Source organism: Gorilla gorilla, chromosome 16, assembly GCF_029281585.2.
Source record: "Gorilla gorilla gorilla isolate KB3781 chromosome 16, NHGRI_mGorGor1-v2.1_pri, whole genome shotgun sequence".
NCBI classification, from domain to species: domain Eukaryota; kingdom Metazoa; phylum Chordata; class Mammalia; order Primates; family Hominidae; genus Gorilla; species Gorilla gorilla.
The window spans coordinates 24,174,491-24,246,579 of record NC_073240.2 but is presented as its reverse complement, the minus strand read 5'-3'; the positions used below and the strand labels follow the sequence as shown (position 1 = coordinate 24,246,579).

Genomic DNA, 72,089 nt, shown 5'->3' with positions numbered 1-72,089 from the left:
CTTTCTATGTGAACATAAAATTAGCATTAATTCTTCATTGTTTTATTCCTTGAATAACTACTCTCAATGTATTAGAGCTTACAAAAAACATATTCAAGTCACCAGTTATGCAACTTTTTTTCACATCTCTAAAATATTGTAATGGACAGATGTATGTATGTATGTATGTATTTGAGACAGAGTCTCGTTCTGTTGCCCAGGTTGGAGTGCAATGGCACAATCTCTGCACACTGCAAACTCTGCATCCCAGGCTCAAGCGATTCTCCTGCCCCAGCCTCCAGAGTAGCTGGGATTATAGGCACAGGCCACCATGCCCAGCTAATTTTTGTATTTTTAGTAGAGATGGGATTTCATCATGTTGCCCAGGCTGGTCTTGAACTGTTGACCTCAGTTGATCCACCTGCCCCGGCCTCCCAAAGTGCTGGGATTACAGGTGTGTGCCACCATGCCTGGTCCGATTAACTCTTTCTCATTGGTATATTAGGCTTTTCTTATTGATGTGAACACATTCAATATTATACAAAATAAGTTATTATTTATCATTCAAACTTGTGATGGTATTTTTTAATTACAGCAAAAATATACACATAAAATTGACTATCTTAATCATGTTAAGTGTAGATATTGTAAGTATTAACTATATTCACATTTCTGTGCAACAGATCTGCAGAAATTTTCCATCTCACAAAACTGTAACTCTATAGCCATCAAGTAACAACTCCCCATTTCCTACCTGTTGTGGTTTTAAATATAATGCAATATATACTAGCTGAAAATAGAAAAAAAAGGAATCCATGAAAACATTAAATGCATAACACAAAAAATGAGTAACAGTGTAACTTTGGTTATAACTTCAAATGAGAGAACCCAAAATAAAATAACGGTATAAATATATAAAATGCACAATTTATACTTAAATTTTTAAAAATTTAATATTAACAAAAATAAATGTAATATACTACACAAATAGGTATTCAATAAAACTAAAGTTAAATTACTTTTTAAAACCATGTTATACTATGAATAAATCCTATTAATTTTTAAATATTTAGGAAAGAAAACCAAGTATATCTCTTCTTTAAAAAGTTTGACTCCAATTTTAACAAACAGGTGTTTTTGGTAACCAGTTTATTTCCTTACTGAAATTTTGAAGGCACAGAAAGAAGTAATATCCATTACATTGTCAAAAACAACAGTACCTGGAAGATTTAGAGGCAAAAATGAAGCCTGAGAATAGCATAGCAGGACACAGACATATTTCATAACATAGACTCATAGCAGAATGATGGTTATGTTGGTTCATCAGGGAAGAAAACACTAAACATCGCTTGCAAATCCACCCAATATATGATATCTTGTGACTTTAACAAGTTAGTCATGCAGAACCATGAGGCAAATGCAAAAGCAAATAAATACACTAAAATCCATTTTCTAGAAAAAAAATTAAAGTGAATTTTCTAGATTCACTAAAGAATTCAGTATTGGCTTATTATGTCTTCATTTTATTTTATACTGGAACGTGTCTAATTTTATGCTAAATTTATGCTGTAAGGACACCTTGCTACTCTGGAAAGGTTAAGAGGACACACAGTGGGTAGTAGACCATACTCTATTAAAAAAGAGCGTATTTTGATACATGACTTTTGTGACTCTACATTTTTAACTAAGGATAAAGAACCTGATGATTAATTAAATGATTTTTCAGTTGCTCATCAATGCCATCAGATACCTTGAGTATACTGATGGGGATGGCATTTGGAAGAAAAGGAGGAGACCTGAATAATACTTCAGAAGAAGCCTATTTCCACATCTTATTTTCCCTATCTCTGCAGCTCTGAATTTAATTATCTGTATTGTGAATCTGGGTGAACCACCTCAGAAGACATCAGGCAACTGGATGACTGCACTTCTTTAGATTTCATGCTAGTGATTCTTATCCTCTCTCCACCCCAACACTTTGATACTTCCTTGAAATTAGATTACATATGAGACAGAAACAAAGAATGCAGCTGTCATCATGACTCTTTCTCAGGGGCCACTGCATCTGTGTTCATGATGTGATTACTGTGCCACCTGCCTCCCTCTTCTTAAGGCCCTTTTTTATTCCTGGAGATGTGCTTACAACGAGATAGCTACAAACATATCATCTGCTTGCCCTGCCAGTTATAGCAATTATGAAAATAAATTTGCAGCATCATATATAGCCTGAATATTCTCAAAAGATGTTCCTAACAGTTCTAATAACAAAATAAGTTTTCCATAGAATAGCTGTACCTACATGCTCTCTGCTTATGCAATCTTGTTTTAATTAATCTTAAAGCAAAACTTTTCCTAAAATTTCAGAACTGAAGACTTTTGTCATTATATGAAGAAAGACACAGTATCTAATATTGTGAACTTCTCTATTTTAAGAAGTTTTCAGACATCAAGTCTGCATAATAAAATTAATTTAACAATTTGGAATATAATTTTATAAATAAAAAAAGCTTTAAACTATATGTTACTAACACGTTTTTCTTCAAGTGTGGTTGCCCTTGCAACTTTTTGGTAGTTCAATGAAAACCACTACTTGAGAGAAAACTGAAATAGACTAGGACATAGAAGATAGATAAACAGAGAAAGAAAAGGTAAATTAACTATTTGTGCCACATGGCAAAGAAAGTTTACAGTATGTAGTCATTAATGTACTTGGTTATAATTACATAACCAATAACAAATAATTTCAAATGCAATTTAGAATTCAAAACGTTTTATACTTGATATACATTTCTGAAAGAAATATGAAATCTACCGAATGAGGGAGATACTTTATATGTGTAATTACTTACAAATGGAGAAAAGTTTTACAATAATTTTGATTATAAACTATAATCAAGAGATTCAGTAAGGGTAGCATTTTTTTCTTCCACAAACCACTTTAGTTGTGTGCTCACCACCTACTTCAGAATCTAAGAGAACTCTGACACCTGTTTTTGGCACCCCATTGCCTTCTCATCAGTCTAACTCCAAGACCTTCCTCCAAGTGGCAGGCTCTGGTAATTCAGCGAAAGCAAGGCACTAACAGGCAAGTGTGAAGCCAAATGGCTCCGAGTAACATCTCTGACACCTTTTTGCCAGCTATTCACGTGTATTTAATATATACCACTTCCCTGTGACTGACTGCATCCTCTTCTACCAGCAATTCCTCCTGATTTATCCTTCTCCTCCAGCAATTCCTAATTTCTTTGCCTAATAGATGTGCCCTAACAAAACACCTTTGCTGGAGTTCTTTAAAGGCTAATTATAACCATAAGGAACAGGAAATAAGAAGCTATTCCTTGTAAGTTTGCTAATCTCCTCTGTTCAGAGCAATAAAAGTTCCCCATCAAAGACTTATGAAGGGAGATTTCATTCCCCCGGCTTGCTATTCCTACTCTTTTTGCATTCTTAAGACAGGAGGCAAGTGCTTTACCTTCTCCTGGGAAAAGCTGAGGCTGAATATGCAAGTTGTCATGCAAATTTGCTGAAGATAATGAGAGGGTCACAAATTCAAAAACCTAGTTGCTCTAGGGCGGGGGGTTGGGAGGAGAGCCAATAAATAAAATGTGTGGTACAAATGCCTTTCAGGAAAGGGTGTGAAGGGTGCCGTGGATTTACCAGAAGCTTTTGCAATCAGCTTTGAAGTCTTCTGGAAAGGAAAAGTGTAGCCTTCCAGGGAAGCAGCCTGATGACGTCTTCCATAAGGCTGATGTGTTAGGAAATAGCAACACATGAGCAAGAAGTCCCTTGAAAAATTTTCTTCCCTCCTTCTTCTTCTGGAACTGTTGGGAAACTAGATAAGACCCAGGAGTCTGGTTTTTGAGAATGGCCCGGAATGAATTTTTAGTTTCCGGGTAGGAACAGAGAGCTCAGAAGGTTGTTCTTTCCTCCAAGGAAATCTGGCCATAGCTTTTTTCCTGTTCTATCCAGAGCTTGTGTGCTGGTGGATTAAATACATCTGTGCACAGGGCCAGGGTTCTGGCAAACAATGTCAGGGAGAACGGCAAAAGGAGAAGCAAAAGGGGATTGTTCCTCTACCTCACATATTCTTTTCCCAAAGGAAACAGAATCTACTCACCAACAACAATTCCAACACCACAAAAGGGACATGGAAATAAATGTGCATGCAACTGGGACACGTACCCTGTGTCACCTACTACAAATGGAGAAGCGGGAGAGAATTGAGCCACTGAGAGCCTAGGCCTTCTGAGCTGTAGCCTACTTCCAGAGGATGCAGGCTTCCTCACTGGTCTCTGAGTGGCTGAGTAACTCTACTTCCCTGACCTGGGGAGGATGCGGGAATAACCAGCTATGAGGAGACACCCATCCTCTTAGGGCTGCCTGGGGTATCTTAAGCAGAGGTGGTAGCAGCGGACTCCTCAACAGAGACACTGAGATCCAAGAATTCCAGGATAATGTCCCCAAGGCAGTAAATCAAATGCCTGTTGATGAGTGGTTGTTGTAGTGACTCCAAGACTAGACACTCAGCTGGCATTTGTTCACCCCAAGAATTTCTACTATGAGACCTGGGAGGACTCCCATTAGGCTCTGCAAAGCCTGTTTCTCAGCAGCCAGTTTCTGCTCCTGGGTCCTTACAGGCCGTGGAAACTTAGGCAAAACTCCACCAGGCCAGATGGACTCCTGAAGAAGCCGGAGGTACTGCACCCAGCAGTGTGGACTTGTTAAATCAGCTACCTGCACCTCTAGCCACCTTTGAACTAGGGTACCAAAGATAAGACGAAGAAACTTCTGCATGTTTTCAGTACACAGCCATTTCCACTGTTCTGTTAGTAGCAAGAGAAGCAGATTCAGGGCTGTGTCAGCTAACTCTGTCTCTGTTCCTGAATCGCTGTTGCTGGGATCTTGGGCTGGCACAGCTGCATCTGACAAGCAACTGTCCACATGTCCTTTGGGAAGTTGTTCAGGATCTTTTTCTGGGGCTTCTGTTGGCTGCATCTCCAGTAACTTTGTCTGTTTTTCAATAAAAGATTCCATCCCAGACATGGATAGGGTCTTGGACTCCACATTGCCTTCCTGGAGACAATAAAGAATCTTGTCTTGTGCTTCAGTCACACTTTTAGTGCTGGAGAAATTTTACTGGATGAGAACCTCAGCCTGGACTTCCTAGCCTTCTTGCCTTCTGTTTGGGACTTGCTTTCAGTCTCGGCCTCACTCAGCTCCTCTGTGGGGCCCTGGGATTCAGAGCAAGGAAATGCTGTCTTCAAGTTGTCCACAATGGCACTCACCACCATCTTCTCTATTCTAGAGACCATAAATGGTCTGAATATAACCAATAATCACAAAAATATTTACAGTGCAAATATTCTCAGCAAGATATGAATTGTTGGTAAATTCAAAACAAATAGAATTGAATACATGCTAGAGGAATTAGGAGAATGCAGTAAAACAAGCAAAATTTTGTATAATTTTCATTTAGTTCATGTTAAAATGTTTTGAATTCAGATTAATCACATACCATGATATAATGTTTTTGGTTTTGTTTTTTTGAGACAGTCTTACTCGGTTGCCCAGGCTGGAGTCAGTAGCATGATCTCAGCTCACTGCAAACCCTGCCTCCCAGGTTCAAATGATTCTGGTGCCTCAACATCCCAAGTAACTGGTATTACAGGGGCGTGCCACCATGCCTAGTTTTTTTGTTTTTTTTTTTAAGTCAAGACAGGTGTTTGCCATGTTGGCCAGGCTGGCCTGGAACTCCTGGCCTCAAGTGATCCACCCACGTCAATTTCCCAAAGGGCTGAGATTACAGGCATGAGCCATGGTGCCTCACCCTGATATAATGTTTGAAAGTAATGGGTGAATAGTACATTTGAGATACTAGAGACCTATTTGGAACATTAAGTGAAGGTATCTTACTCTCTTCTTTCTTTTAAGAATGTATTCCTTACCATTCTATGCAATAGCTAACATATGTGCATATGTTCTTGGGCTGTCTACATGATATACAAATATTTGGATACATACAGAAACATAAACCACTCATCTAAAAGCTTTTCAATCTGACACATGAACTCGGATTATTTGAAAATGGAATGGTAAGTGTTACTGAAGAGCTTTTACTATGGTTCACGTTTGGTAGTATATGCTAATATCCTAAAAACAAAACAAACACCAAAAATACCTTGATTTTATAATCTAATTTATGATGTCTAAAATAATCAATAAGATAATTTTTCTATTTTAACTAACTGTATTATATTTTATTTTGATGCTGTGTAATTTCACAATGGATTAAATATTAGCTGATGCTCATCAGAGGTAAACTAGTGAATTATTATCCCATTAAGATAAATTTTGTTTCTGCTAAAGTAACATCTTATTTTAAATGGAGGAATTTACTAAATCAAGTGCTAAGATTTTATTTCTGCTAGTAAATAAAAGGTATATGTAAAATTCAAATACATTCCATTACTCAAACTATTCTTTGTAATCATGAGAATATAGACAGCATATTTTACACAGAGCATACATACAAAGCCTTATCTTCATCCAATTACAAGTAAAATATAGGTGTGTAAATATATATACATAATTTAGATATTAAATGACAGAATTTACTTATTTACCTATGCATGACAGAATTTGATTCATTATTCCAGGTACAGTAACTGGTTGAAAATGGGACATGAAGTAAACTAATAGTCTTAAAAGTGACTACATCCAGTGAATTCATTTTAACGTCTCCAAGCAAGGCAAGATCACCTTCTTGAGATAAGGAATGAGGGGTTACTTATTTTGGCCAAGTTGGCTCAATGATCTGGGGAACCAAAAACTGTATGTACATGGATAGTTGTTTTGTTCCCCCCACAAAAAAATTGGGGAACCCATTATTTCCCAATTCATGTTTTTACTTTCATGTAAGACAACAGTTGATGCTCCAGAATCTAAAATTTTAATTAACCAAATACAATGTTCCTAAAGATAAACATTTCCTTAGAGTTAAGCCGGCCAGGCAAGGTGGCTCATGCCTGTAATCCCACCACTTTGGGAGGTCGAGGCGGGCGGACTGCTTGAGGTCGGGAGTTTGAGACCAACCTTGCCAAAACGGAGAAACCCTGTCTCTACTAAAAATAGAAAAATTATCTGGACCTAGTGGTGTGTGCCTGTAATACCAGCTACTAGGGAGACTGAGGCAGGAGAATCACCTGAATCAGGGAGTGGGAAGTTGCAGTGAGCCAAGATCACGCCACTGCACTCCAGCCTGGTGACAGAGCCAGACTCCGTCTCAAAACAAAAATAAAAAAATAAAGATGGGGGGAAAATAGAGTTAGGATAACAGAAAGATAAGGAATACGAAACAGAGAAAATCAATAAACCAAAATGAAATGTTTGGAAAGATAAAAGAATTGGCAAATGTTTACTTAGGCTAAGCAAGAAAAAAAGAGAAGAAACTCAAATTACTAAAATCGGCAATAAAAGAGAACACATCACTGGCAGTATTACAAAATAAATATGATTAAAAGAGAATGCAATGAAAAATCTTATGCCGAAAAAGTAAGATAGCCTAGATAGAATGAAGTCCTAGAATGACAGAAACTAAAATAGTCTAAAGGAGAAATTAAAAATATAAGTAGATCTATGGAAGGTTAAAACATTGGATTGTAATTTTAAAACCTTACAATAAAAATCTCATCTCAGCTAGCTTCCCAGGTGAATCAAACACTCTGAGAAATTAATATCAATTGTTCACCAACCCTTGCAGAAAATAAAACGGCAGAGAACACTTCCCAATTCATTTTACAAACAGGATTACTCTGACACCAAAACTGAATCACAAAACAATATAGACCAGTGTCTTTAATTGTTTTATAAAATCAAAAATCTTCAACAAAATACTGCCAAGCTGAATCCACCAACATATAAAATAGATTATGCACTGTGTGCAGATGTGATTGACCCCAGGAATGCCCCATTGATTTAATATTTGAAAAATCAATGAATGCAAACACCATATTAACAGAATAAAAGACCAAAATATATGAGCATCTCAATAGACGGAAAGCATTTGAGAAAATATTACACATTTTCATCATGAAAACACTCCAGTTATGAACAGTAAGATAACTTCCTGAAACTAGTGGTAGTTACCTATGAAACCCACAGCTATCATTACACTCTGCAATGAAAGGGTGAATCCTTTCCTGGCAGGGTTAGTTACAAGAATGTCCACTCTTGCAAATTCTACTCAACATTACACTGTGGATTCTAGCGAGGTGTATTTAGTAAAGAATAGAAAATTGAAAACATCCTGATTGAAAAAAAAATAAAATTATTTATATTTACAAATGGCATGATCTCATATATATGTAATTCTAACAAATTCAGTAAAACAGTATTCAAAATAATAAATTTGGCATGGTTTCCAGATATAAATGCAATACTAAAAATTAATTTTATTTCTATATACTGTCAATGAACTGCCTTAAAATGATATAAAAGAAACAATCCCATTTATAATAGCAACAAAACAAGTAATAAATTTAGAAATTAACAAGAGCAGTTCAAAACTTATACTCTGAAACCTCCAAAACATTGTTGAAATAAACTGAAGAAGAACTAAATAAATGAGAAGAGGTGGAGCGAGATGGAGGACAGAATCTCAGTGACTGCGTCTCTGCAGGAATATTACATTGCACCACCGTCCAACAATCCACACAAGATAATACCTTCACAAGAGCTAAAGAAAGCAGGTGACAGATCACAGAACCTGGTTTTAGCTTAAAAACAAGAGAACACACATTAAAGAGGGTGAAAAGACAGTCTTGCAGTGACTGCACTGCCCTTCCCTCAACCCCAGGCAATGCAGTGCAGAGAATGTGTCCACCTCTTGCAGGAGGGACAAGGAAGGGTCCATGGGACTTTGCCTGGGAGCCCAGTGCCAGCTCTGCTATAGTAAAGGACAGCACTGGGCAGAACCCCATGGCCTTTCATTCCAGGCTAGTGCCCATAGATACAGCATTTAGACACGACCTGGTCTAAAAGGGAATCCACTACCCTGGTGGGACAAACCTGAGTCCTGACTTGCTTCACCACCAGCTGATTCAAGTGGCCTCAGGCCCCAAATAAATTTCAGTGGCAGGCAGGCCAGAGTCACTTTGGTCCTTGGGTGAGCTCCAACAACCAACGATGTGCTGGTCTGGGAGGCTGTGGGCTACCTATGCGACATCAGCTGCAGTGGCCACAGGGCTGCCTGTGTTACCCCAATCCCAACTCCAGGCAGTGCAGTGCAGAGAGAATTCCTTCCCTATGCAAGAAAGAGGAGAACCCAGTATCAGCCCTACTACAGTGGACACAGTGTCAGGCAGAATACTGTGGCCCTGATCCTAAGCAGGAGCTCCAAGACACCTACAGACTCCCCTGCAGGGAGAAGGGATTCTGCCACCCTGGCAGGATGGACCCAAACCCAGGCCAGCTTCATCACCAGCAGACTAACCTGGCTTAGAAACCTAAATAAGTCAGCAGCAGTCAGGCAATATAGTGGCCACAGGACTCAGATAAACCCCAGTGGTGCTCTGGTCTGGGAGGCTGTGGGCTTCAGGTGTGTTGCGCCAGCTACAGTGGCCATGAGAGTACCCAAATCACATGAGAGTGCCCAGATTCACAAAGCTTGGTGCCCAGATTCCTTGCAAGGGGAAGAAGATGGACGTGAATGAAGAACTTTGTCTGGGAACCCAGGGAACCCCTCCCTTATCTTCTCCAAGTGTGTCACGGACACCAGGGACCTCAGTCTGCAAAAGTCATGGTGAACCTGAGCTTAAGGTGCCCTCTGGTGCTGTAACAGCTGCAGTGACCACAGGCTTGGGGAACTCAACAGTCTTGAATTTCTTGGAATTTCTGGAAGACTGAAGAAGGACAAGCACATACAAGAACAGACTGCAAAAACTGGAATAAATACACACTTATTCAACTCCCCGGCACGAACATATGCTCAAAAGCGTTAAGAACATTCAAGGAAATATGACCTCACCCAACAATAAATAAGTCACCAGTGACCAGAGCTAAAGATGTGAGACTCGGCTGGGTGTGGTGGCTCACACCTGTAATCCCAGAACTTTGCGAGGCTGAGGTGGGTGGATTACCTGAGGTCAGGAGTTCGAAACCAGCCTGACCAACAACAAGGTGAAACCCTGTCTTTACTAAAAATACAAAAATTAGCTGGGTGTGGTGGCAGGTGCCTGTAGTCCCAGCTATTTGGGAGGCTGAGACAGGATAATTTCTTGAACTTGGGAGGCAGAGGTTGCAGTGAGCCAAGATTGTGCCTCGGTACTCCAGGCTGGGTGATGGAATAAGACTCCATCTCACAAAAAAAAAAAAAAAAAAGATGTGAGACTCTCCAGACAGCGAAGTAAAAATGGCTGTTTTGAGGATACTCAATGAAATTCAAATATTGAGAAGTAATTCAGAAACTTATCAAAGAAATTTAACAAAGAGATAGAAGTAATTTAAGAAGATGACAGAAACCTCAAAGCTGAAAAATGCAACTGATGAACTGAAAAATGCATGAGAGGGCCTCAACAGTAGACTAATCTCAGCACAGTAAAGTTCATATATGAGAAATCCACAGCTAACATCATAATCAATGGGGAAAAGTTAAAAGCTCTTCTTCTAAGATCTGGAACAAGTGTGGCTACTTTTACCACTTTTATTCATCACAGTACTAGAAGTCCTAGCTAGAGGAATTAGATAGGAGAATGCAATAAAATGCATCCAAAATGGAAATAAAAGGAAATCAAATTGTCTCTGTTTGCAGGTGACATAATCATACACATATGCAGAACCCTAAAGATTCCTCAAAAAAACCTACTAGAAATAATAAACATTTAATAAAGTTGCAAGATACAATATCAATATATAAAAATGAGTAGCACACCCATGTACCAATAGTGAAACACCTAAGAAATCAAGAAAGCTATTTTATTGCAGTAGTTACCCAATGCCCCCCAAAAAAGATACCTAGAGATAAGCTTAACAAAAAGGCGAAAGATCTCACAATTAAAATTATAAAACATAGACGCAAGATATTAAAGCAGACACAAGTAAATGTAAAGATATCCCATGTCCAAGCACTAGAAAAATATCGTTAAAATATCTGTATCACCCTATGTGATCTACAGAATCAATGGAATCCATGTTAAATTAGGAAAGAGATTCTTCATAGATATAGGAAAAAAAAAAAAAACGGCCAGGCATGGTGGCTCACGCTTGTAATCCCAGCACTTTGGGAGATCAAAGCGGGAGGATCATCTGAGGTCAGGAGTTCAAGACCAGCCCGGTCAACATGGTGAAACCTCGTCTCTACTAAATATACAAAAATTAGCTGGGCGTGGTGGCAGACCCCTGTAAGACCAGCTACATGGGAGGCTGAGGCAGGAGAATCACTTGAAACTGCAAGGCAGAGGTTGCAGTGAGCCGAGATCGTGCCATTGTGCTCCAGCTTGGGCAGCAAGAGTGAAACTCTGTCTCCAAAAAGAAAAGAAAAGAAAAAATATGAAATAATGGCATTTGCAGCAACCTGAATTATTCTAAGTGAAGTAACTCGGGAGTGGAAAATCAAACATTGCATATTCTTACTTATAAACGGGAACTAAGCTATGAGGACACAAAATCCTAAGAATGATGTAATGGACTTTGGGGACTTGAAGGGAAGCGGGGTGGGAGGGTGAAGGAGACCACACATTGTGTACAATGTACACTGCATGGGTGATGGGTGCATCAAAATCTCAGAAACCATTACTAAATAACTTACCATGTAACTAAAAACCACCTCTTTCCCTAAAAACTATTAAAATAAAATAAAGACAATTTAATACCTTTCCATCACCACTTAATCAAATGAATAAGATATCAGTATGAAAAAAGAGTTAAAAAATAAAACAAATAAATCTTTGACATTTATAACCAATTAACAAAATATATGTATTTTTCAATTGGTAAATGTTACCAAACATTTAACAAGATAGAATATATGATGAGTTTTATGTCGTCTCAATATATTAGAACTTTTTATATCATAGAAAGTACATTCTCTGATCACAAGCATATTAAGTTACAAATAAATAAAAATCAGACACCTAGAAAAACACAAGCTATCTAGGAAATAAACCATACACCTCTGTACATTCTGTAACTAATGTTGTTTTAAAAATTCCTTATATTGGGGTGTGTGTGTGTGTGTGTGTGTGTTTTGTTATTAGACTTACCATATGTCAAACAAATATATTAATCTTTCACAGAAAAATTTTTCTTTGTATTTTTCACTGTCCTTAATTTCTACTTTTATATTTGATCTTGCCATTCTTCTTTTTCCTTTAGTTTTAATGTAATCTGTTTTTGTAGCTTATCGTGGATGTTTAGATAATTGATTTTGCATTATCCTTTTTAGGATCAATACACAATACTATAAATATTTTTTAATACTGCTATGTTTGCATCCCACAAGTTGTGATATATAGTAGTATCATTTTTCAGTATGAAAGGTTTTCCAACTTCCCTGTGAATTTTTTCTTTGATTCAAGTACAACTTTAAGAGAATGCCTTGAAGGAACACAACCTCTGCGTCTTTTAAGGAAAAAGACAATGATAAACAATTATAGTACAATGCTACAGTTGGGGACTTTTGATACACGGTAATTATTGGTATTATTAAGTCAACTTTTGTGTAAGTCAGAAATTATGCCAAAATGAAAATTTTACATTAAGTAAGGCTTTTACTCTATTACAAAAACAGTTATTTCAGGAACTCAAGGATAATACAGCTTTAAAAAACGTATGTAAACATGTCATATTAAAAGATTAAGGAAGGAGGATTATACAGTTATCTCTACAGTTTTAGAAAAATACACTAAAAAATAAATATTTACTCCAAATTTTAATAATTCTTAGAAACCGTAAGATTGAAAGTTCTTGTTTGGATAGAGGGCATCTATGAGAAATATATTGTATATTATGTTTAAAGCAAAACATTAGAAAGATATCTTTTATTTTGGAAACTAGGATGCCTGTTATAATTAATTTTAAATGCAAAATTTGAGATGATTTTCAATAAAATAAGAGCAATAAAACTAGAAAATACATGAAAGAGTGAATATCAAGCAGAAAGGATCTAGATTCTTATATATTGAAGAAGTCATAATGATATGGTTAAGATAAAAAGAACTAGGCCGGGCATGGTGGCTCAAGCCTGTAATCCCAGCACTTTGGGAGGCTGAGGCAGGTGGATCATGAGGTCATGAGTTCAAATGTTTGTGGAATAAATATGAATAAACTCAAAATAAAGAGAACATATATTAATTTTGTCCTAATTTGCAAAATTCTCCATTTTATTTCCCTCACTGCAAACTATCCCCACTGACAGAATTGATATCTGATTTCATAGTGTTGATTTCTAACATTTTTAAACAAAAAACTATGTTTCAATTATAAATCATGTATTTAGGTAAGAATCCTTGCTTCATAAACTATAAGAACATAAATTCTAAGACATTTTCTCTACTGAGATGTTAAAATGTAGGGAGAAATGTGTGTTTTATAATTAACAAAATAAAATTCCTTAAGGTCTTACCATATGCTTGGCCCCATGCTGTGTTTTATATTAATTAATTCTCTTAATCTTCACCACAGTCCTATGAGGAGAGTATTTTTATTATTCTCATTCTAAAAGTTAATAAAATTTAAGTTCAAAAGAAAGGTAATTTTCCCAAAGTTACCCAGATTATACGTAGCAATTGTAGGATTTATCTCTATCTTACTCTACTGTCTGAAACATTCTCGATATTCCTTTTTTGGGTTCCGTACTAAGAAAAAACTATAGAAAATAACATTACTGGTCCTCCTTTTAGAATATTCTTCCCTTGGGTTCATCACACACACACATGCACACATAAACACAAATATACACAGTAATTGTAAACGGTGTGGTAATTTCTTTAAATTTTGTTAAAATACCTCCCGAGAAAAATGGAGACAAGTAGGGGAGAGAATCTCAGAGACTGAAGACTATCTTTCTGAAATAAAACAGGCAGGAAAGAATAGAGATAAAAGAATAAAAAAGACTAAACAAAATCTCCAAGAAATATGGGATTATGTAAAGAGACAGAACCTACCACTGATTGGGGTACCTCAAAGAGATGGGGAGAATGGAATCAAGTTGGAAAACATACTTTAGGGTATCATCCAGGAGAACTTCCCCAACCTAGCAAGACAGGCCAACATTTAAATTCAAGAAATTCAGAGAACTCCAGTAGGACACTCCATGAGAAGATCAATCCCAGGACACATAATGATCAGATTCTCCAAGGTTGAAATAAAAGAAAGAATGTTAAGGGCAGCCAGAGAGAAAGTCCAGGTCACCTACAAAGGGAAAGCCATAAGAGTAGCAGTGGACCTCTCTGTGGAAACCCTCCAAGCCAGAAGAGATTGGGGGCCAATATTCAACATTCTTGAAGAAAATAATTTCCAGCCTAGAGCTTCATATCTGGTCAAACTAAGCTTCATAAGCGAAAGAGAAATAAGATCCTTTACAAACAAGCAAATCCTGAGGGAATTTGTCACCCTCAGGCCTGCCTTGTAAGAGCTCCTGAAAGAAGCACTGAAAATTGAAAGAAAAAATTGTTACCAGCCACTACAAAAACACACTGAAATACACAGACCAGGGACACTATGAAGCAACCACATGCACAATTCTGCAAAATGACCAGCTAGCATCATGATGACAGGATCAAATTCACACATAACAATACTAACTTTAAATGTAAATGGGCTTAATGCCTCAATTAAAAGACACAGAAAGGCAAGCTGGATAAAGGGCCAAGACCCATCACTATGCTGTCTTGAAAAGAGCCATCTGACGTGCAAATACACACATAGGCTCAAAATAAAGGGAAGGAGGAAAATTTACCAAGCAAATAGAAATCAAAGAAAGGGTTGCAATCCTAGTTTCTGACAAAACAGACTTTAAACCAAAAAGATCAGAAAAGACAAGGGCATTACATAATGGTGAAGGGTTCAATTAAGCAAAAAGAGCTAACTCTATTAATATACACATATGCACCCAATATAGGAGCACCCAGATTCATAAAGCAAAGAGTCACAAAGAGACTTAGACTCCCACACAATAACAGTGGAAGATTTTAATACCTCACTGACAATATTAGACAGATCATTGAGACAGAATACTAACAAAGATATTCAGGACCTGAACTCAGCTCTGGATCAAGCAGACCTGATAGATACCTACAGAGCTCTCCAGCTCAGAACAACAGAGTATACATTCTTTTCATCACCACGTAGCACCTTAAAATTGATCATGTAATCAGAAGTAAAACACTCCTCAGCAAATGCAAAAGAACTAAAATCATAACAAACAGTCTCTTAGACGGCAGCACAACCAAATTAGAACTCAAGATTGAGAAATTCACTCAAAGCCACACCATCAAATGGAAATTGAACAACCTGCTCCTGAATGACTCCTGGAAAAATAACGAAATTAAGGCAGAAGTCAAGAAATTCTTTGAAACCAATGAGAACAAAGAGACAATGTACCAGAATCTCTGGGACACAACTACAGCAGTGTTAAGAGCGAAATTTATAGCACTAAATGCCCACATCAGAAAGTGAGAAAGATCTAAAATTGACATTCTAACATCACAATTAAAAGAGGTGGAAAGGCAAGAGCAAACAAATTCAAAAGCCAGCAGAAAAAAAGAACTAAGATCAGAGCAGAACTGAAGGAGATGCAGAAATAAAAACTCTCCAAAAAATCAATGAATCCAGGAGCTCGTGTTTTGAAAAAAATACACAATCAATAGACCACTAGCTAGACTAATAAAGAAGAAATGAGGGAAGAATCAAATAGACACACAAAAAAATGATTAACTCCACCGAAATACAAACTACCATCAGAGAATACTATAAACACCTCTATGCACATAAACTAGAAAATCTAGAAGAAATGAACAAATTCCTGGACACACACACCTTCCCAAGACTAATTCAGGAAGAAGTTGAATTCCAGAATAGACCAATAACAAGTTCTGAAATTGAGGCAGTAATTAATAGCCTACTGATCAAAAAAAGCCCAAGATCAGGTGGATTCACAGCTGAATTCTACCAGATGTACAAAGAGGAGCTGGTAACATTCCTTCTTAAACTATTCCAAACAAATGAAAAGGAGAAATTCCTCCCTAAGTCATTTTATGAAGCCAGCATCATCCTGATACCAAAAACTGGGAAGAGACACAACAAAAAAAGGAAACTCCAGACCAACATCCCTGAGGAACATCAGTGCAAAAATCCTCAATAAAATACTGGCAAACTGATTCCAGCAGTACATCAAAAAGCTTACCCACCACCATCAAGTCAGCTTCATCCCTAGGACGCAAGGCTGGTTCAACATGTGCAAATCAATAAACACAATACATCACATCACCAAAACCAAAGACAAAAACCACATGATTATCTCAATAGATGCAGAAAAGGCCTTTGATAAAATTCAACGTCCCTTTATGTTAAAAACGCTCAAACTAGGTATTGGTGAAACACCTCAAAATAATAAGAGCTATTTATGACAAACCCATAGCCAATATATTCAATACACAGAAATGGTAAGATGGACATAATACTATTGCACCCTTACTAGACTACAGTGTAGTATAAACATAAACTTTAGATGCACTGGGAAACCAAACACTTCATCTGACTTGCTTTATTGCAGTGGCCTGAAACTGAATCCACAATATCTGAGGTATACCACTATTTGAACTGAATAAAATTGGTAGCTTTCACTTTGTTTTTACTTCTTCAGCAATCATAACAAATTTTGGTGTATTTAAAGTACAGCAAGGTAATTATTATCTTCAAAGAGCCCCTAAATTAGTAGAGAAGAGAATACCTATAAAAATGTAAAAGCAATGCTGGTAAATAATGACAAATGGCATAATAAGGGAATAGGTCCAATGGTTAAGATGGCATAATAAGGGAATAGGTCCAATGGTTAAGAATTGCACAAAAATAAAAATCACTCTATATTTAGAATTGGAAAAAGCACCAGGAATGGTATCTTACTTTAACAAAATTTGTAAAATTCAAAAGGCTGACATAAGTGATGGGCTCTGGGTATATGAACAGGCTGAGCAAGAGTGGAGTGTAGAAATTTCCCAGAGAATTGAGAAATACTTTTATTACTTGTATGTCAGCGAGTACACAGCAAACACAGCGCAATGTTAAGGCTATAGATCTGGAGTTGTTTCTAGCCTCCACTCCTGGTTATTTCCTACTGATTAGCTGTGGGGCATTAATGAAGTCACTTAACATCCCTGAACTGGAGTTTTCTCATAGATGGAATGGGACTAGTGATACAACTGATTTACAACGATTGAGATAGAATTTTTTGTTAGTGGAAAAAAGAGATGGATAGATAAAAAGATGAGATAAGTCTGGGGAAAGAAATCAGGTCTTTTAGAGACGTACACTAGGGATTTAGAACTTCTTGCCATAGGCATGTAAAATTTAACTTGGATTACATGAACTGGTTAATGCACATGATACAACTATTTAAATTAATTAAATTCAGAAAAATTATTAACTTTTGCTTACTAGATTACCTATGACAATGAACTTTCTGACATTGAAAACGCAAAGATAAGTAATAGCTACAATGTATTTTCAGGTCCCTATATAGTTGATATTTTATTAGATTCTACATGCTAATAGAACATTCAAATAAATAGTTAAGATAGAGCAATGAGAATAAAACATTTTGAAATCTAATTTCCCTTAACATATTAATTTAATGTGATATTAATATATTTTATATAATCAATATCATGTAACAAATTTTATAATAAAATATTCTTCGTTATGACAAAACTATTTTTCCTTGACTGGATTTACAAATAGTTGAGAGCAGTTATTTGCCTTTGACTCTTGTGGAGACCACAATCTGCTGGTTTACATTATTTATTTGTTTAGAGACTCATTTCCCTAATTAACTGAACAGAGGCAAACTTCACAGGTTCCAGAAATTAATGATATTTTATTGGCCTAGTAGTCCAGATAAAAAGGGAATTTCTGACAGGATGATTTAGATAATTGTCTCAATTTGCTTCATAGCTTTCTACTTATTGATACATCATTAGAGTTTACCTCGTATATTCTCACAGGCACAGGTAATCAGTTGAATAGATCTATAGGTGATTCAGCCTGTGTTAAGTGCCTCCTCAGTAAAGTCTGTGCACGATTGCATTGTTGAAGGTCCATTACCAATAAAGATACCATGAAATTGCAGATCAATTCATAGATTTGTTAAAAACACTCAAACTTTTTCTTAAGAAAAATAGCTTTTTCTGTGTTTTAATTTTTTTCTCAATGATAATGTCAGCGTTAAAAAGACACACTGAGGTGCCTCGATGCTTCCTCTCTGTAAGTTGTATCTTGGTAAGTATTCAGAACAAAAAATAAGCATACAAATGTCTTAAACTTCGTTTTGGTAAAAGCTAACACACAAATACAAACACACTAGCCTAGGCCTACACTGGGTCAGGATCATCAACATCAGTCTTCCATCTCCACATCTCGTCCCACTGGAAGGTCTTCTGAAGCAATACCACACATGGAGCTGTCATCTCCCATGGTAACAATGCCTTCTTCTGAAATAGCTCCTGAAGGACCTGCCTCAGGCTATTTTACAGTTAACTTTTTTGTTTGTAAGTAGAAGGAATGCATTCTAAAATAATGTCAAAAATCACAGCATACTAAACACACAAACCAGTAACATAGTTGTTCATTATCAACTTTTATGTACTATATATACTTATATGTGCTATACTTTTTTTTTTTTTTGAGACGGAGTCTCGCTCTGTCGCCAAGTCTAGAGTGCAGTGGCGCCATCTCGGCTCACTGCAAGCTCCACCTTCCGGGTTCACCCCATTCTCCTGCCTCAGCCTCCCGAGTAGCTGGGACTACAGGGTCCTGCCACCACCCCTAGCTAATTTTTAGTAGAGACGGGGTTTCACCGTGTTAGCCAGGATGGTGTCGATCTCCTGACCTCGTGATCTGCCCGCCTTGGCCCTCCAAAGTGCTGGGATTACAGGTGTGAATCACCACGCCTGGCCTATATGCGCTATACTTTCATAGAACCAGGAGCTCAGTAGGTTTGTTTACGCCATCATCACTACAAACACGTGAGTATTGCGTTGTATTACAAGGTTAAGACGGCTACACTGTCAGTAGGCAATGAGGATTTTTCAGTTTCATTGTAATTTTGTAGAACTACCCTGATACATGCAGGCCATCACTGGCGAAACGTTGTTATGCAGTGTATGAGTGTATTATATTGGAAGAAAGAGTGAGATAATATGCTGACACTCACACCGGGCTCATGCGCCAGTAGGAGGAGGTCGCCCTCCAGAGACTGCAGGAGAAGGGGGAGAACTCCTCCTTGCCGTGGCTGTTCCTCCACCACTTCCACCGAGGCCTGTGGTACAGCACCTGAAGCTTCCTACCCACCCTAGGCCTGGCCGGGCAGGCCCCGCAGCGCTCCTACTCCCTCTTCCCGGTCCCCGGACTTGCGGCTGCTGCCACAACTAGCGCAGATGTCACTATAACCATCGCTGCTGTTGCCCTCAATGCACTGGCCCACCCTACAAAGCTCCTACTACCTGGCCACTGCCACAGCCCTGCCCCTGCCATGGCCGCAGGTGGCCATCCTCCTACCGCTCTGGCGCGAGGCAGTCTCGGTAGCTGCCACCAACCGCAGCAAGGCAAGCAGCAGCCCCAGGCCATCTGCAAGCTTCCAGCATGTAACTCCTCCTCCTCCTGGCATGGAACAGCTGGGCAGACAAAGCCAAAAAAGCCTAGAGGAGAATGCAGAGAGTGATAGCGTTAGAGCCTCACCTTGTCATCCTGGCCACTGAGTGGCAGGGGCCAGTCTCAGTAAAGGCACTCGTACCCACCCTCCAAAGTCCAGCCTCTCCTTTTGGCTCAAGCGGGCCAGGAACTGGGACCTGGAGTGGTGACTGGTAACATCACACTGCCCGGCTCCAATCCACAGGAACCGCTGGGCCCACCAGGACTGCGCTCCTTGGGGAACAAAATCAGCAGAAACTCAGACCCAGCCAGCCCTCCCACCCAAATGCCGGTTCCCCATCCACCCACAGAGCCCTGTCTCCCCGTGGTGTCCCCGCCACTCGGTGTCCAGCGTGCCTAGGGGTGCCAGGTGGTCTCCGCAACACAGAGCGTTAAAAGGGCATGGCCCCGGGAACCACGGCGGGTAAGAGGTCCTTGCCGTGCTCAGGATTCCTGCGGAAACGCCGTGCGCTCGCTGCGCTCTAGCAGGAGCAGGAGGAGATCGCCTTCTAGAGTCTGAAATCCAGGAAGAGGAAGAAGGCTCCTTCCTTGGACACCCTGTTGCTGCAAGCTCTGCCGCCACCAGCAAGGCAGCCCCCGATGGCGCCCCTAATCCGCTGCCTGATGTTGGCTCTGGTATAGCGCCCCCAACACCGCCCCTCGCCGCTGCAGTGTAAAACCCAATAGCGGCCCCAACCCGTCCCTGCCTCGAACGTCGCAGCACCAGATAACTCCCCCATCCTACTGCCTGCCGTGGGCCATGCAGCCACAGACAGGACCTCCAACCAACTCCCGACTGCGGGCAGTGATGCCCCGGAGAGCACGGCCACCTGCTCCCTGCCGTCAATAGTGCAGCCATGGATCCTTAAGGTCCCCAACCCCCTCCCCACGACGAGCAGTGCAGCCCTACATAGCAGATAGCACCCCCAACTATCCCCCACCCAAGGGGAATGATGTCCTGGATAGTGCACCCCACCCGCACCCCCCCCATGGGCAGTGCAGCCTCCAACAGCACCCCTAACCTGTATGCCGCTGCCAGAAATATGGTCCCCGATAGCGCACCAAACCCAGCCCCCACCACAAACAGTGCAGCAGCTGATAGAGCACCTAACTTGTCCCCCCGCCACTGACCGCAGTGCAGCCCCCGAATGGTGCCCACAACCCACCCCACCACCCCGCCTGCCACCGGCCGGGTATCACCCCCAAACTGCCCCTTGCTGTGAGGAATGTATCCCCCAATAGCGCACCCAAACCTGCCCTCTATCATGGGCAGTCTGGCCCGATAGCGCCCGAAACCACACCCTCCAAGCACCTACCGGCACCCCCCGCTGCCCCGCCCCACCACCAGCAGCGTAGCACCTGATACTGCCTCTAACCTATCCCCTGCCATGGACATTGCGGCCCCACATAGCGCCCCCAACAAGCCCCCACCATGGGCAGTGCAGCCCCAGATAGCATCCCCACCCCGCTGTCGGCAATGAAGCCCGACCAGTAAGCGCCCCCACCAGTCCGCGCCCTAACCAGTCCTCCCACCACCACGCCGCCGGCAGTGCAACCACAATAGCAGCCCCAACCCGGCCCCTGTCGCGGGCAGTGCAGCACCCAATAGCGCTCCCAACCAGCCCTACTGCTGCCAGCAATACAGCCCAGGATAGTGCCCCCAACCCGCGCCCCACCACCCCCCTGCTGCTGAGGGCAGTGCAGCCCCGCATAGCACACCTAAAAGCAGTGACGCCCAAAATAACACTCTAGTACACCCAAAGTAGTGACACCCGGAATAATACCCCAACCAGCCCCCGCCGCGGGCAGCCCTGGATAGCGTACTTACCACCCCATTGCCTTTCTACGCTCTGGCCAGCTGCAGTGTCCGTCGCTGCCACCAACCACAGCGAGACCAGCCAGGGAGGCGAGCCAGCGAGGCCAGCCAGGGAGGCGAGCCAGCGAGGCCAGCCAGGGAGGCGAGCCAGCGAGGCCAGCCACAATCCTGCAGGCTCCAGCCTCCAGCCTATGGTAGGTGCTTTCTCCTTTCCTTCTTGTAGCCAGGCACGGAGCAGCTGTCACTGCCAGCTGCCTCTCTCCATTGCCGCCACACACCACTCAAGGCGAGCCCTGGCACCACAGGCTCCAGCCTGCGGCAGCAGAGTCTGCTGCCGCCTTCTCCAAACTCTGCAGGAGAACTACACGATAACACACCACAGCCTGCAATAGCGCGAGGCGCCCTTAGCATACCTTATATACTGGGGGTTGTGCAGGCCTGATTCTCGGACTTCACGTTCTGATTGGATGAGAAAAACATCTACGCCTACTCTGATTGGACGTTATTTTCATGTTCTGATTGGATGAGCACAAGTCTTAGGCTAACCAATCAGAACGTGACAATAAAGTCCAATCAGAGTAGGCCTAGTGTTTTCCTCTCATCCAATCAGAACATGTAGTTTATAATCTCGGTATATAAAGCATGTTAAGAGGGAGAGTTGCACTATTCCAGCCTCGTCGGCGTCTGACTTCGTAGCTGCTGCGTTCCCAGCTTGGAGTAGGAGGCGCTACCGACTGCACGCTGGAGGCTGCAGCCTACCGGGCTGTGGCTGGCCTCCCTGGCTCACCACCTCGCCGGCTTGCCTCACCTTCCCTGGCTGGCTTACCTCGCCGGCTTGCCTCGCCCGCTGCGGTTGGTGGCAGCGATGGACACTGCAACCGGCCAGAGTGTAGAAAGGCGTCAGGGTAAGTGCGCTATCCAGGACTGCACTGCCCGTGGCCTGGGACGGGTTGGGGGCCCTATCTCAGGCGTCACTGCCCGCCTAGGGTGGCTGGTTAGGTGTGCTATCTGGGCTGTGCTGCCTGCACCGGGGGGTGGTTTGGGGGCCCTAACCAGGGCTGCACTGCCCTCGGCGGGGAGCTGGTTGGGGAAACTATCCCAGACTGTATTGCTGGCAACAGTGAGGTGGGCTAAGTGTCCTATCCAGGGCTGCACTGCACGGCTGTTGGGAGGGGTGGCGGTTTCGGGTTGAGGGTGCTATGGGGTGCTGCAATGCCCGTGGTTCGGGGAGGCGGGGCGGTTTGGGTGTGTTGGGTGCGCTATTGCGGGGGGGCTACACTGCTGGTGGCAGGGGGCAGGGTGGGTTGGGGGCCATATCAGGGGCTGCACTGATTGCTTTAGCTAGGGTTTCCAGTACTGTGTTAAATAACAGTGGTGACAGTGGGCATCCTTATCACGCTCCAGATCTTAGAGGAAAAGCTTTCCATTTTCCCCCATTCCATATGATTCTAGCTGTGGGTGTCTCTCACGTGGTTTTTATTGTGTTGCAGTATGTTTCTTCTGTACCCGTTTTTTGAGGGTTTGTAGCATGTTCCCCAAATTGAATATACCATTTTTTAAAAAGAGACTGAGTCTTGCTGTTATGTTGCCCAGGCTGGTCTCAAACTTCTGGACTTACGCGATCCTCTTTTGCCTCAGCCTTCAGATAGCTGCAGCTATAAGTATGCACCACTGCACCCAGCTTGAAGATACTGTATTTTTAATTCCATATTGTCAAGCATTTAAGTTACTTTTCTTTAAAAAATTAATATTAATTCAAAGGAAGAAATTGGCAGAGTGAAAACACAACCTACAGAATGGGAGAAAATATTTGCAAAGTATGTATCCATATGAGGATTAATATCCAGAATATGCAAGGAACTCTTGACATCTCAATAGCAAAAAAAAAAAAAAAAAAGAATCCAACTGAAAAATGGGCAAATGACCTGAATAGATATTTCTTAAAAGACGACAGACACATGACCAACAAATATGTTTTCCAAAAAAGCTCAACATCACTAGTCATCAGGGAAATGCAAATCAAAACCACAATGAGGTGTCATCTCACCCCACTTAGAATGGCTACTATCAAAAAGACAAAAAATAGCAAATGCTGGCAAAGATGTGGAGAAAAGTGAACACTTAAATGTGGCTAGTGGAAATGTAAACTAGTACAGCCACTATGGAGAAGAGTGTGGAGGTTCCTCAAAAAACTGCAAATAGAACTATTATATGGCCGAACAATATATTATTGGACATTTATCCAAAGAAAAGGAAATCAGTATATTGACGAGACATCTGTACCCCCGTGTTTATTGCAGCACTATTCACAATAGCCAAGATATGGAATCATCCTAAGTATCTAACAACAGATGAATGCATAAAGAAAATATGGTATACATACACAATGAAATACTATTCAGCCATAAGCAAGAATGAAATCCTGTAGTTTGAGGCACATGGATTGAACTGGAGAAGATTATATTAAGTGAAGTAAGCCAGGGACAGAACATTAAGTACTGTGTGTTCTCATTCATTTGTGGAAGCTAAAAAAACGTTGATCTCATAGAGGTAAAAAGTAGAACAGAATACTACAGGCTGGGAAGCATAGGGTGCAGGGACGGTAGAAAGCAATTTATTAAAGTTTTCAAAATTACAGCTAGATAGGAAGAGCAAGTTCTAGTGTTGTATAGCACTGTAAGATGACTGTAATTAACAACAATATGTCACACAGTTTCAAAGAGTTAGGAGGAGGATGTTGAATATTCCCAGCACAAAGAAATGATAAATAAGATTATGGATATGCTAATTACCTCGATTTGATCTCTGCATATCTATGGGAATGTTACTATGTTCTTCATAAATACTAATAAATACATCAAAAATTTTAAAATTAATAATGAACAAAAGATAAGGGGCCCTGAACTCTAGCTTTAGGGCTGAATTGTATCCAGTCAGATGGTTTATATGTTATTTAAACTTTCACTTTAAATTTGGAGCGGAAATATGTTTGGAAATCCTTACTTTTAGTATGTTGATTTGTGTGTGTGTGTGAGGTAAACTTGGTTGGCTATTGGCAAATGTACTGGGTAGCTACTTAGTAAAACATTTCCTTCCAGTGTTTCAGCTTTCTGATTCTTAGAACATGTGTATATTTAACATAATATGCATTATCACTTTTGAAAGTAGTTATTCTAACACTTATTTGTGCTAAATTAGAATATGAATTTGGGAACTATTACTCTTTTCTATGGTCTGGAATAATTTAAGTAATAGAAATTATCTGATTAGATAGAAATTCCTTGTAAAATCATCAAGTTTAGAAGCTCTTAAGATTTCCTTTGACTTTTACTTATTAGTTTTAAAGAAAAAATAAATTGACATAATGGAAATGTTCACTATACATCAGGAAGGGAATTCAGTGGAAAAGTAAGCTTCCTGCTCCCTCTTGACCTTCAGTTTATACTTTTCTTCCTAAGTCAAGTACTGCTACTGGTTTCTTATGCTGTTTCTAGAACTAGCCTATCTATTGTCTATTTAAAATAACTCTTTAATCACCTTCTATTTGAGCTGCCTTATGGATCTATGTAGTTTTTCTGTCTCTCTTTAAAATTTTGTATGCGGTAGAATACACATAACATAAAATTTACCATCTTAGCCATTTTTAAGTACACAGTTTAGTGGCGCCATCTTTCACAGTGTTGTGCAACCAATCTCCAAAACCTTTTCATCGTGCAAAACAAATTCTGTGTCTATTCAACTGCTCTCCATTCTTCCCTACCTGCAACTCCTGCAACCATCCTTCCACTTTCTGTCTGAATTTCACTATGTCACATAAGTGGAATCATACAGCATTTGTCTTCTTGACATGGGCTTATTTTACTTAGCATAATGTCCTCCAGTTCCATTCATGCTGCCTTGAAAGGCAGGATTTCATTCTTTATGGCTGAAGTAGTATTCATCTTGTTGTAGCATGTCAGGATTTCCTTCCTCTTGAAAGCTGAATGATATTCCATTGTATGTATATACCAACATTTTATTGATCTAAATGTATCTGCCAATGGATTTTTCCGTTGTTTCCACCTTTTGACTATTATAAATAATGCTACTGTGAACATGGGTGTGCACATAACTTCAAGGCCCTGCTTTCGTTCTTCCGAATATATATCCAGAAGCGGAATTGCTGGATCACATGGTTATTCTATTTTTATTTTTTTGAAGAATTTCTGTTATTTGTAGTCACTTTTGATGGTTTGTTGTTTCCTAGAAAACATGTTTTTCAATTTTATCAGTGCAGAGTTGTAAATAATATTTATATATTTTACTTGTACAATTAAAGGCTATATTTTATTTCTATATTATCATATAATTACCTTCAGTATCTATGTTTGTAACTGTTTCCTCATTTCTTTTTTTCCTCGTTCATGTTTACTATTTTATTGGTCTTTAAAACCTAGGCTTGCTTTCTTTTTTTTTTTTTTTTTCTGAGACAGCGTCTTACTCTGTCGCCCAGGCTGGAGTGCAGTGGCGTGATCTCCGCTCACTGCCAAGTTCCGCCTCCCACGTTCACACCATTCTCCTGACTCAGCCTCTCCTGAGTAACTGGGACTACAGGTGCCCACCACCACGGCCGGCTAATTGTTTTTTTATGTTTTTAGTAGAGACGGGGTTTCACCATGTTAGCCCAGGATGGTCTCGATCTCCCAACCTCGTGATCCGCCCACCTCGGCCTCCCAAAGTGCTGGGATTACAGGCATGAGCCACCATGCCCAGCCTACTTCTTTTTTTTGTCATTTCTAATTGACTGGTAAGTACATTATATCATTACTGCAGCAGATTTATGTTACAGTGTTTTACCTGTTTATGTTAGAATCAGTTTATGTTTCTGGAATCTGGAATAGGATAATACCTATTTGATTTGAAATTGGAAAGATAGTAGCTTTATGTTGGTCCAGATAATCTGATTTCTCATTTGGACAAGATATTTGAGGGTTTGAAAGATTCCTGTGATGATTAAAGGAGAAAACTCTTGTGAGTTATTGTATGCTGAGACACACACACACACACACACACACACACGCAGTTTATTGCATTGTTGGATTTTATACATAAAATTAGTCAAGTTGCAAATATATGTCTTACAACTTTGACTCTCAGGATAGTGCAGCAGGATGAAGCGCAACCGCCCCCGCCCCCCCTTCCCCGATTTGCCAACAAGGGCAGACCAAACTAGAAGTGTGGCGCTGTACATGTTTCTGTGGAACCCTGACAGTGAAGCTGTTCTGGGTGCCATGTCCTGTTTCCGCCACCTCTGTGAGGAAGCAGATACCTGGTGTGGGATGGATGAAGTGTCAGTGCATAACCTCTTGCCCAACTGTAGCACATTCATGGAGTTTGCCTCTGTCAGCAATGTGATGTCAACAGGTAAATGTGAATAGTGGTTTTTTTACTCAACCTGCCTGAAGCACGTGGCATCTGATTGTGAGAATGTATTTAAGGTTACTACTTTGTAAGTTTACAGGGGAAATTCAAGTAGCTTACTTGAAATCCTTTTCTGAACAAAGAAATGAAACAAAGATGAAAAGAAAAAGCATTTGAAATAGTCTCCCACTGAGTTTTTAATATGCTATACGTTTTAAAAATAACTGGCAGTATATGTTACTATCAGTTGTGATCATATAATTTACTCCACCTAAGTTGTAGATAGTGAAGTTTTACGCACATTGGCGTATGTTTTGAGTAAATTATAGGTGGGAATAGCTATTTTGTGCTGTGGACATTGTAGCGTCTAAGATAAGTACCTTTCCTGTGAGGTTAGTGAAAGGAAGTTTTTGGCTTTATCATTTGAGGCATTTGCTCTGCTCCTCCTACTCTGCTTACGAGGTTTTTGGGTAGGGCTTACGAGGTTCTCCATTGGCAGGCAGGGCTCTAAGTGCAGTGACTTGATTGGCTGTTGTATTTGCTTAGGAACAGCAGCACTTCAGAAAGAGTGATGGCACTGCTGAGGCGCACTTAGCATCCCACTGCAGGAAACACTGAGGTGTGCTCTTAGCAAGAGAAACACCCCTCCTAGGCGCCCACCCTCAATTTTGGAAACCTATTGTTACATATGTGTAATCAGGAATAGCTTTTGAAGTAAATCCAAGATATGTGAGTGTTAGAAGTGTAATATCTGAGTACTTATTATACATCAAGTTTGAAACTTGGCCATTGCTGATTGACGTTTACCTCTAGACTTAAAGTTGCTTTCAAGTGATAATTGCCTTCATTTTAGGCTTGGGAAGATACACATGCAAAATGGGAACAAGCAACAAAACTAATCTTTAACTATCCAAAAGCCAAAATGGATGATAGCCAGGTAAGTCTGTAAAGTTGACTTTTGTCTATTAACTGATCTGCTAAATATATGTCCTTCTCTTTGGTAATCTTTCACGAGTCACTCAGTAAAGTAAGCATATAGTTGTCTGAAGACTGATATTTAGTTGTGGTTTATCTAGACCTGTACTTTGTAATATGGTAGCCACTAGCTACGTGTGACTATTTAAATTTTACCATAATGAAAATTAAATACAATTTAGTTCCTCAATCATATAGTAGCCACATTGCAAGTACCCAGTAGCCACATATGACAGTCTGGACAGCAGAGAGAGAAAATGTTTCCATCATCACAGAAATACTGGGCAGCACTGCTAGAGACTGTTGCAGAGACCATTTCTTTATCTTTTCTTGCTCTTTATCCCTTCATCAGGGTGTTTCACAGAATTTTCAGAAAAGGAGCAACAGAGGTAGAGAAAAAAACATGGAAACAATTCATTTTGCTATTTTGTTAAGTATTCTAATTAAGGAATGTCTTGGGCAAAAGATTGAACCCATAGATTAAATGAAATTTTAAAATGTGGACAGTTCATTCAACTATTACTATTGACTATATTATCTGTTACTCTGGAAATTGATGAGTTGGTGTTTATGTGTAATTGATTTGTAATGTTCATATTCCTCTCATTATTAGGCAATTTATAAAAACTGGTTATTCCCCCATGTTTTTTTTCTGTCATACTTAATAAGAAAAATGTTATGTTTTTATGAAGCAAAATTGTGTACCTAATAGCTTTATTTGGAGGGGACATGTAGCTTTAGAATGAAAGCTTTTGGGGGGATAACTGTTTAATATATAATTACATACCATACAATTCACCCATTTAAAGTGTCCAATTCAGTGGCTGTTTTTAGTATATTCCCAGAGTTGTGCAACCATTACCACAGTCCGTTTTAGAACAGTTTCATCAATTAAGGAAAAAAAACCCTGTATCCTTTAGCTATTTCTGCCTCTAACACCCTACCCCACCTCCCCGGGACTTTCTTGTCTCTCTTCCCCTGGCTTCTCCAGCCCTAGGCAACCATGAATCTACTTTCTGTCTCTGCAGATTTGTCTCTGCTGGATCTTTTCTGTAAATGGAATTTTAGAATATGTGGGCTTTTGTGATTAGCTTCTTTCACTTAGCATAACGTTTCCAAGGTTCATCCATGTGAAATCAAAGCTTTTTAAAAGAAATTTGATACTTGGGCGATTATATTAGTGTATGACAAAAATAAATCAGTGGCTCTTTAAAAATGTATATGGTAATTTTGGGGGTTGATTTTAATGTGTTTTTTACATTTTTTGTACTTTTGTCATGGAAGAAATGTTGGATAAAGAGTAATTTGTCAAGTCTCAATTAATTTAGGTTTAATTCATGCTTTGCCCAAAAATTTCGTGTTTAGGCTGCTGAAAGTTTCACATGACCATTGTTAGGAGTCGAATGTCCCATCTGAGTGGAGGAGGACGCGCAGATTTGTCTGACACAGACTCCCTACAGGAATGGATCAACATGACTGGCTTCCTTTGTGCCCTTGGGGGAGTGTGCCTCCAGCAGAGAAGTAATTCTGGCCTGGCAACCTATAGCCCACCCATGGGTCCAGTCAGTGAATGTCAGGGTTCCGTGATTTCAGTGATGTCGTCAGAGGGAAACGCAGGTACACCTGTCAGCAAATGTATGGATCAGCTGTTGTCCTTAATGCTGTGTAACCATGAGAAAGTGGGACTTCAAATACGGGCCAATGTTAAGGACCTGGTGGGTCTAGAATTGAGTCCTGCTCTTTATCTGATGCTATTTAACAAACTGAAGAATGCCATCAGCAAGTTTTTTGACTCCCAAGGACAGGTAAAGTGCGCTCTTTTTTATTTTTCACCTTGTTTGAAATAAGGAAGGCTTTTTCTTTCCAATTATTTAAATGAGGTGCTCACAGTTTTTAAAAATTGTCAAAAATTGCAGAAAGAAGAGTCATCTCAATGTAGGGGTCAGCTTGCTTCTTAGGAACTCTGGTGTGTATGTGTGCCTGAGGGTATACCTGCCTTGTGTATGGGTATGAGTGTCTGCATGTATCTGTATGCTTGTTTGGCTGTGTGCCTGTGGGTGCACTTCTGTGTTTGTGTCTTTAGATCAGTCGGTTGCATCTCTCTAGAGGTCTGTCTTCTGGGCATTGATGGCAAATGATTAATATATTTGTTCTTTCTATAGGTTTTATTGACGGATACCAACACTCAATTTGTAGAGCAAACCATAGCTATAATGAAGAACTTGCTAGATAATCATACTGAAGGCAGCTCTGAACATCTAGGGCAAGCTAGCATTGAACCAATGATGTTACATCTGGTCAGGTAAGCGTTCTACTGAAATGTAGCAGAAGCATACTTTAAGAGATCAGAAAAACCTCTTACACATTGATATTGGTAGTAATTGATAAAATAATTTGCCATTCTTTACTGCACACAAACTAGGGTGTGACAATAAGGTAACCAGAAGGTGTGTACATTTTCAGACTTACATTTAGTTCATTTTATTTGATGACTAAAGTATTTTGAATGCTTTCTCTTTTGTCTATATCTGATAATTTTTTTATTGTCTCTGTGTCTGTATAGGTATGTTCGTGTGCTTGGGGATATGGTCCATGCAATTCAAATAAAAACGAAACTGTATCAGTTGGTTGAAGTAACGATGGCAAGGAGAGATGACCTCTTATTTTGCCAAGAGATGAAATTTAGGTGAGTTCTCAAAAGAGCAATGTAGGGTCTTGTAAATCTTAATTTGTTGAATGAAGTACAGAAATAGAGTAGATATCTCGTTATTGGTAGGAAGCAAGACATAAAAAGAGAGCAATTTACATGTTTGTGTTCCTCTACGTCTCTCCTCAAATTTCCGTAAGCTTTGTGCCTGTGGCAAGCCTCCCTTTTTCTAAAACTGTGCTGTACTTGAGCTAAGAATTTGATTCTGTTTCCAATTTGATACCATAAATAAGGGCCATGTTGGAGGTTAAATATCCACATTGCTTGTTCCCTTCTGGCTTTTACGTCTGTGACATCAGTATCTCTTTTATAAAATCGTCATGTCACCTGGGTTATCTGCCAAATTATTTGCACTGTAAGAAATCTTACACAGTTAAAGGTGTGTGTGTGTGTGGCTTCAAAAAAATTGTTTGCTGTTTCTCTTTTCTCCGCCATTCTATAGGAATAAGATTGTAGAATACCTGACAGTCTGGGTTATGGGAACATCAAACCAAGCAGCAGATGATGATGTAAAATGTCTTACAAGGTAAAAAAGAGAATGACCTTCAAGTATTAGTGGGTTTTCCTGTAAGAATTATAATTACTTCATTACAGCTTTATACTTGTATTTTATGTGTATTTAAATTTTTTAGATGTCAAACTTTTGTGGTTGAAATATGTAAAGATACTAATCTTTATTACTACTTTTTTTTGACTGATAAGACTTTCTGTAAAAATAAATGTGTGAGAGCGGTATGTTTGGGAAGTTAGTGTTGTCAGTTTATGAAGAATAGTCTACCGTTATTGGGAAATAAGGTACATAAAGCCTCAGATTGCATTTATGTTATGATTAGATAGAAAAAGGTATTATTTGAGGAACTCATTGTGTTGGTCTTTCTAAAAAATAATTGATTTCCTGATTCAGGCACCAGAGACAGAAACAAAAGGAAGTAATTAAGTGTAATTAAGTCTGCTTTAATGATAAATACTTATTGACACATATCAGAAAGTGATTAAACACTATGGACTGTATAATAAGCCTTTACATATGTTTCTTTGACCAAGCCTACCTTTATAATATGGTCGTCTCTCAGTATCTGTCAGGAATTGGTTCCAGGAACCACCCCCCAAACTCCTGCCCACATCTCACTTCCATGAACACTAAAATCCACAGACTGAAGTCCCTGATACAAAATGTCATAGTATTTGCATATAAACTACGCACATCCTCCCATATATTTTAAATTATCATTAGATTACTTATAATATCTAATAAATATAAATGTTATATAAATACAAGTTGTTATACCATATTGTTTAGGGAATAGCGACAAAGAAAAATCTGTACATGTTGAGTACAGATGAAACCCTACTTTTTTTTCCCACAAATAGTTTCAATCCATGGTTGGTTGAATCCGTGGATACAGAACTCGCTGAGACAGAGGGCCAATTGTACATGCTTCTGATTGAAGATAGTCATTTTGCCAAGATTACTTTGCAGAAAGTTAGTATTGCCTTCTCCTCATTTGAGATGATTTTGTATTCTGGGATCTGCATATTAATTCAAATTATTTGGGTTGTGCTAATAATTTGTTTAATAAAACAGGTAGTTCCTAAAGTTTATATCTGTTAATAAGAGCTTTATTTGAGAGGAAGTGAAATAACCTGAAAGATTTATGGTCTCTAATTTTTTTTTTTTTTTCAGAGATTTGGACCAGGCAAGCATGGAAGCAGTAGTTTCACTTCTAGCTGGTCTCCCTGTGCAGCCTGAGGAAGGAGATGGTGTGGAATTGATGGAAGCCAAAGGGGACACAGTTATTTCTTAAGTAAATTTCAGTCACCAAAAAACACAAAGCAAAAGCAAATAAAGCCCCCCGCCGCCACACACACACACACACACACAAAGACAAAACAAAACAAAAACAAAAAAAACAAAGAAAACAAAGAAATGTTCCCCATGCAGGACTAGGATTAGGAAAATAACTGTGTTTTATGATTTTTAAAGAAAATAATATGATCCCTGAAATTTTGCTTATAATAAAACCCAGATTGCCTCACTAAGTCATTTACAAAAGTGACATTGTGTAAGCTGTTTGGACTACTAATTTTATATACTAAACATTAAAAATGACACATTTACCAGGAAACATTGCATCTATTTGATGCTTATGTTATGAAAGGTATGCTAGGCTATATCAGGTATAATCATGCCCAACACAGCATGCTTTATAATGAGTCACCCTGGCTGATTATCCTGAGAGAGGAGAGAAGCAGTTAATCCAGGGCCAGTCACACCGTGCACATGTGATTGTTTTGGAATGTCTGGTGAGCTTTCTAGTTGATACGGCCTTTGCTATGTAAAGGTCAGTTTTTTTATTTCTCAGATACTTCACACTATTTATGAACCTTTTGAGTGACTGCAGTGAAGCTGAAGATGAAAGTGCACAAACAGGTGGCAGGAAACGTGGCATGTCTCGGAGGTTGGCATCACGGAGGCACTGTGCAGTCCTTGCAATGTCAAACTTACTCAGTGCCAGCATAGACGGTGCTCTCATACACTCCATAGGTGAGATCAAATGAAAGTTTCATATAGAAATACACAGCCTAGAGAACTGGCTTGTAAGATAAGCAAAAATTACTTCAGCAAGGCCATGTTAGTAAATTTGCATCCATTTGTCCACATCAGGTTTAGGGTACTACAAGGATCTCCAGACAGCTACATTTATGGAAGTTCTGATGAAAATCCCTCAACAAGGCACAGAATTTGACACACTTCAGAAACGGTATTGGCTGATGGGTTTGAGCAATTGGTGGAACTGGTCACAGTGATGGGTGATCAAGGAGAGCTCCCTATAGCGATGGCTCTGGCCAGTGTGGTTCCTTGTTCTCGGTGGGTAAGTGCATAGAGTAAGTGGGGAAGAAAAGTGCCTGGCACATAGCAAATCCTTCAGAACATATTTGTTCAATAAATGTTTGTTGAATGAATTGATAAAATTTTAGAGCCAGAAGAAATCTTAGATGTTTAGTTAGGTGACTTTTCAGCTGTAGGGAAGTGGTTGGCACTGCTAGACCTGACTAGTGTCCTGTATCATTTCATCCCACTGAAAAATTCCATTTAAACACTGATTAAAAATCACTGATCTACTCCGCTGTCTTCATATATTTGAGAAGGTAATTAAGTTAAACCTAATTTCAGTCAGTTGTTGCAACGCTGGAATTGGAATCCACGATTTGTGCCTGTTTACTACCTCCAGTTTGCTGTTCTTTTCCCCATAATATCTTACACAATTTTTAAAAATGTAAGCACTGTATTTGCATTTGATATTATGATATTGTTTGTTTTAAACACTGAAAACATCATATGGCTATTAGGTCTCTCTCTTAATTTAATGAAAAATTTTCTTCAAATCACATCGTTCCTAATACATGTGAAAACGTTGAGAAGGGTGGTGGTTCCTTTCCAGTGTTAAAAGGCTATTTCCTTTTTAGTGTACCAAAAATGGTTTCACTTACAGTAAAGTATAACTAATAAGGTAATCTGTCATTGTAGATTTGTTTCTGCTTAAAGCTGTAGGATATTTGTTATACCTGTACTTAAAGTAAAATTCAAACTCCTTAACCTGTCCTACAAGGCTCCACCTGATTTGGGCCCTGCCTCATCTCTAACATCATCTTATGCCATTTTCCTTCTTGTTCACCAAAGCCACACCAGCTACCTTTCTGTCCCTCCTTGTTAGACTTGTTTCTGCCTTAAGCACCCTTGCTGCTGCCACCACCTGAAATGCTTCTCCTCTGGCATTTCATTTTGGTGAGAACGCCTAGCATGAGATCTACCCTCTAACATATTTTTAAGTGTAGAATACAGTATTGCTATCTGTAGGCACAATGCTGCACCACAGATCTCTAGAACTTACCTTGTATAACTGAAATTTTATACTGATTGATTAGCAACAGCCCCAAATCATTGAAATCTTCCTAAAGCCTAAAATTACTTCACAAACGTTCAAATGTTTTGAAAATGACTATTGTGAATTATCTTATTAGGATCTACCTATGATTAGCACTGAAAATACTCAGTAATTTTTTAAATAAAGAATCAGTTAAGTTCAAGTAGCTTTAATTGTTGTTGAGTTTTATATTAAATTACTTTGAGAAGGAATTTTCTATTAGGCCAGATCTCACCTATCACATTATTGTAATCCTGGGACCAGGCAAGAATTAGAGAGCTATGGGCCATGATCCTGGCCCTTGTTGTTACTGCTTGAGGATTGAGGCATCTTTTTATGGCTACCCCTATTCTCTATAAATTTCTTCTTGTGATTAAACAGTGATTTACCAGTAGATCATTTTTCTTGAGTGTACCCCAAACTGCTTTACTAGAGGGAGTTATAAGGATGTCATTTAGGTAATTGGAATTTCAGCCCTCATCCCTGTCCCCCTTGCTTTGTATGTAAATCTGGCTGATCTCCGGGTTCTGAACGCCCAGTTCCTTTTCTTCCTGATTTCTCCAAAATCCTATAGTCTTTCTCTTTTTGTCATGTCTCTACCTAGTCTATGTTCAGCATTCACTGAGTTCCCCTGACTGTATGAGAAGAGTAGAACTCTTCTGATCATCAGTCTTATTTCTGCTCTGTGCAAATGCTTGTACAAATCAAACTAAAGTATTCGCTGTCATCTTCTGTTTCTGTTCTCTTTCGTTTTGTGATGTAATTTGAACTGAATCTTGGAGATTTTGTCTCCTGGTAAAGCCTAGGCCTCTCTTAATAGCTTTCACCAGTTAATCCTTGGAATTAACAGCTATCATAGACACCGTATATAGTCATCTATCATAAACAATATACGCAGATAAATCTCAGGAGAAATATTTATCAGTCACCTTTGCCTTAATTTAGCAAGTAGTTGTCAACTTTGGGTTTACGTTTTTGCCACTCTTCAGCTATCTACCTGAGAACAAAAATGCACTAACCTGATTTTGTTTTGTTCTCAGGATGAACTGGCTTGAGTTCTGGTTACTCTATTTGGTCCTCGGCATTTACTCTACCAACTGCTCTGGAACATGTTTTGTAAAGAAGTAGAATTGGCAGACTGACTCCATTCAGACTCTCCTCTGAGGCAACAGTTTGGCCAGTAAAATAATGACACTCTGTTTCAAGGTTTGTATCATTCATTTTGTGTGTGTGTGTGCTGAGGTATGTCAAGTAATGATTGTGTACAGAATGTGCAGAGCTGATTGTCTTCTTTTAAGGTAAAATGTATGGAGCAGGCATAATAAAGTCCTACTCATGCATTTCTATAGGTATATGGTGCTACTTATCTATAAAAACTCCTGGATCCTTTATTACGAATTGTGATCACATCCTCTGATGGGCAACATGTTAGCTTTGAAGTGGATCCTACCAGTTTTATCATCTTTTCACATAAAAGTGCTCTTTTTTTTTTTTTTTGCTAACACTGCATGAAGCAAGGCCCTCATAACTTCTCCTCTTGATCATTAAAATTTGTTTTTAATTATAAAAGTTATATACAAATATGCTTTTCTTTAATGATATCTGTAATTTTTTTTAAGTTATCCTTCTTTTTATCTGCCTTAGATCCAGGGACAGACAGGAGAAGGATGTCTTTGGCTTCTGCCTTCACAGACCGTTACTAGTTAAGGCTCTTTCCTTTTTCCATGACTTTACATATCACTTTACACAGTCACTTGCATGCTCTGTCACCCAGGCTGGAGTGCAGTGGTACGATGGCTCACCGCAACCTCTACCTCCTGGGTTCAAGCGATTCTCGTGCCTCAGCCTCCCAAGTAGCTGAGATTACAGGCGTGCACCACCACGTCCAGCTAATTTTTCTATTTTTAGTAGAGATGGAGTTTCACCATGTTTGCCAGGCTGGTCTGGAACTCCTAACCTCAATTGATCCACCAGCCTCAGTCTCCCAGAATGCCGGGATTACAGGCGTGAGCCACCATGCCCAACCAGAGAATTGTCTGCTTTGAGATTAAAATTTGGGAGTTTTAAGAGAACCACTCAGTAGCAGTGATGGTCTATGAATATTCTAAAATTATGTGAAGAAATTTGTGTGAAAGCATACATCCATTTTTCTAACCTTTATCAGATTTCAAAGAGGTTCCTCATCCCCAGAAGGTTGAACACTATACTGGAATAGTCGAAGCGCTCAAATTTTTTCTTAATTCTTTATCTTTTTATAGTTTTAGCTAAAACTTCGATATCTAATTCTAAATTTATATATTTCAGCTAAAAATAAATGGTATTTAGGTTTTAAAGCCATTCTAATAAAGCAGCTATATTTAGCCACCTTCACCAGTTTCCCCTTATTGAAGGGTTAAGGTTGTTCTTCATGCAATAAACACTGTAACATAAAGAAAGCTTCCTGAACTGTGTGTAGTGTAACTGAAGGTGGGACTATATTGTTACACCTCACTGCTTACAAATACTTTATTCTCAAAAATCTAATTTTTACTAACTTCCTATTAGAGATTACGGAAAGCTATTTTGAGATTATAAGCAGTGATAAGAATGCATTTAAAATGTGGACTTCATGAAGCACTGCGTTGAACAGGATGAAGTGAAATAATCCCGATTCCAGAGTTAATCTGGAGTCAGCCATGTGAATTTAGGACAGGAAATATTAATTTATGGAGGCATTGTGCAAAAAATAGTTACGTGATATTCTGCATGTAAATCTGGGTCCCCCACACCGATATCCTTTGAAAGGAAGGTTTATCCTTGGAATCACAAAATATTGAGTGGAATGCTACAGTTTTGTAATCACTGCTACTTTAAACAGCAGTTAGCCACACTAAGCAAGAATAGCTGTAGAGATTAAAATGTTACATTAAGTGTTCTTTAAAAATGAATATATATGGTATATATAAAAATGTAAATTCCAAAATAATATAATTTTCATCTATAACATGATTTAAAGCAGGGGACACTGGGAAGGGATGGGGGCTGAACCCATTTTATGGCACTCTTCCCAGTCTAAGGTACCTTTTACTTTATCTTAATGTAGAATGTTTTATAAAGAGAAAATCAATCCACTTTAAATATTGGGTTCACATTACTTTTCAGGCTGGACAACCATTTCTTGAATTCTTAAATGATTTTTATTTGACAGAATTATACATTGAGGTAGACATAGGGGTTCGCTGTTCTGCTGAGATCCTTTTTTCTTTTAGGTCCCCAAGAATTCCCATCCCTCCATGGTTCAAATAATAGGTAGGTTGTTATAAAGGAAGCTGGCAACAGGCAATAACATTACTTGTAAGTAAGTTTTTTTTTCCTCAATAGGAATCTAAGATTTTGTTTTTTTATAGCAAGCATTTTTTTCTTCAATTCAGTTGTAACTGGTACACAACAAAACATAAATATGTACTATCAGGTATAGGATGTTTTGGGGGTGTGCTGTTGAAAATTTAGTTTCACCTTATAATGTTGACCACACTTTCATGTCTGTTAATCTTAATAAATTATGATCATCTTTGTGTGAAAATTTGGTCTGTTTTCATGACTCCTCAAACTTGCAGTATAGGTGATGATACTGTGAAGATCTGTTTTCAGGTTTCTTCTACCCATCTCATCCATGAGGTTTTTCTTTCCTGTGAGATACCTAAATTGTACTTTAATATGATACAAGACTAGAATTGAGAGGAAACTTTATTTTCTCATGTTTTGGGAGAAGAAAAAATAGAAATGTGTCATTCATGAGGACTGATTGACTCAGAGTTTTTGTGCAAATTTTGACCTTTGAACTCTTTGTTCCCATGCCCCTGTTTTAATTCAAACCTTATACTCAATTCTCAACTTGTTTTTAGGTGGTTAGCCAACGTTTCCCTCAGAACAGTATCAGTGCAGTAGGAAGTGCCATGTTCCTCAGATTTATGAATCCTGACATTGTCTCACTGTATGAAGCAGGGATTTTAGATAAAAAGCCACCACCTAGAATCAGAAAGGGCTTGAAGTTAATGTCAAAGGTGAATTATTTTAATAATCTAGCTATCTTAAGTTCCCCTTCCAACTAAATTTTCAGCTTTTCTTACAGTACTTCCTCTTACATTTATATTGGAAATACCCTACGGTTTTCAGTTATGTGTTTTTATTTTGTTTATATTACAAAGGAATTCATTAGTTAGGTACCTGATGGATCTTATTTTCATGAGAATACATTTTATTATAGCAGATGTCTTGTGTCATGAGGATCATTTTTTGCGTAATCATTCTAGACATTCTGAAACAGACTAGAATGAAGTCTGTAGGATTTTTTATTTTAAAAGACATTAAACATTTTTAATATGTATTCGTACATGTAAATATAATTATAATTAGGAAGAATAGAAACACTACCTAAAATAATTTATAGAATGAGAAATGATTGATTTTAACTACTAGCAGAAATTATATCGAGAAAATTCATATTTTTAAAGAATATATTAATGTATAAACTTCATACAATAAATAATCTGATTATTTATAACCCTGTTTTATTGTGTAAATACTTCAGAGTATTGCCAATCATGTTCTCTTCACAAAAGAAGAGCATATGCGGCCTTTCAATGATTTTGTGAAAAGCAGCTTTGATGCAGCTTGAAGGTAAGCTACTTGCTACTTATTCACTTGCTCTGTTTGAATCAAATATTTTCAGTTTCACATAAATCCATGTACCTGTTTTACATGAAGTTCCGTGTAGGTTTTTTTCTCTTCCTGCTCTAGGTCAAGACATAGCTTGCCTTATTTTATTTTACTATAAAAGACAGTCTTGAAATAAATTAATATTTTTTATAATTTGGTAGTGATTTTCATATTTGAAAACCAAGAGGCATTTTGGACATGTCTAGTTAAATAAAGGATTTGAGGATGGTACAATATGGGGATAAGGAAGAAATAGGATTCCTTTTATTTAAAACTAAAACCAAATTGGTATTGATAATGCATAAGAATGTTTACTAAGGTTTTTATTGGTATCAGAATATTTGTGATACTTAAATTTGGAAGTGTATCTAAACTAAAATGTTATTCTTTAAACCAAGTAATGCAAACACGTAAGATTTTGTTCATGAGTAACTGAACTTTATGATTTTAGAAAACTTTTCTGCTGGATTTCCATAACCAGTTATTTCACTTTATTTCTCTGAGTTATTGGTTTATCTGTAAAGTGGGGATAAACTCTTTGCCTGAGTTGTTTTTAGAGAGAAAAAATGAGATAATTCATAAGAAAGTGCTTTGTAAATTTATGTCTGGAATTCTGCTTTTCATGCAGTGTGAATCTAATTGATCCTTATCATCTAAGCTAGCCTTGTACAACTCTCTCTTCCAGTTTATCATCATTGTAATTGTTACTGACTTTTATTCTGTTAGGAAAATTGGAGTTTAAAAGGTATATTGCTGAATGACAAGCCATGTTGGAAAGAGAGTGAATGTCAGCACAGGATTCATATTCTGGCAGACTGAGGGCCCAAAGAAAGTTAAAAGGAACAAAGTTTTAATACTGGCTTTGACCTAACAGGCTGTATATCTTTGGGGAGGTCTTTTGTCTGGACCTTCATTTCCTTATCTGTAAAATACCAGCCTCTTTCCAAAGTTTCATCCATCTCAATTTTGTTGTTCTTTAACTACAGAAGCTGAAGCCAGTTATCAGAAATGGAAAGCCAACTTTCTCCTTGTCCTTTTTACTTTGTCTAATGACAAATCACGTTGTGGGAACAAGCCCTCCATATTTGTAATTGTCATCTCAGTTGCTTCACAAAGTTACTTCGTATAAATTGAATTCAAACATAAGTATGGTGTGTCTCTGGTGTTGAAAATTCTAGTGACTTTGCATTTTCTAATGTTTTTTTTTTTGATATGGCATCTGATTGTCCTACAAGTGATGCAGTAAATCATAGCCTTTCCTTCAGCAGTGACGGCAGTGTGCTCGCTTTACATCATCTACTCCGGAACAATCAGGAGAAAATTGGCCAGTGTCTTTCTAGCAACAGGTAAGATTTCCCAGTCATGAGGATAGTGAACATTCTCCATTTTAATTTAGATCAATAAAATTATTGGTCATGAATAGTGCTTTTTACTTTACATCTTCTTGGACTAAGAATTATGGTTTAGAAAGAGAAAGTCTTTTTTTTTCAAAAAAATACAAACAAAAGGTTAAGTCATATTAAATAATCAACAAACCTATGTAGGTTCCAGTGGTGGTTATTATCATTATTTTCTCAAGTTAAGAAATCACAGATTAGCTCTTTGGGTTTGTATGGCTTGCAAACTGTCATAGACCCAAAGAAGTTCAAATTAGTGTTGGCATTTGAATCTGAAGAACAGCTAATTCATAGGAATTCAGTAATTAAAATATTGTCAGTGTTTCAATTCTATGATAAACTCATTTGTGATATTCTAAGTATATGCAAATAAAGGTTTATATAGAAAATACTGGCCTGGCACTGTGGCTGATGCCTGTAATCTCAGCACTTTGGGTGGCCGAGGTGGGTGGATCACCTGAGGTCAGGAGTTCGAGATCAGCCTAGCCAACATGGTGAAACCTCATCTCTACTAAAAATTCAAAAATTAGCTGTGCCTGGTGTCAGGTGCCTGTAATCCCGGCTACTTGGGAGGCTGAGGCAGGAGAATTACTTGAACCTGGGAGGCGGAGGTTGCAGTGAGCCGAGGTTGTGCCATTGCACTCCAGCCTGGGCCATAAGAGCAAAACTCCATCTCAGGGGAAAAAAAAAAAAAAAGAAAAAATACTTAAAGATTGAAATTATTAATTTGGGCATTGTTTCATTAGCTCTTATTAGTCTCTTGTGTTAACCTAAATTACTTGCTGTCCCATCTAGTTATATAAACTTGTAAAGGGACAAAATTCCTAAGTAGGAGGAGTTCCTTACAAAGGAAAAGTGAGTCCAAATTATTTTTAAATGCCAATAAAAGTGGTTAGCACATTCACGGGAAAAGTAGTGGACTATGAAGCTAAGGATAAGCAATTGGGAGATGGGAGTTTAAACCACAGAGCATTTTAATCTTTTATGCATTATTAATGGATTGAAGTAGACATGAGCCTGAGGTCTTTTGGGTGCTGTTTACAAATCAACAGGGACCACCAGCTGACAGTTAAAGGAAAAGCAACAGTTACAAGTTAAAGAAATGTGTACTGCTAAATGTGAACTGCTACTTTTTTCTAAGTAGTTTGCTATATCTAGGGATCATAAAGCTGTTGGAAGATGACCTTTTGATAAATGGCAACACTTCTTGTATACCTCGGTCCTCCAGATCACAAACCTGTGGCAGATACATACCGGTCCAGCCTTAACCTTACCAGTTAAAAGTTTGAGGAATTTATGATGAGGTAAAGTACAACCTTGAAATGTAGATTGCTTTCTTTTTGGTTGAGAAGCAGAGTTTACCACTAGGCCACTTGTTAGATATGATAGAAGACTATGAGGAAAGATGCATCTAATAATCACATTGCCATGTTTGGGGATCCAACTTTTCTCCTATTCTATATATTATTTATTTATATATATATATATATATAGAAAGAGTATGTTTTATATGTTGATTGCCATAATAGTAGTAACAAATCATATTTTATCATCTCGCTTTCAAAAGTTTTCACATTTAATACCTACCAGGGAGTGAAGAAAACATTATTTTCACATGATAGTTAAGGAAAATGCAACTCAGTGTGAATAACTGGCTTGTGTAAGATCCCACACCTGATTCATAGGTCTTTTGGTTTTAAGTGCAAACTTTTCTACTGCACCATAACACTTTTCAGAACCCTCATAAAGATGAATGGTTTTAACTTCTTTTAGATTAAGGCTCAGAAAATATAGTCTACTTCAGTATTGCTATAAAATTTCTGTGGACATTTGTTTTGAATCCCATTTCGTGGGATTTAGTTTGTGAACAAAAAGATCTTCATGGTTAGACACTGACTCTATGATGATACAGTGAGAGTAGTTTGCTGAATCTTTTAAAGTACATTTCACAGTACTTTATGCTTAGTAAGGTCTCCATAGTGTCTGTGAGTTGAATGTTATGTTCATAGTATCTGCCAAAACAGAAAGAAAAAAACAAAATCTGATGATGAGGAGTTAAAGCTTTGTATATCGTATGCCTTGAATTGTAAGTGCCTGTTGTTAGTTGTATTACATATAGGTCATGGTTTTGTACACATAACTCCAAACCATTGATACTGTTAAAAGAATATATGAATATATGAAAGAATGTATAAACATAAGAATGTATGGGTATATAATGTCCTTTCCAAATTAATTTTTATTTTTAGCTCTGTTAGATTTTTCTCAGTGTAGCAAACGTTTATTCCTATGTAATTAAGGGCATATTTTCTGTACAGAATATTCATATTACCTGATTGAAAATTATATAATACAAAAATATAATACTATTTTTAGGCCAGGCATGGTGGTCATACCTGTAATCCCAACATTTTGAGAGGCCAGAGTTGGAGAATCACTTGAGACCAGGAGTTCAAGACCAGCCTGGGCAACATGGTGAGACCTTGTCTTAAATAAATAAATAAATAAATAAATAAATAAATAAATAGGTTGGGCACTGTGGCTCATGTCTGTAATCCCAGCATTTTGGGATGCCAAGGCAGGAGGACTGCTTGAGCCAGGAGTTTGAGACCAGCCTGGGCAACATAGCAAGACTCCATCTCTACAAATAATAAAATATTAACCAGGTGTGGTGTGCGCACCTGTGGTCCCAGCTACCTGGGAGGCTGAGGTGGGAGGTTTGCTCAAGGCTGCAGTGAACTGTGAATGCACCACTGCATTCCAGCCTAGGCCACAGAATGAGACTTGTCTATAAATAAAGAAATAAGTAAAAATATAAATTAAAAGAAGTAAAAAAAATAAATAGAAATAGAAATACATATAAAAATGAGTACATGGAAACAAACAATTTTTAAATTTAACATCACTGAGGGCATCCTGGCCATTTTTCTATTTTTCTAGGAAAATGTTTTTATTACTCCTTTTTTTCTAAGATCCTACCTTTCCTTACAAAGCAGTCTTTTCTGCTTTTGAAGATTATGTGGTCTAATATATATAGTATACTTGGGACAGTATCTGGTACTTGTAAAGTATTTAATAAATGTTAGATCTTATTTTTGTTCTAAATTCCCACTGATGCTTTTGGAGACCCATTTTCTGTTTTAAAAAAATGAAGGTAGCTTTATAATAGTCTCAGTTTTTTGTTTGTTTGTTTGTTTCTTTGAGATGGAATCTCACTCTGTTGCCCAGGCTGGAGTGCAGTGGCATGATCTCGGCTCACTGCAAGCTCTGCCTCCTGGGTTCACACCATTCTCCTGCCTCAGCCTCCCGAGTAGCTGGTACTACAGGCACCCGCCACCACGCCTGGCTAATTTTTTGTAGAGACAGAGTTTCACTGTTTTAGCCAGTATGGACTCGATCTCCTGACCTCAGGTGATCCACCCGCCTCAGCCTCTCAAAGTGCTGGGATTACAGGCATGAGCCACCATGCCCAGCCAATATTCTGTTATTAAAAAAAAATTATTGAATTACTCAATATAGAAATGTAAAGAAAGCAAAAAAATTAAAAATTGTTTATCCTCCTCAGAAATAATTCAGTTAACGTATGGTGTATAGTCTCCCAGTCATTTATCTATGCACATGTGCATGTTTTTCTCCTATCAAATGATATCTAGGTTGTTTCCATTAATATTTTTAAAATGCTGACCTGGTACCAGCAGCATGATGGGGTGAGTTAATACAGTCTCCTTCCGAAATCACAATACTCATAGATACACTAGGTGTAAAAGAAAATATGTATACTTAAAAAAAATTAGGAAGAGTGCGGTGGCTCATGCCTGTAATCCCAGCACTTTGGGAGGCTGAGGCAGGTGGATCACATGAGGTTTGGAGTTCAAGACAAGCCTGGCCAACATGGCGAAACCCCATCTCTACTAAAAAAAAAATAAAAATAAAAATTAGCCAGGCATGGTGATGGGTGCTTGTAATCCCAGCTACTTTGGAGGCTGAGGCAGGAGAATCATTTGAACCTGGGAGGCAGAGGTTGCAGTGAGCTGAGATCGTGCCACTGCACTCCAGCCTGGGCAACAAGAGGAAAATTCCATCTATAAATTAATTAATTAATTAAGTTTATAGCTGAAGGTAGTTTCTAAGCAAATCACCTAGCATACAGTCATTACAGACAAAGAAATGTAAAATATGAAAGAGATTAAGAGATGCAGAAGATAGAATGAGAAGTTCCAAAATATGTCTAGTAGGTGTTCCCTAGAAATTGAGCTCAGTGAGAATGGGAAGAAGTAATATTTGAAAGGGTAAAGGATGAATGTTTTCTAGAGTTGATGAATGACATGAATCTTGAAGTTAAAGAAGCACACTGAGTCTTGAGCAGACTGTATAAAAATTAAACCAGGCTTTAATACATATGGGATACATATGATAAAATTTAATACATATGATAATACATATGATAAAATTTAATACATATGATAAAAGTGGTATTCAAAATCAAGATTAGGATGGCCTTTCAATAAATGGTGTTGATAAAACTGAGTAATGACGTAAAAAATATTTTCATACCATTTATGAGGATAAACTCCCATAAATCAAAAAGAAAAAAAAAACATGGGCAAAGCAAGGCCTTTTTCATCCATTCAAAATCCATAAACTAGAAAGGAAAAGATTAATAAAATGAATTCATTTAAAAATCATAAACTTCTGTCTGGCACAAAGAAGTCATGAGTAAAAACAATCCTATGGTTAATATCCTCATCCAGTAGTTCTCTTAGAATAGTCCTAAAAGTGCTTTTGTGGTTCAAAGAGTAATATCTTGAGATTTTTTGTTCATGTTGTCAAATTACCCTTTAGAATGCCTATTGCTTTTAAAATAATTTTTCATTTTAGTATTTTATTGTTTATCCAATTATGGACTGTTTCACCTACTCAGTAGACAACATAAAGCCTCAGAGTTACCCTGTTCTTTTTCTTTTAGGCATCAGGTATGTGAAAAAGAAGAGATCAAGGCTTTGAAAACATTAAGTATTTTTTTACCAAGCTGGGAATTCCAGAGCTGGGAAGCCAATTTTTTATGTTGCAAGGAGGTAAGAAATGCTATGTTTTGGTGTCTCTTAACAGAATTTTTTAAATGATAGTAAATATAGAGAGATGGCAAGTTTGGTTTTTCCCGTTTGACTTAACAGGAATTGAAGACAAGTTTACCTGGGAGCATATAGTGGGGTAAATAGCCTGCCTTTCCTAAAATGATGGTCAATATCTAGTAACTGCTTTTCAGACTACCCATTTCATATTGGTTTCCCTGTCCTACGTCATTTTTTTAAGACTGCCTACAATGGATTAATTACCAAGAGTTAAAAAACCACAAAGAATCTTTTGTTTTCAAGTATATTCTGATTAAGTAGTACTCAACAACATGATAACCGGGAACTTTTTTAAATTTTATTTTATTTTATGATTTTATTTTTGAGATGAAGTCTCGCTCTTGTCCCCCAGGCTGGAGTGCAATGGCACGATCTTGGCTCACTGCAACCTCCACCTCCCGGGTTCCAGCAATTCTCCTGCCTCAGCCTCCTGAGCCCTCCCCTGCCAAATCCTTCCCAGCTTCTGGTAATCATCAGTTTATTCTCTGTCTTCATAAGATCCACTTTTTCAGCTCTCACATATGACTAACAACATGTAATATTTTTCTTTCTGTGCCTGGATTATTTCACTTAACACAATGATCCCCAGTTATGCCTTGTAGCTGCAAATGACAGGATCCCATTCTTTTTTATGGCTGAATAGTATTCCATTGTGTATACATACCACATTCCTTTATGCATTCATCTGTTATGGGCACTTAGGTTGACTCCATATATTGGCTGTTGTGAATAGGGCTGAGATAAACATGGGAGTGCAGATATCTTTTTGATATATTGTTTTTTGTTTCTTTTGGATGTATACCCATCAGTGGGATTGTGGGCATATAGTAACTCTAGTTTTAGTTTTCTGAGGATCCTCCATGCTGATCCCCATCATGGCTCCTTTATGGAGAGTGTGTGAGGGTTCTCCTTTCTCAGTATGTTCACTGGCCTGCTGCCTTAGACATTAAATCAGGTGCTACTGCAGTATTCCGAGTTGTAATTAGTTTTTTATTTTGACATCTATAAATCTTCAGGCAGCCAGACAGCTTGATAAAGTTCAGCCAAATACAGTTTTTCTAGGAGTGGTGAATTGATGGGAGAAGTGGCCAGATCATCCTTGTGTGTAGGTGTGAGCATGTCTGAGTGTGGCGAGGGAAGGTGGTTGGGTAGAGAGTGCTGTGAGGAAGTGAGGTGGGAATCCCCCTAGCTGAGATTGAGTCATTTTTTTCTTCTTCCATGCAAAATGCATATTCGCCATTGTGGATTTCTGAGTGTGTGAGTGATGAAGAAATAGGGCATGTGCCTTGACCCAGTTGCAGCTATTGCCTCCATGTGCCTGAGGTGCCTTCCTCGTACTCTAGCATGTTACTGGGCAGACAGTCCGTATTAGTACATGCTGCTGGTCCTTGTGAGCACAGCACGAAGACGAGAAATGGCTGGCAGAATTTTGGCTTAAGGGCCAATAGATGTAATAAATGGAATACAGTTAGTTTTAGAACATAATTCCATAATTTGATTCAGGTCAAATAAATCATTTTAACCAAAATTTCTATTGTGGAAGAAAATCTTTCAAGAATTATGAAATTTGTGTCTCAGAATTGGCTCATTTAAGAAAAATACTGTTCAAATGTGTGAAGGCAGTCAAAGGGTTTGTTGTATAGCTTTGCATTGGCCGAGTTTTCAATGTTTAGACATTTGAGTATAAGAAAACTGCTACACTAAAAGTAATAGACATAAAAATAAAAAATAAACAGCTGTGTAATGTTATCAGGCTAGCTAGATGTTATGCATCTGTGATTCTGAGGCTTCTTTGCAGCGTTTGGTTCATGGAGGTTCTGGTAAGACCAGCTTGTGAGCGTTGATGTTTCAGAGCAGGTTATTTTCTATGGTGTGAAAGATGCAGTCATTGCCAAGAGTCACAAAAAGTGAGGCTGGGAAGAGGATACACTGAATAAAGTTTTAAGGAAGTTTAAGAAAGCACACACCACATTGCCATTTGCTTTATTAAAGTTTCAAGGAAAATTTCTAAAAAATACGTTCATATGGTTTGTAAGGTTCACATGAGATAAGGAAGTAAATAGAGCACTTAGCATAGGAATTGAAAAAAAATACTTTCAGACATAGAAGACATACAGTTAACAGATTTCAGAGTCAAGCACTGGTTAGATAAAGTCAAATGCTCTCTTTAGATGTGTACTGCAAGGCATTAGCCAGGTGCAGTGGCTCATGTCTGTAATCTCAGCACTTTGGGAGTCCAAGGTGGGTGGGTCACCTGAGGTCAGGAGTTTGAGACCAGCCTGGCCAACATAGTGAAACCCCGTCTGAACTAAAAATACAGAAAATTAGCTGGGCGTGGTGGCACACACCTGTACTCCCAGCTACTTGAAAGGTTGAGGCAGGAGAATTGCTTGAACCCAGGAAATGGGGATTGAAGTGACCTGAGATCACGCCAGTGGACTCCAGCCTGGGTGACAGAGAAAGACTCCGTCTCAAAAAAAAAAAAAAAAAAAAGACAATATTGGTGTTTTAGATTATAAGAATACAATTTTGATCATAATCATTTACTGATTTACTGTTCTTTGTCACGAAGAACTACTGATCTGTCTTTGTAAACCTACAGACCTGATCATTGAGAGGTCTGCATCACTATTGATGACAACTTATGGTTCTTCATTAAGTGACCCAGCTCATTTGCTGGAAGATTGGCTGCCTGTTAGCCCAGAAAAAGATTCTTTTTCTAGTGAATATCATTGCAAAGTGAAACAGGAAGAGTGGAAAGGTACAGTCTGTAGGCTAGCATGCGATGCACCATGAAACTCATCATGAAAAGGACATGTGTGTCATTAATCACGGCCACATTGATCACGGCCCCACTCTCTAGGGAAGAAGCCAGTTTTTTCCCTTCCCTGAGAGATGCCATAACTGAGCCTCCATCAGTATCTTCAGCCTTCCCTTGGAGGAGGATGAACTCGACCTTGATGGTAAGTGATTGATGGTTGACTTAAGGGAATTTGGCTGGCCAGGAATTTGGCTGGCCGGAGAGATGTCCTTCCTCCCTCACTGCTTCCTCATGGAAATGTTAATGAAGATTAAACAAATTAATATATGAAAATAACACCTGGAACTTAGTAAATCTCAGTGAATTTTAGTCACTATTACTGCTCCTGTGGACCTCAAGTATCAAGCAATGTGACTACGATCAGTAGTGAACTAGCCTTTCTGTAGGCATATTCCTTTGTTTCTCTTGGGTAAATACCTGGCAGTAGAATGCCTAGTGCGTACGGTAAGTGCGTGCTCAACTTTTTAATACACTGCCAAGTTGTTTCCCAAAGCGGTTGAACCATTTTCCATTTTCAGCAGCAGTGTATGAGAGTTTCAGTGGCTCTATATCTTGATCAGCTTTGGTATGGTCCATCTTTAATTTTAGCCATTCTGATACATATGCAGTGCTATATCATTATATATATCCTTTTATGAGACTGAGTCTTGCTCTGTCGCCCAGGCTGGAGTGCTGTGGCGTGATCTCCGTTCACTGCAAGCTCCGCCTCCCAGGTTCAAGCGATTCTCCTGCCTCAGCCTCCCAAGTAGCTGGGAGTACAGGCACCTGCCATCATGCTCAGCTAATTTTTTGTATTTTTAGTAGAGACAGGGTTTCACCACATTGGCCAGGCTGGTCTCGAACTCCTGAATTCAGGTGATCCACCCGCCTTGGCCTCCCAAAGTGCTGGGATTACAGGCGTGAGCCACGGTGCCGAATCTAGAGCATCTTTTCTTGTGCTTGCTTCTGTCTGTATGTCTTCTTTGGTGAAGCATCTGTTTAAACCATTGCCCATTTTTTATTAGGGTGATTTATCATCTTACTATTGAACAGTAAGAGCTCTTGTATATTTTGGTTACAGATCTTTTGTTGGATGTATGTTTTGCAAGTGTTTTCTTCCAGGTGAGCACTGCCACTTCATTTCATTAACAATGATGTTGAAATAGGAAAATGTGTATTTTGGGGGAGTCAACTACTCTTCTCAAATCTGCCTGAATAGATTTATCCTTTAGGCCTCTTTTGTGGCAAGACAGATTCATACCTGAGAAATTTATATGGGAGGAACAAAAAAGTAACTGTACCACTATCTAATATTGAGCACCAGTATTAGTGCAATTATTTAATAATATAACTTCTTGTTAGTATAACATTAGTGAAAAATAATTATGAAATCTTTAGTATGTTTATCTTCTTCCATAAAATAAATTCATGGCCAGTGGGGTGTCTCACGCCTGTGGTCCCAGCACTTTTGGAGGCTGAGGTGGACAGATCATGAGGTCAGGAGTTCGAGACCAGCCTGGCCAACGTGGTGAAACCCCATCTCTACTAAAAATACAAAAGTTATCTGGGCTTGGTGGTGGGTTCCTGTAATCCCAGCTGCTCGGGAGGCTGAGGCAGAAGAATCGCTTGAGCTTGGGAGGCAGAGGTTGCAGTGAGCTGAGATCACGCCACTGCACTCCATCTTGGGCAACAGAGCAAGACTCTGTCTCAAAAATATACATTAATTAATTTAAAAAATAAATTCATCAAATAACGACAATCACGAGAGTGACTACAAAAGATGGGCTTGTCCTCAGAGTCTGGCCTCAGTGAGTTTGGAGTGGTGCATACCAGGAGCAGCAGAGGTTCCAGGGAAAATTGTAGACAGAGGAAACAAACCACCATGAGGGAGAGTCAGTGGCAATAATCATTACCAATAAAGAACTGTAGAGTCGTATTTCAAGAATGAAGGTGAGAGCCAGGTGTGGTGGCTCATGCCTGTAATCCTAGCACTTTGAGAGGCCAAGGCAGGCAGATCACCTGAGGTCAGGAGTTTAAGACCAGCCTGGCCAACATGGCGAAACCCTGTGTCTACTAAAAATACAAAAATTAGCCGGGCGTGGTGGCAGGTGCCTCTAATCCCAGCTACTTGAGAGGCAGAGGCAGGAGAATCACTTGAGCCTGGGAGGCAGAGGTTGCAGTGAGCCGAGGTCACGCCACTGCAGTCCAGCCTGGTGACAGAGTGAGACTCTGTCTCAAAAATAAATAAATAAATAAATAAAATTGAGGTAGTCATTTACAGAAAAATATAATCTTTAAGACTTAAGAGCATTTAAGACCAACAAAGTTTCAATAAAGAAATGTTAATAGAGAAGGTTAGCAAGAAAGGAAAAGATTAAGGAGTGCAGTTATGAATAGTTAGAATCTAGTAGCTAGTAAGCAGATGACACATCTGAAACTCTAATCACGTATTTGCAACAATAAGAAAGCTGTATGTAAAACAACTTCTGTTTGTGGTTGGTGGAATTAAAGGAAATAAGACAGAATAAGCGAACAACCGAAAATAAATACGAAAATGAGGTGATCAGAGTGAAGGCATTCTACAGTGTTTGCATTATTTTGTGGAGGGAGTTAAAATTAGCTTAATTTTAGCCTTTGTTAAATTGTAATGCAAAATGCAGTGTAAAATTTCAAGGAAAACAACTAAAAGAATAGTAAAGATTCCAAACCAATAGAGGTTTAATTTCCAAACCAATCAAAGGAAAAAAGATGGAATTGGTGGGTGAGGGTAGAAGGATTTAAATTATTCAAAAGAGACTGGGCAGAGTGGTTCACACCTGTATTCCCAGCAATTTGGGAGGCCAAGGCAGGTGGATCACCTGGGGTCAGGAGTTCAAGACCAGCCTGGCCAACATGGTGAAACTCCTTCTATTCTAAAAATACAAAGAAAAAAATTAGCTGGGCGTGGTGGCTTACACCTGTTGTCCCAGCTACTCAGGAGGCTGAGGCACGAGAATCACTTGAATCCGGGAGGCAGAGGTTGCAGTAAGCCGAAATCATGCCGCTGCACTCCAGCCTGGGGAACAGAGTGAGACTCAGTCTCAATAAATAAATAAATAAATTCAAAAGAAAAGCAGGAAGAGAGAGGGAAAAAAACTAGATAAAATGGACAAGTAGAACACATAAAATAAAGTGAAAGGATAAGGATATAGAAGATTCGAATAGATTATTTCCCACTTTGATTTTAATGGACATATATAGTGATTAGAGAATATTATGCAGCCATTTAAATTGCATATGTAATAGTTACCACTTTACTTGGCATAAAGCCAGTTTTAATAAATTTCAAAGAATTAGTAACAAAAATAATTGAGAAAAACTTCCAGAAACTGGAAAAGGATAATGTGCTTTTGTTATAAAAGTTCATGTTATGTTGAAATGGATAAATGGAAAACAAAAACAAAAAGCATACCCAGAAACATGAAGGTCACATTTTATATCACCAGAATGATATAAACTGATTTGCTTCAAAGGAATGAGAGAGACTTTGATTTGATCAGGGTGGTGACATCAGAAGCAAAAAGAAGTGCAGAAATCAATAGTGAGTTCTCACAGAAAAGAACATTGGAAATAGAAATTTACAGTCAGCCAAACTATCACTGAAACCAACATAAGACAGAATTTATTCAGAAGTATATACTACTGACTACCTGTAAACTCTGTGAGGGGGAAAAAAACCAAAAAAACAAAACTGGAGGATGCACTCCATAAAGAAGAGAAAATGAATTCAAAGAAATGCATTAAAAATACTAATCAGGCTGGGTGTGGTGGCTCACACCTGTAATCCCAGCACTTTGGGAGGCCGAGGTGGGTGGATCATCTGAGGTCAGGAGTTTGAGACCAGCCTGGCCAACATGGTGAAACTCCGTCTATACTAAAAATACAACAATTAGCCAGGTGTGGTGGTGTGCACCTGCAATCCCAGCTACTTGGGAGACTGAGGCAGGAGAATCACTTGAACCGAGGAGGCAGAGGTTATAGTGAGCTGAGATTGTGCCACTGCACTCAAGCCTGGGCCACAGAGTGAGACTGTCTTAAAAAATAATAATAATAATCAATATTCGGCAAAAACAAAGAAGTAAAAATAATAGTAAAATTTGATTAAATCTGAATTAGTGCAAATATTTAAATAAATCAGCTACATGAGACATCTCAAATGTTATCAACATAGGGAGTAATATAGGGTGGAGCAGGTGAAGTTTGCTATTGTATTTTATTTTCTAAGTATGGATAGAATTTAGGAATATTAATAGTGTTTTGTACAGTTAAGCTAACAGCTAGTCAGTTACATTAGGATTTTCTACTTATACAGTCACCTCTTACGGAGATAATGACAGTTGCTTTTTTGTTTTCATTGAATTATTTTGCTTTTATTCATTTTTAAATTTTCTCCTGTGTACTGGTAGGACTTTCAGTGAGCAGAGGGATGACTGAATAGGATGAGAGGCAGATTTGCCCTAAGCAGTTCCCAACTTGACTTTTCCCTTTAGCTTAGTGATTTTGGGGTCCAAAGATTTGTTTTCCTTTCACACAGCATTGTTTACATTAGCCAAGATTTAGAAGCAACATGTCAACAGATGAATGGATAAAGCAAATGTACATACACACCCCCAGGAGTACTTTTCACTTATAAAGAATAAGATCCTGTTATTTGCAACAACATGGATGGAACTGGAGATCATATGGTAAGACAAATAAGCCAGGCACATAAAGGCAAAATTTTTTCTTACAAGAACTTTGGCTATTCTGAGTCTTTCGTGGTTCTGTCTGCATTATAGGATTGTTTTTCCTGTTTCTGTGAAGAGTATCGTTGATGTTTTGATAGGGTTGCATTAAGTCTGTAGATTGCATTGGTTAATATAGACACTAAAAATACTGATTCTTATTCATGAACATAAAATACATATTTTTGTCTTTTTAAATTTCTTGCATCAATGTTTTATAGTATTCATTGTAGAGATCTTTAACGTCTTTGGTTAATTCCTAGGTATTTAATTTTAATTTGAGGCTATCGTAAATGGGACCACTCTCTTGATTTCTTTTTCACATTGTTCACTGTTGGCATATAGAAATGCTGCTAACTTTTTAATCCTATATCTTGACTAAAATTGTGAGTTCTAATAGTGTTTTAGTGAATTAGGATTTTCCAAATATAAGACCACATCATCTGCAAACAAACATAATTTGACTTCTTCCTTTCCAATTTGCTTGCCCTTTATTTTTTCTCTTGCTAATTGCTCTAGCTGCCATGTGTTGAATAACAGTAGTGAAAGTGTGCATCCCTGTCATGTTGTCAATCTTAGAGGAAAAGCTTTTCATTTTTCCCCATTTAGTATCATACTATATGTGATATATATATCTATATATAACTTTTATATGCTGAGGTATGTTTCTTTTTTTCTTATACTTTAAGTTTTAGGGTACATGTGCACAATGTGCAGGTTAGTTACATTTGTATACATGTGCCATGCTGATGTGCTGCACCCATTAACTCGTCATCTAGCATTAGGTATATCTCCTAAAGCTATCCCTCCCCCCTCCCCCCACCCCACAACAGTCGCCAGAGTGTGATGTTCCCCTTCCTGGGTCCATGTGTTCTCATTGTTCAACTCCCACCTATGAGTGAGAATATGTGGTGTTTGGTTTTTTGTTCTTGCGATAGTTTACTGAGAATGATGATTTCCAGTTTCATCCATGTCCCTACAAAGGACATGAACTCATCATTTTTTATGGCTGCATAGTATTCCGTGGTGTATATGTGCCACATTTTCTTAATCCAGTCTATCATTGTTGGACATTTGGGTTGGTTCCAAGTCTTTGCTATGGTGAATAGTGCTGCAATAAACATGCATGTGCATGTGTCTTTATAGCAGCATGATTTATAGTCCTTTGGGTATATACCCAGTAATGGGATGGCTGGGTCAAATGGTATTTCTAGTTCTAGATCCCTGAGGAATTGCCACACTGACTTCCACAATGGTTGAACTAGTTTACAGTCCCACCAACAGTATAAAAGTGTTCCTATTTCTCCACATCCTCTCCAGCACCTGTTGTTTCCTGACTTTTTAATGATTGCCATTCTAACTGGTGTGAGATAGTATCTCATTGTGGTTTTGATTTGCATTTCTCTGATGGCCAGTGATGGTGAGCATTTTTTCATGTGTTTTTTGGCTGCATGTATGTTTCTTCTATAGTTTTGAGGGTTTCTTTCATGAGGAGATATTAAATTTTGTCAAATGATTTTCAGGATCAATTAAAATGATCATGTGGTTTTTGTTCTTTCTTTTGTTGATATGGTATATTACATTAATTGATTTGCATATGTTGAAGTATCTTTGCATCCATGAGATAAATCCTACTTGATGATGAGGAATAATAAACTTTTAATCTGTTGCTGAATTTTACTTGCCAGTATTTTTATGACAAATTTTGCATCTATTGCTGATATTGGCCTACAGATTTTTTTGATATGCATTTGTCTGATTTTAGTATGAGAGTAATGCTTGTCTTACAAAACGAGGTTGAAAGTATTTCCTCCTCCTCTGTTTTGAAATAGTTTAAGTGGGATTGCTATTAGTTTTATACATGTTGGGTCAAATTCAGTGAAACCATCAGATTTCAGGCTTTTCTTTGATGGGAGGCTTTGTATTATGGATCTCATCACGTCTTGTTTGTGTATTCAGGTTGTGGATTTCTTAATAATTCAATCTTCTTAGGTTCTATGTGTCTAGAAATTTATCCATTTGTTCTAGATTTTCCAATTTATGGCATCTATCTGCTCATAGTACTCACTAATGATCTTTTGAATTCCTGCAGTATAAGTTGTAGAGTTGAAATGTCTCTTTTTTCATCTTTGATATTATTTGAGTCTTTTCCTTTTATTCTTTTATTTATTTAATTATTTTTGAGATGGGGACTTGCTCTGTTGCCCAAGCTGGAGTGCAGTGGCTCGATCTCAGCTTACTGCAACCTCCGCCTCCCGAGTTCAAGCAATTCTGCCTGCCTCAGCCTCCTGAGTAGGTGAGATTACAGGCGCCCACCACCACGCCTGGCTAATTTTTGTGTTTTTTAGTAGAGACGGGGTTTTGCCATGTTGGCCAGGCTGATCTAGAACTCCTGACCTCAGGTGATCCAGCCGCCCGCCTCAGCCTCCTAAAGTCCTGGGATTACAGGCATGAGCCACTGCCTGCTGAGTTTTTTTTTTTTTTTCTTAGTCCGAGTAAAGGTCTGTCAGGTTTCTTTTTTTTTTTTCCAGAAAACAACTTTGCATTTTATTGACCTTTTGTATTTTATTTCAAATTCATTTATTTCTGCTTTGATCTTTATTATTTCTTTTCTTCTAATTTTGGTTTGGTTTGGTCTTGTTTTTCTAGCTCTCTAAGATACGTCATTAGGTTTTTTTTTTTTTTTAAGTGCCAATTGTTTTGGAAATACAGGTGGTTTTTCATGACATGGATAAGTTCTTTAGTGTGTTTTCTGAGATTTCAGTGCACTTGTCACCTGAGCAGTGCACACTGTACTTAATATGTAGTTTTTTATCCCTCACCCGCCTCCCAGCCTTCCCCCTCAAGTCCCCAAAGACTTTTACATTATTCTTATGCCTCTGCATCCTCATAGATTAGCTCCCACTTATATGTAAGAACATATGATATCTAGTTTTCCATTTCTGAGTTATTTCACTTAGAATAATCACCTTCGGCTCCATCCAAGTTGCTGCAAATGACATTATTTTGTTAAGTGTTCCCATTTCACCACATCCAATGCCAACATCTGTTGTTTTCTTGACTTTTTTGGCCTACAAAAAATGGCCATTTTTGTAGGAGTTATTTGATATCTAACTGTGGTTTTCATTTGTATTTCCTTGATTATTGATGTTGAGCATTTTTAGGTTGTTATTAGCTGTTTGTATATCTTCTTTTGAAAAAATATATATTCATTTTCTTTGCCTACTTTTTGATGGAATTATTATTATTTTGCTAATTTCTTTGAGTTCCTTATAGATTCTGGATACTAGCTTTTTGTCAGATGTGTAGTTTGCAAATATATTCTGCTACTCTGTGGGTTGTCTGTGTACTCTGCTGCTTATTTCCTGTGCTGTGCAGAAGCTTTTTAGCTAAATTAGGTCCCATTTATTTATGTTTGTTTTTGTTGCATTTGCTTTTGGGGTCTTAGTCATGAATTCTTTGCCTAAATCAATGTCGAGAAGAGTTTTTTTTCTTATGTTATCATTTAGAATTCGTATGCTTTCAGGCCTTAGATTGAAATATTTGATCCATCTTGAATTGATTTTTGTATAAGGTCAGAGATGGGGATCCAGTTTTATTCTCCTGCGTGTGGCTTGCCAGTATTTCCTAGCACCATTTATTGAATAGGGTGTTCTTTCCCCAGTTTGTGTCTTTATATGCCTTGTTGATGATTAGTTTAGTTGCCTGTGTTTGGCTTAATTTCTGGATTCTGTATTTTGCTTCATTGGTCTGTGTGTAAATTTTAATACCAATACCATGTTGTTTTGGTAACTATAGCCTTGTAGTATAATTTGAAGTAGGGTAATGTGATGACCCCATATTTTTTATTTATTTGTTTGGTTAGTATTACTTTGGCTATGTAGGCACTTTTTTGATCCATTAATTTTAGGGTTTTTTTTCTAGTTCTGTGAAGAATACTGGTGGTATTTTCATGGAAATTGCATTAAATCTGTCATGAAGTTGTTTATTTGAATTTTTTATGTAGACACTTTTAGTTATAAACTTTTAGTACTGCTTTTACTGTAAATCCTAAGTATTTCCATTATGACATATTACAGAAATATTTCAATTTATTTATTAATATCCCCATTGACCCACTGGCCTTTCAGGAGCATATTGTTTAAATTCTATGTGTTTGTATAGCTTCAAAAATTTGTCTTGTTATTGATTTCTAGGTTTTGTTATTGTAGTCACAAAAGATGCTTGATATTATTTTAATTTTTAAAATGTGTTAAGACTTGTTTTGTGACCTAACATATGGTCTATCCATGAGAATGATTCATGCACTGCAGAGCAAAATGTGTATTCTGAAGCCATTGGATAAAATGTTCTGTAAATATCCATTGTGTCCATTTGGTTTATAGTGCAGATTAGGCCTGAGATTTCTTTGTCGGTTTTCTGTCTGGAAGATTTATCCAATGCTGAAAGTGTGATGTTGCATTCTCCAGGTATCATTATATTGGAGCCTGTCTCTCTCTTTAGCTCTAATAATACTGGCTTAATATATCTGAGTACTTCAGTGTTGGATGCATATGTATGTATCATTCTTACATCCTCATGCTGAATTAACCTCATTATTATTATAGAGTGACCATCTTTGTCTCTTCTTATAGTTTTGTCTTGAAATCTATTTTGTCTGACATAAGTGTAGCAACTACTGCTATTTTTGTTTTCTTTGACATGGAATTTTTAAAAATCTTTTTAATCTATGTGTTTATAGGTGAAGTGTGTTTCTTGTAGGCAACAAATTGCTGGGTCTTAATTTTTGTATCCATTTAGCCACTCTGTGTCTTTTGATTGGAGAATTTAGTCCATTTACATTCAGTGTTGTTATTGATTATATAAAGACTTACTCTTGCCATTTTGTTATTTGTTTTCTGGTCTTGCTATCAGCAGCAAGAGGGGACCTGAAAGTAGGTAGCCATCTGTGAGACTGAGTCTGGGATTTTTATGGGTTTAGAACAGGAGAACGCATGCTGATTGGTTCATGGGTGGGCTTGCAAAAGACACCATTCAATTGGTTAAAAGGCATCATTCTCAAAGAACCAATAGAGAGCAGGTTAGACAGGGATGGAAGTTCTCACTCTAGTCCATGAATTCTTTCTGGAACTGGTAGCTCAGTTTTCAGGCTTTTTAGACTGTTGTTTCCTTGAAGGTCAAGTTTCACCAGTGCACCCATCCCTGTCTGCCTAGGAGTTTGTCTTCTGTTGCTATCAGTAGGACTGCAGTGGGTCAGACCTGAAACCAGCACAGCACTTGATCACACCCATGGTGAGCTGTAACCCTACCTGGTACCACCAGTAATTGCTCAAGGTCTTGGGGCTTTATAATCTGTAGGTGGTAAGCCAGCCAGGTTTGTATCCTTTCCTTCAGAGTAGTGAGTTCCCTCAGGTTCTGGGCAAGCCCAGTGGTGCCATCCAGGAGCCAGGGGCTGGAGTCAATAATAACCTTAGGAGTCTACTTTGTGTTCTATTGTACTGTGGTAGAGCTAGCAATTAAACCATGAAATTCGGTTCTTCCCATTTTTCCCTCCTTACTCAACAGGCAGAGGGGCCTCATCCTATTGCTGCCATCACAACAGGCCCATCGGGAATACTGCCAGGCTTCCACCAATGTTCTCTTAAGGTTCAAGGCTCTTTAGTTCACTTATAGTGAATGATGCTTGGCCTGGTACTCATCCTTTTGGTCAGTGGTGTCCCTTCTGTCCCAGTACAGGTCCAGAAGTGCCATCCAAGTGCCAAGACCTGGAATAAGGGACCCCAAGAGCCCACTTGGTGCTCTTCCTCTCTTTGGCCATGCTGAGACCTAAGTTGCAAGATGAAGTTCTCTAGTTTTTCCTCTACCTTTTTCAGTGTCTCCCTGTAGCCACCACAGTTGTGAATATGCCGTGTCTCACCTGATTCTAGCAAGCCTCAGAGTCTCAATGAAAGCTCACGGCAAACTACCTGGTTATCACTGCAGGTTATTCCAGGCCAAGGGCTCTTTACTTAGCAGTTGATGGGTCTTGTTAGTACCGGATTTCTTCATTCAAGGCAGCAGATTTCCTTATAGTCCAGTATGTACCTAGAAATTTTAATTAGGAGCTAGTGGCTGAGAAGGGTGTTTTATAACTCTGACTGGTGGCCTTGCTGGTATCCAAAATACAAGACAAAGTCCTGTTTACTCTTTCTGTCTTCTTAAGTAGATGGAAGTGGTCTCTTGAATCTGTGAGCTGTGCAGCCTCAGTTTGGAGGAGGGGTGGTATAAGAACTCTCTTAGCTGCCCCAGCTTGTATCTTAGTAGGTAATGTGGCCCCCAAGTCCACTGGCTCTAAGCCCAGTTCAGCATGACATCTTACCTGGGAGTTGCTGTCCTTGTGACCTAGACTGTTTTAAGTTTCTTTAGGGCCCCAGAGCATTTTAGACTATGGTGGTGAAGCTTGCCAGAACTCAAGTTCCAATCACTGGGAGGGTGATTCCCCTCTGTCCAGGGCCAGTTGAAACACACCCTCTGTGGGCAGGCATCAGCTGAGTTCATTCCAGTTTTGCTTTCTGCTGTGATAGGGCAGCACTGAGTTCAATGCTCACAATCCCAGTGCTCTCCCTCTCCCAAGTGTACAGATTCTGTCTACATAGCATGTGACTACTGCCAGGGCATGAGTGAGGAGTGGCATTAGTGATTCAAGACTGTCTTTCCTACCCTGTTTTAGTGCCTCTTTGTGTACTGCAGGGTTAAAACCAGGTACTGTGAGTGCTCGCCTTTATTCTTATGAAGGTTTTTGTTTGTTTTTGTTTGTTTTTTTTTTTTTTGAGACGGAGTCTCGCTCTGTCGCCCAGGCTGGAGTGCAGTGGCGCGATCTCGGCTCACTGCAAGCTCCGCCTCCTGGGTTCACGCCATTCTCCTGCCTCAGCCTCCCGAGTAGCTGGGACTACAGGCGCCCGCCACCACGCCCGGCTAATTTTTTTTAGTATTTTTAGTAGAGACGGGGTTTCACCGTGTTAGCCAGGATGGTCTCGATCTCCTGACCTCATGATCCACCCGCCTCGGCCTCCCAAAGTGCTGGGATTACAGGCGTTTGTTTTTTAATAGATAGTTGTTATATTGGTGTCCTTCCAGGGGAAATGATCACTGGAGCCTTCTATTTAGCCATCTTGCTCTGTCCTCTGTTGGTTTCCTACTATGGCATTGTGCTCATGTTCTCAGCTTGGTAAAGTTTCATATTAGATTTGTAAAGTATATTCAGCTAAATTCAGTATGCAGAATAATTAGTTATTTTTACTACTTTGAGCTATATATTCTTATTACAACCAAGGCATTTTACCAGAGCAAGGCATAGAAGAGTCATTCAAAAAAGCAACACTAGGAAAAGCAACACTGGGAAGATATGGGAGCTGTGGCCTTGAAAATTTATGCTTATGGAAAAACTGGGAAAGTATAGGTGAAGGACAAAAAGAATGTTATAATTTATGTAGCCAATATTTGACAACTTCTCATAACAAAAATTTAACTGTGAAAGGAGATGAAGAACAAAGAATATTTCTGAAGAAGCCTCAGTTTCTGCCAGCTACTCCTACAGAACCATGTATTCCTGTGAGTAAATATCAACATCAATTTTTGGAATCTGTCTTTTGTAATAAAAATCAGATAAATTTTAGCCATGACTCAAATATTAGTAAACATCAGAATACTCATTTTCTAGAAAACTATTACAAATGTAATGAATGTGAGAAAGTGTTTTATCAATCCTCAAAGTATCCATATTCAAGAAAAGCCTTACAACCCTAATGAATGTGGTGAAACTTCTGACCCATCCTCAAAACTTACTCAACATCGAAGAACTTATATTGGAGAGAGCTCACAAAGATGTAATAAAAAATGTATAATAGTCTTTAGTCAGTCACATCTGAAGAGACATAAGATAATTAACACTGGAGAGAAATCAGTAAAATGTAAAGAACGTGGCAAAGCTTTTACCAGGGGCTTACATCTTGGACATCAGAAAATTCATACTGGAGAGAAACCTTACAAATGTGAAAAATGTGACAAAGCCTTTAAGAAGAGCTCACACCTTGCTCAACATCAGAGAATCCATACTGGAAAGAAACCTGTCAAGTGTAAGGAATGTGGCAAAGCTTTTAACAGAGGCTCATACCTTACTTAACATCAGAGAATCCATACTGGAGAGAAAGCCTTCAAATGTAAAGAATGTGGCAAAGCCTTTAATAGAAGCTCATACATTACTCAGCATTAGGGAATTCATACTGGAGGGAAACCTTTCAAGTGTCAAAAAATGTGGCAAAGCTTTTAACAGAGCTTCACACCTTACTCAACATCAGAGAATACATACTGGAGGGAAACACTTCACACATAAAGAATGTGGCAAAGCCTTTAACAGGGGCTCACGCCTTACTCGACATCAGAGAATCCACACTGGAGAGAAGTCTTTCAAATGTAAAGAATGCAGCAAAGCTTTTATCTAGGGCTCACACCTTACTCAACATCAGAGAATCCACACTGGAGAGAAATTCTTCAAATGTAAAGAATGTGGCAAAGCTTTTACCAGGAGCTCACACCTTTCTCAATATCAGAGAATTCATACTGGAGAGAAACCTTTCAAATGTGAAGAATGTGGCAAAGCTTTTAACAGACACTGAACCCATACTCAACATCAAATAATTCATACCAGATAGAAACTCTTCAAGTGTAAAGAATGTGCCAAAACCCTAAACTGGTGCTCACACCTTACTCAACAATTCTTTTATACAATAAATTACGGTTAACTATAGTTGTCCTATTGTGTTATGAAACACTAGATCCCTTATTTCTTCTATTTTTCTTAATGTTTAATTAAAATATTATTTCAGGCTGGACATGGTGGCTGATGCCTGTAATCCCAGCACTTTGGGTCAGTGAGGGAGGATCACTTGAGCTCAGTACATTGAGGCTGCCTTCAGCTATGATTACGCCACAGCACTTGAGCTGAGGACAGAGTGAGACCCTGTCTTTAGAAAAAAATAGGCTGGGTGTGGTGGCTCACACGTGTAATCCCAGCACTTTGGGAGGCCTAGGCAGGAGAATCTCATGAGCGCAGGAGTTTGAGACAAGCCCATGCAACATAATGAGACCCCATCTATACACAAAATTTAAAAATTAGTTGGGCATGGTGGTATGCAGCTGTGGTCCCAGATACTTGGTAGCCTGAGGTGGGAAGACTACTTGAGCCTAGGAGGTAGAATCTGCAGTTAGCCATGATCATGTTATTTCACTCCAGCCATGGTGATAGAATAAGATCTGTCTCAAAGAAACCAAAAAAATAAAATATTTGCTTATTTTTTGAAAAAAATGCACAACATTGAGAAATATGGAAGTTATTTTAAAAGTTTTTTATTCTCTTCTAAATGCATTTTCTAAAATATACAAAAAATTAGTAAAAAAAAAAAATGACATAACTGACCTCACATGCATTAAGTGAAATAAACCAGACACAAAACATAATACATTGTATCATTCCATTTATACAAAATAGTAATCATACCACAATAATAAAGAGGTAATAAAAATGGACCAGGCATGGTGGCTAACACGTTTAATTCTAGCACTTTGGGAGGCTGAGGCAGGTGGATTGCCTGAGGTTAGGAGTTCGAGAGCAGCCTGGCCAACATGGTGAAACCATGTCTCTACTAAAAACAAAATTAGCCAGGTGCAGTGGCGGGCGCCTGTAATCCCAGGTACTCAGGAAGCTGAGTCAGGAGAATCTATTGAACCCGCGAGGCAGGCAGAGGTTGCAGTGAGCTGAGATCGCACCACTGCACTCAAGCCTGCATGACAGATACTCCATCTCAAAAACGAAACCAAACCAAACAATAAAGGTGATAAAACGGAATGTCCATAAAAGGGAAATCAGTAATGATTGTCTAGTCCTGATAGTGGAAATATTTTAAAGTTATACCATGGCTATAGTTGCATAATTATAAATATACCAGAAACTTTGTATTGAGTATGATGTTATGCATATTTCATCATAACTTTTTTTAAAAAATAAGCATGCCATAAAATAGCAAGGTGGTTAAATTGCTTGCTTGAAAACAATCTGAAAATGCAATCAATTTTTGCTCATTTCAAGGTTTTTGATTAGGTGTTTCTGAATTTGTCCGTTAGGTCTAGTTGGTATATTAAAGTCAGCAGTTCACATTGAGAATTTTCTACTGCTACCATTCTGCCATTTTGTGCTTCATATATTGGGGTTTTTGTTAGGTACATGCATATTTAAAACTATTTTATCTTCTTGATAGATTTATAATTTTTTAACATTTATAAAATTTCCTACGTCAATTAATTATAACAATGTTGTCTTAATGCCTATCTTGTCTAAGGGTAACCACCCCAGCTTATTTTGCTTACTATTTGTGTGAAATCATTTTACCCATCCTTTCACTTTCAACCTATTTGTGAGTTTAGGACTAAAGAGATTCTCCTGTAGATAACATAAAGTTAGTTCATGTTTTTGTTTGTTTTTAAACCATCTGCCAATCTTTGCATTGTAATTGTAGATATTAATTTCTATTTAAACTATTTATAAGGAAGGGCACACTTCTGCCATTTTTCTAGTTGTTTTCTAAAGTCTTGTATATTTTTGTTAACTCCTATATTACTGACATCTTTAATGTTCTAGTATTTTTCCAAAACAGTTTTGATTCTCTTTTCATTTCCTCTTTCACTTCTTTCTTTAGTTGTATTTTTAGTGGCTACCTTAAGGATGACAATTAATCTCATCACTGTGTAACTGTACTTTAAATTAATACCACTCGTAATTCAGTTTTATTTTAAAAGCTGTTTCAATAGAGATCTGCTCCTCCAATGTTATGTTGTTTTGTCACATATTACATCTTTATGCATTGTATGACATTAACAAAAATTTATAATTATTTTATGCATTAGTATTTTAAATTATATGTAAAAAAGAACAATAGATAAAAGTTACAAAATATTCTTTAATAGTGGCATTTATATTTTGCCATGTACTCATTTTTACTGGCATTCTTTATTTTTTCATATGGCCTTGCATTATTACCTAGTTTGTCATTTCATTTCAACCCAAAAGATAACCTTTATCATTTAATGCAGACCAGGTCTACTAGTGACAAGCTGTTAAATTTGTTTTAATCTATATAGCTCTTAGTGTCTTTAAAGGTCTTCAAGGATGTCCTTCATCTTTGAAGAGCAGTTTTGCTGAAAATAGAGTTCTCTGTTGGCTTTTTTTTTTCTTTCTACACTTTAAATATATTGTCCTATCATATTCTGGACTCCGTAGATTTTAGTGAGAAATTATATTCTGGACTCTAGTTTTTAGTGAGTTGTTAATGTCAGTGTAGATGCATTGCAAATAGTAGTCTTTTCTCCATAACTTTCTTCAAAGTTGTCTCTTTAGCTTTTGAAAGTTTTATTGTAATTTGTCTTGGTGTAGAGTTCTTTGAGTTTATACTATGAATTCAATGAGATTTTGGAATGTCTACGTAGATTCACGTATTTCATCATGCTTGGGAACTTTTTAGCCATTATTTCTTCAGATGTTCTTTCTGCCCCATTCTATCTTTCTCCCTTCTTTCGGGAGTTTTCATAATGCTTGTAATGGCACATTTTATAGTATCCCATTGTTATCTTAGGCTCTGTTCATCTTTATTCATTATTTTTTATTTCTGCTAGTTGGGATAATACGAATTGAAGTGACCTCAAGCTTGCTGGTTGTGTCTTTTGTCTACTTAAATCTTTTGTTGAACCTTTGTGGTGAATTTTTTATTTTAGTTATCTTAATTTTCAACTTTAGAGTTTGGCTTCAGTTTATAATCTCTATCTCTATTAATATTTTCTATTTGATGAGACACTATTCTTCTGAAATGTTTTTCCTTTTGATGTTGTTTATCTTTGCAGCACATTTAACACAGGTAATTTAAAGACTTTTTCTAGATTTTTCAATGCCTACGATTCCTCTAGGACTGTTTCTGTTAATATCTGTTATCTTATTAGTGGGCCATTATTTTTTCATTAATTTATTTGCACACTTTGTATTTCATTGCTGTTGCTGAAAACTAGACTTTTTCTATTACAACAACCCTGAAATAATATTCTCTCTCATCCCGTTGGGTTTTTTGTTGCTTATTGTAAATTTTACTTGTTTGTTTGGTGAGTTTTCAAAATTATTTTAAAAATATCGTCCTTTTGTCGTGTTTAGCAATAAAAATCTCTGCTTTATTAGCTTCATGTGAGCTAGTTATTTGACAGAGATTTTCTCAAATGCCTGCTCACATCAAATATAAATCTACTAGTTCTTGCAGTTGGGTTTACTTAGCCAGAAAGATTACAACTTTGCTGTTTTCTTTTCTTCCTACTTGTGCAGTGCTTGGAGGTAAAGCAGACATGAGAGATAACAGCTTCCTAGGTCTTTGTGAGCATTTGCCTGTCCCTTGATTGACCCTGAACATGCTTATGGGCTTCTGGATTCTCAGGAATATGTTGATAATTTTCAAAGCCCGAATCCCCCAGGCACCTCACTCCTCAGTCTTTTCTCTTAGATATTCTACATGACTTTTGCTTGCCGCACTGATATTCTTTCTCCAAGGTGTGATGAGTAGTTAATTAGCCCTTAACTATTTTTGCCAAACATTATGTTATTAATTTAGAATTGTTTATTTTTAATGTAGGTGTTTACTGCTGTGAATTTCTCTCAATAGTTTGCTGCATCTCATGTTTTGATGTTTTTTTGAGACAAGTTCACACTCTGTCACCCAGGAATGAGTGCAGTGGTTTGATCAGGGGTCTCAGAAGCCTTGACCGTGTAGGCTCAAGTGAACTTGCTGCCTCAGCCTCACAAGTAGCCAGAGCTACAGGCAGGTGGTACAATGCCTGGCTAATTTTTGAAATTTTTTTGTGAAGATGGGTTCTCATTATGTTGCCCAGGCAGGTCTCAAACTCTTGGGCTCAGTCCTCCCACTGCTGCCTCCTAAAATGCTTCAATTACAGGCATAAGTCACAGCACTCAGCCTTTATAAAACCTTTGATATTTTTTCTTTTATTCTGTTTTCCCATGTTTGTAACATGTTGTCCCAAATTATACAATAGTTCTATGGTAGTTGTGGCAGATTTGTGACATAAAATAGAGAAAACATAAGTTACATTTAAATTTGGGGTAAACAACAAATAACTTTTTAGTATAGCTATGCAATGTTTTTATATCTGTGTATAATATGTGTAAGCAATTACTGGAGTATATACAAATAACAATTCATCATTTACCTGAAAATCAAATATAACCAAGTGTGTTACATTTGTCAACCCTTGTTCATGGGAGCCACTGTTCTTTTCTCCAGACTCAGCATTAATGACCTGAAAACCTTCATTAGAGAAAAATAAAGTTTGATAATTAGCAGATACATTCTTTTGCGGTATGTAGTAGTCATTAGAGAGGGTGTGGCATGAATTAAAGTGTGTGATCTGGATACCTTATGGGGAGAAAAAAATAGAATTCTTATGTATGTTGTTTTATCTAATTGTATTACCTCTTTCTGTGATATAACTTCTAATACATACAGTATATTTAGTAAAAGTGATTTCTACATAAGTAGTAAGTAGTTATTTGTATATTAATTGTCCATGTTTATTTTCTGGAACTAGACTGCAGTATTTAATATATGGAGATTATTATGGCTTTAATCTGATACTATCCTGGAGCTTCTTTTAGGTTTAACATGACAAAAGAACCATATCATGTTGATGGCATCAGTATATTTTGGTGGCAACTATCCATTGTTTGGTTCTGGACATTGAGATAAATGTGTACTTATACTAGATTATGTGTTAGGAGAAAAAATAAAAACTGATATATAAACTATGCAATTTCCTTTTTGTAAACTCATCCATATCAGGTGGTTTAAAATTGGTTAGCAGTTTTCTAACTCAGATGTTAATTTCTGAGTATGAGGTAAAAAATACTGTCAAATCATCTTCATTGCCTCGCACATTTATATTTGTGGTTTGTGCTTTAGTACCATCACAACTCACTGGCTCACTATAGCCTCAAGATCCTATGCTCAAGTGATCCTTCCATGTCAGCTTCCCATGTAACTGGGACCACAGGTACGTGCCACCATGCCTAGCTAATTTCTTTCTTGTTTTTGATAGACACAGGGTGTCACTGTGTTGCTCAAGCTAATTTCAAACTGTTTATCTGAAGCAATGTCCCTGCCTTAGCCTCTCAAAGCGGTGGAATTATAGGCATGAGCCAGAGCTCTATTATTCTAAGCTGCGGGCTGAATTAGTTGGATACAATAGTGATGACTGTATTCAGGGCAAAGAAGAAAGTAATTGCAGAATTATTCAATAAAATTTTATGAAGGGTTCTCATACAGAGATATCATGATTAAGAGATGGAGAATTATCTTTACTATTAGTGACCTTGGTGTTTTTCCAAGGCTTGGAAAGGCATCTTTCCATGGAAGGGTATCTCTGTATAAAGTGAAGCATCAAGAAAAGTATCACTTAATGCAAATTCATGGATCCCATAAAGTAGAAAAAGATAGTCCATGTACTTGTAGCATTGAAAACTGGATTTTAGCAATTTCCTCCTGAGATGAAATAAAGCTTTCATGAGATTTCTCTGGGATAAAAACAAAACTTGAACAGAGCCAGAATTATTTTAAGGGATTCGTTTAATAGGACTTGTGGTAAGTGGAATAATGCCATGCAAAGGTCCCCATGTCTAACCACCAGGTTCTAGGCATGTATTATGGTATATGACAAATGGAAATTCAGGCTGCAGATGAAATCAAGGTTGATAACCAGCTGACTCTAAAACAAAAACATTAACTTGAATTACAGATTTGGGCCTAATGTAATTATAAGCATTCTTAAAAGTGAAAGAATTAATAAGAGAAACTGAGTGCTGTGATGTGAGTCAGTTAAACTTTTTTTTCAACTTTTTATTTAGGTGATTATTTTCCCTTAACATAAAATTTACTTTAGCTCAACTATACAAACATGTGAGTTATTGTTATGTAACCATCACTCTTCATTAAGAAATGCTTTGTAAAAAGTGAGCCAGTTTTTCATATACATTCTTCAAAATACATTCTCAACATTATACATCAAATTATATATACATACATGCACACATACACTATATATATCAAGGATTTATATGATAGGATTAATTAAGAAAAAAATTAGTGGAATAAAAATAATGTTTATGATAATTTTGGCCATAGAATATATAATACAGATGATGTGAAGTACAAAATGTTTTTTATACTTCATATTTTGATGTACAAAGTATGTTTGTCTTTGTAATTCAGATGATTACTTTGCACTTGTGTTCCCATGAAAAATGCCTTTCATTTCTAAGCTGGTATTGGCATCTCAGCCAACACTTTTCTCCTTCTTTTCTGCATCTTCTCCTTTTCTGCTTTTTCTGGATCTCAGGCCAGAGCGCACTTACCTAGCAGTCTGTCATGTGGCCCTCATCCACATGGTGGTCCTTCTCACCACGGTGTTCTTGTCTCCACAGCTCTTTGAGTCACTGAATTTTCAGAATGACTTCAAATATGAGGCATCTTTCTACCTGAGGAGGGTGATCAGGGTCCTCTCCATTTGTACCACCTGCCTCCTGGGCGTGCTGCAGGTCGTCAGCATCAGCCCCAGCATTTCCTGGTTGGTGAGGTTTAAATGGAAATCCACAATTTTTACCTTCCATTTGTTCTCATGGTCTCTCAGTTTTCCTGTTAGTAGTAGCCTGATCTTTTACACTGTGGCTTCTTCCAATGTGACCCAGATCAATTTGCATGTCAGTAAATACTGTTCACTTTTCCCAATAAACTCCATAATCAGAGGACTGTTTTTCACTCTGTCATTATTCAGAGATGTTTTTCTTAAACAAATAATGCTGTTCTCAAGTGTCTACATGATGACTCTCATTCAGGAACTACAGGAGATCCTGGTACCTTCACAGCCCCAGCCTCTACCTAAGGATCTTTGCAGAGGCAAGAGCCATCAGCGCATCCTGCTGCCGGTGAGTTTCTCGGTGGGCATGTACAAGATGGACTTCATCATCTCAACCTCCTCAACGTTGCCATGGGCATATGACCGTGGTGTCTAGAGGCTAGTGGGCAGTGTCTATACCATTGTCAGGTTTTTGGTGCTACTGAGATCTGATAAAAGGATAATCAATGTGATGTAAACTATAAGACAAATGTTTAAAAGTTTAATTGTATGAATCCTGTCATGAGTTAAATTATTCAGAGTTCATTATAGAGAATAATCCAAAGTTAAAATAATTGGATAATTTATTTGTATGTAGGATAAAAGTAGTAGGAGATTGCTTCTTGAAGATTTAAAATTATATTCAGAGTGTAATTATTTGCATTAAAATAATTTTAAATGTTTTGAATAGCAAGTATTGATATAATTAAACTTTCGAATAACTTAGTGCTTTGCCTTTATTCCTAATGTTTATATGGAAGCATGTGGTCAATGTTTGATGCATTACAGCTCTGAGCGGTCCTTCTGTATTAGGTGGTCATCATTTATATACTTCTCCATAAAAGATTAAGGACCTGGAAATGTAAGATACATGAAGAAAATCTAAGTGGAGAGGCTGTTTGTGGTTAAGTGATAACAGTGTTGTAAGCGATGCATGAGGTAGGTGTTCAGTGCATATCCTCTGCATTTTATTAATAAAGAAACACTGTAAAATTTAGAAGAAAATTGTTTCACCAAATGCACATAAAACTAATAAAATAGAGTGGATTTTGATATGTCTCAGATTATTTGTAAACTTTATTTGTTTTAACAAATAAAAAATATTTTTAATATGTTAAGGGTCTTGTGCATTGATTGAAGTGTCATCCTGCTGCCAACATTAACTTATTCTACCTTACTCAGGCTTGTAGGTAAAACATGGTAAGACTATACCATTAAGTAATATGGTGGAATAACATCTGTAGTGATTCTTTTTCCCAGTGGCCTCATACTTCAAATAATTTAGAGAATATTGTTCCCACGTGTTACATTTTTATTTATTTTGTAACTGTGAAGTTATTGTGATGGTTATACTGAAGATTATATAGGAGTATAATCAAAAGCCCTACATTTCTGAATTCTGAATAACTATTTAGAAAATTCAGCCTACATTTTTTTGAACATGTTATCTCTGGTTCTACAAACACAAAATTTTAGTTTTAATTTACATGGTGTAAAATTTCTAAATATATTACTCTAAAGATAAACTTTAGATATAAAAGAATTGGAGAAGTAATTGTTTTTATGTGAGTGTGGACCTATTCTGAGTAGGAAAATATATCAGAACAAAGCAGATGATTTCATGAGTGTTTATGATATACTAGCAAACTAAAACCTCACAGATTCTGAAAGCAAATTTATTTCCTCTGCTTTCCATTCATCTCTAAAATCTTGTGGTTCAGAATCTCCCCATCCAAACCCTTTGTTCTAGCTTGCCTTCTATTCATGCTAGACCTAATATATAATTTTCTTCTTTCAAAGTTCATGAAGTATTCTTTACGTGACCTGCCTAATGATTATAGCTCTTTCGGTAAAATGTAATGGTGCTAACTAAATAATTTGAAGATCTGAGTAATTTTGCAGTGAGTATATTGTTAAATTTTATTATTTAATTAGTATATTTAATCTTTTCAATTAGAGAATTCTATTTGAGCAAAATGTTTTTATTACTGTTTATTTCATGTTTTATAGTAGACATATTTGATATAATTATTGAATTTATTGAGCCATGCTTTTAAGGTAAAAACTCGGGAGGCTTCATAAGCCATGGGATTTTCTTGCCATTTGTATGAAGTAAACAAACACAAGACAGTGCTAGGTGTGTAACAAATGCTTTACAATTATCAGGAAATATTTCTGCTCGAGTGAGTTTGTATCTTCATGTAAGAGATTAAAAACACCCAGAGTGAAGAAGTGGCATTGGTTTTGCATGGTGAGAGAGGAAATCTGTTGTCAGGCTGCACAACTAACTCTAAATTTAGACAGATAAATTCTGCTTCTTTTATTTTCTAATTATCTTCAGTTTTTCTTTCACTGTCTTTTTATCTTCACCCCCAAATACATGTGCATTACAGCCCTTCTCTTTCTTTGCCTGTGTTATGGCAACAGCTTGCTCACTGTTCTCCCCACCCCATGTTATTTCACACAGTACTCTGCAGGTTCTGAGGACAAGTTAGAATTATTTTTAATGTGCCTAAAAATTCTTTGTAGCTGGAGAATTTGAGGTCATTTATAGATTACAAATGCAACATTCTTGTCACTTAATTTAGATAAGATAATGCAGTATCCATGGATTAGATCGTTGGACAGATAGCATTGTTTATTAAAGAAAAAAGGTTATTATAACACAAAGAATGGTAAATATCAAATTAGACTAAGTGAAGTATTAATACCAGTGGGCCATGTATTATTAGTGCTACATAAGAAAACAAATCAAAATTTGGATATCTCATTAGAGACATGTCTTAGAAATAAAATTGTATTAAGGAGAGTTAGTGGTAAGTAAAATATTTTAAATTCAAATTTCTATGA

General features: G+C 38.0%; 2 pseudogenes; one reads left to right on the top strand and one right to left on the bottom strand.

Moving 5' to 3' along the window:
* Positions 1 to 4,327: 4,327 nt before the first annotated feature.
* LOC129527065 (sorting nexin-19-like) lies at positions 4,328 to 5,302 on the bottom strand (annotated as a pseudogene).
* Positions 5,303 to 27,657: 22,355 nt separating this feature from the next.
* Positions 27,658 to 70,345, top strand: LOC115933424 (neurofibromin-like; annotated as a pseudogene).
* Positions 70,346 to 72,089: the final 1,744 nt, after the last annotated feature.